The following is a 72089-nucleotide window of genomic DNA, read 5'->3' on the forward strand; positions in this document are numbered from 1 at the left end:
ATCAATTCAGCTGAAATTAAAAAGGTGTATTTGTATTTGCTTTGACACCCTTTGGCTCGGGTGTTTGCGGGGTGACCTTTCAGTATTGGATTCTGGCTGCTGATAGCGCACTGCCTGCCAGATTGCTCAGGCTAATAAATAATGAAGCTGCTCTGAGGTGGGAGGGGCTGTCCAGCCCATTCCACCATGGGAGCTGCCTCAGCTTGAGTGGGAACTCAGCCACAGCGCACTGCCCTACTCACACCTCGCTTTTAACATCCGGCAAACTTGTCTCATTTGTAGGAGTTTGACTTTTAATCTGTTTTTTATTGTAGTAAAGTGCATAGTACACGGAATGACCATTTTAACCATTTTTAGGTGTCCACTTTATGGTATTGAATACAGTAAATGGTGTGCAACCATGACCAAGGTCTACTGTTTAATTATCCCAACCCAAAACCTTGTAATCATTAAACAGTAAGCTTGATCCACTCCCTCCACTAGCCCTGAAAGCTCCGCTAAAGTCTCTGTCTGCCCAGTGAATTCTAGGTAGTTCACAAAGCATCCGTCCTTTCGGTCTACTTTATGTATCTTGATATTTTGAGTGTTCTTGTGTGAATCTGTACTTCAAAATAAGCAGGTTTTTTATTTTTAGTGTTTTTACTTATTCTGTCACATAGAAATAATAAGATTTGTTACTAAATCTTATTATTTAATATTAGGGGAAAATGGAAAATAGTTTACTATCAAACTGAAAAATCCCTGGAAAGGGTACCTCTGTGAAAGTAGAAGACCTACGTGCTTGGGAGCCCAGAAATTAAAAGATTACTCAGTGACATTCCTGGAAACTAACATTGAATGTGCCCTGGCGAGCGTCTCAGAAGTCAGGGCACAGGTGAAGGATGAATCTACAATCATCATTGTCCTCTCTAAGCCCTTGTCCTCGCAGGCACTTTCCAACCTCAAGTCAGAGCAGCACAAAGCTGGACAACTTTACACACTTGATTAAAAGGGTAGGAGTAGATAAAGTATGAAATACACAAGGATGATAATCAATTACACACAGATATACTCGCAGGTACATATGCACATACCTGTCTGGGATTTGCTTTAAACTGTGAGCTGGAGAATATTTGGGAAAAGTTACAAGTTGCCCTGTGACAGCCCCCACTGATCAGATGCTCTGTCTGGTTCTGATTTTTGGCGTCCTGTTGTCTCCCTCCAAGTCAGATGCTGCACCTGCTACCTCGTAATGTCACAGCCCAGACTCTGGAGGTCCCAGGTGCTCTGAGAAAACAGGCGTGAGGGTGACAGTGTTAAACACAGGACGTTATCTCAGGTAGGCGGGGCTTGAACAGATGAACGTAACAGACTAAAGGAGCTGGGGAGCCAAGTGGCCAGGGGCACATCTGCATGCAGCTGTCTGGAACATGCCTGCCCTACCACCAGGTGCAGGGACACAAAGACACATCTGGAGCATCCTCGGAACCCGGCCTCCTTCCGAGCCATTCCTATCGATTACGTGACCCTGATGAGTCTATGAGTTCTTGCTGGGCTAGTTTGTCTCTCCCTGGGGCACTTAACACAGTGATGACAATAGTGGAAATGTGATGACGGTTGTGGTGGTGGTGGTGATATTTGTGATGATTTGGTGATGGTGATGGTGGTGGTAGTGGTGAAGATGGTGCTGATGAAGTGACTCTATGTGACAGAATGACTTCATTTTGTTGATTTGCTCCCATACGCTGGTCACTACAGGATTTCTCGGCAGTGAGTCCAGGAAGATGAAGCAGCATGCTCACGGTCATCCCTCCGTGAAGTGGCAGGATGGGTTGGCAGGTCTCATTGCTACCGAGAATGCATTTGCTCTTGCTGACATTGATTTTGACTGCTGGAGAAAGCACGCTGTACAGCCTTCCTGCCTTCTTTACAGCACTCATGATGCACCAGCTAGTCGAGAGGCCCGGCTTTGCAAGCTCCCACTCTGTTTAGTAGAGTCCCCTCACATACAACTTCTTCAGTCTAAACTCAGAGCTCTCCAAGTACTGTCACATGGGTGACCTTCCTGTCACCTTGATCTGTCTCACCTTTGTCAGACATGTTACAGGCCTTTGCTTACATGCCTAACTTTTTTGCTGTCCTACACAGAGCCAGAAATGTAGAACTGAAGTAGAATTTCAGGGGGGAAGAATAAATACTACAGGTTGTTAATACAGATTGAAATGGAGGTGGGACTTTTCGGCCTTGAATAATGTGAAAACATTATTTTCAAGATAGGGACACACGTAATTATCTATATTACACTAATGCACTTAGTAATTTTGAAAAATAATTGAAGATAATTAGATCGCAAAGATGCATAGGGAAGGGCTAGGCATAGTGGCTTACACCTGTAATACCAGCTACTTGGGGGGCAGTGAAAGGAGGGTTCTGGTTTGAAGCCAGCCTGGGCAAAATGTAGTAACATTCAATCTCAAAATCAAGACAGGGGCGGTGGCTTGGCAAAACTACACAGGAGGTACAGGCAGGAAGATTGCCATCGAGGCCAGTAGGATAGGAAGTGTGAGGCCCTGTCTCAAAAACAACTAAAGCAAAAAGGGCTTGGGTTGTGGCTCAAGGGATAGAGTGCTTGCCTAGTAAGTCTAAGACCTTGCATTCAAACCCCAGTACCTCTCCACCCCAAAAAATGCACAGAGAAGGAATTCAACATGAGCCTAAAGCAAATCCTTAGCAGTTGTGCCTAGAAGAATGCTTCTTTAAAACAGAAGAAATTTTCAAAGCATTTTCAACAGTTTGATTACCTTCTTAAAACACCAACAACTTAAGTCTTACTCTGCTTGTAAGTGCATAATACACTCTTCCACCTTATTGACTCACATCATTGGGCATGTAAGTGAAAGGGAGCAATTACCATGCTTTAGGGAGACAGCTGTATTAGTCAGCTCACTGTCACTGTAATAAGCATCATCAATTTATAAAGACAGAGGCTTATTTTAGCTCACAAATGCAGACATTTCTGTCCGTGGTTGATTGGCTATTGGTTTGGGGCCTGTGGAGTGGCCAAGCAAAGCAGCTCATCTGCTGGCCAGGACTCAAAAGAGAGGAAGAGGAGGGGCTAGAACCCTACCATCTCCTTAAGGACACATCCCCAGTGACCTAAGACCTCCCACAAGGCTCCACCTCCCCATAGCAGCACACTGTGGACCAAGCCTTTAGCACATGGGCCTTTGGGGAACCATAGTACACCTGAATTATTTCTATTTTTTACCAGAATATTTATTTTAGGTTATAGGCAATAAAACTCCTTAATTATAATGTTATTTTTTATAGGGAATAATACTCTGTTTTGGTTGAAAATCAGATTTCTACACAATATATATGTCATAGATTCCGCCTATGAAATGGATTTTTCTCGTGACTTTTTATTATGCTTTTATTATGACGTGAGGTGAGTTAAGTAGCTGCATCCAAGTGCCTGGATTTCAGCAGCATAGTCCATAGGACGTCAGCAAAAAGTATGAAGATTACAGTCAGGTCTGAGGGAGCAAAGGAAAAGAAGGCAGACACCCCCAGTCCTCAGGCCCACATGGGGCGTGGCCTTGGGAGAGAAACCCAAATGGGCAGAGAAGAGTTGTCGCCAAGGGCGGGTGGGTGGGCAGAAGCAGGGCCGTTCCTGTCAACGTCAGGAGTTCACAGCTCTCCTTCACTGCAGGAGGACGTCCACAACAAGGGCAGAGCCAGAAACCCAATTGGAGTGCACCTCGGACCAAACCCTTCTATGAAAAAAAGTGGGTTCCATTTAAAATTAACCTACGTATCTAATGCACTCCATCACGTGTCTGTGTACACGTGTGCGTGTCCATTCACACTTGTGTACACACAAATGTGTGTGGGCTGTACATGTGTGTATGAATGGACACGCATACGTGTACACAAACACATGCACATCCACGTTTATTTACACACATGTGTGTATAAATGGACATGCACGCTCTTGTGCACAGTCTTGCCTTTTTTCTTCCTAATTTATTTTCCCCTAAGGCCTCCTGTGGTAGGTGATGAAGTTATTCTGAGTCACAGGCCCTGAAGCTGAAGGGGGCTTCTGAATGGGGTGGGGGTGGTGTGCACCAGCCCAGCTGTGGGTGGCACCAGTGTGGACTCACAGAACTTCCCTGTGGGGGTCCCCAGCCTGCCTTCCTGTCACTGAACGCTTCTCCATGGCTTCCTGAGGGACACCCAGCAGCTGTCCATCTCTGTCTGATTTCTGCAGCTCTTGACCCACCACCCAAGGTGAATCCACAGTCAGCAAGGCCAGTGCCTGCTAAGACAGCCTCATCCTGGTGCTGGCACAGCCTCTGTGTCTCCTATTTGCCCTCCCTGTCTAGTGTGCACCTTCACCCTGGACACCATTGGGACACACTTACCATGAGAGACACAGCCAGAAAATTGTATTCATTCATTGGTTTAAAACTGCTTTTCCCCTTACACGGGCAGTGTGGAGGCCAGCAGCCGTGGACGCCTGCTCACAGAGATGCTTTGCTTGTTTGAACTCACACTGGTTTGTGATTCTGCTAACACAGTCTTGTTCTGTGCCATCAGACAGAGCACAGCAAGGGTGTAAACCAAGACACTGCTGCACGGAGGTGGCTACAGCGGGTGTTTTGGGGACTGGCCTACTCTGAGCACCTGGCCTGCGCCTGTGTCAGGCTCACTAATTCACAGAGCACAGGCAGCTGGAGCTTTTGCTTCCAGAGAGCAGCCTGCACTGCACCAGGCTTCCTGACAGCCAGCAGAATTGTCCCTGTTTGGAGTTAATTCCAGCCTAGGATGCATTTTATTCGAGAGACTTTAATCTTGTGTGTTAGATCGATCAAGTGGAAGTTAAGGTTATTTTGCATATTAAGAACTAGGTGAACTGAAGAGCTACGCAAAAGATATTATTACGAATTGGGAATATTTAATAGTAAAATATGGCCAATCTGACGTGCAACACCTCACATCCCACTGAGTTATCCACAAATACTCATTAAGGCCTGAAAATCACCCACTGGATTGTGGGAAAAATACCTTAAAAATATGTCACCCTGCAGACAAAGGATGGAGGAAGGGGGACAAATGTGGGCCCTTCTCAGGGACACCCAGAAAAGAATGAGGAAGTTGAGTTTAATGATGGAGAATGATAAGCAAAGTCTGCACATAGAGGAGAAAAGTGCTCGAATAAAAACTGCCTTGTGTTGGGAAGAAATTTGTTATTGCCCTGACGAGATTAAGCACGGTAATTGGCACTGCTTTTCTTTCTTTCTTTCTTTCTTTTTTTTTTTTTAACATATGTGCAGCCCTGTAGAGGCCGTGGTAATAAATAATGGGCACTTAGCCGCGCCGTTGGTCATTCCCAGCCACCTCCCCCATTCAGGAAGATGAATGTGATTTAAATTAATAGCCAGTCCTAAATAACTCCTTGGCTGGTAAACGGCCCATTTATCAGGCCCAGACAGGAAGTGTCCTTTGATTCATGGTCCCCCCTACAACGTGAAGGGTGCGTACAAAAATTGTTATTACTTTTTAATAAAGTGTAGCAGTCAGCCCTTCAGTCATTTATCAGAGGAGTGGCATTGTGACAAACAGAAATATCTTAGCACTGAATGAATGAGAGGGACAAAAGACACATTTTTCAACAAAAATAATCACTGCCCGAATAATCACATACAAGTCAGATTTTAAGTACCTTTAAATAAATGTATCCAGAAAGATACAGCCCTGGAGGGTTGTTGAACTAAGAACTAAACTATTTTAATGCTCACCTTTGCATGGGGAAATTGCCTGGATACTGTTGACATCCCTGTGTGGTAAGGACGGGATGGAAGCCTGTGGAACCAGCCACAGATCACACTTCACCAAGAGGCTCTGCCACCTTGGACCAACAGGACATGCAAGAGCCCTATGAGCACTTGCAGGTCCGCATGCAGTGGGACTCACGCCCTGGGGACAGGCGGAGGGAACTGACCACGGGTTCCACACATGTCCTATGTTTTTAACATTGAGGCTATGTTGTTTTCAATCCCCCTCTTTTTGTTGTTTGTTGTGTTTTAAACCGACACAGTCATGGAACACATTAACAGGATTGGGTATGAGATTTCAGAACGTTCGGTGCACTTTGTGGGATCAGGATTTGTGAGTGACTGATTATCCTGGGTTTCCAGGCTTTGGAAATGCACTTCCAATTATGCAGTGATTGGATCGGTCAGCTGAATTACAAAGGAAACTCACAGCCCACTCTCCACTGCAATCCTTTCCCTCTTAATTAAATAACAAACAGGAGCTGGCCCCTGTCAGCAGTCACCCTTCCAGACACTGGGCAGGGTGGGGGACTACAAATGCCTTGCTTGGTGATTTCCTGAGGTGCTTTTTTCTTTTACACATCACCATGCTGGTGGAAGTCCTGGGCCTGGCGAACGTTTGCAACCACAGCAGACCGGGCATCAGCAAGGCCTGGGCAGGGGAGGCCTTTGCAGTTGACAGCACCCACGATTTCCAAGTGAATTGACACATTTGGGAGACGAAGTGACTGAAAATCAATTTGACTCTTCCAAGAAACTCCAGTCTCTCTCCCCCAGCTCTTTCACTCCTTGCTTTCCTTCATTCACTGCTGAGATGTAAACAACGTCCTCTTTTCTGGTTAGCTCAGATCTTTAGATTTCATCACATTGAACGCTGTTGAGGTCTACATTTAGCACACGTGTTGCTATGAAGCACCATTAGTACTGAATGCGTTCTGCGACTGGTGGCCCGGGTGTCTGTCCTTGCTACCCATCCGTGGCTTTCATGTGGCCGATGACTTGACATGGGGCCACGGGAGGTGCAGATGGAAGACACAGGACTGAGGGGGCTGAAAGGGTTATATGTGCATCCCATGTGACAGGTGGGCTTTAAAAGACCCTTGCCCTGGCTGACAGTGTCTGGTCACCATGTGTGGCATTTCTACATCATAGTCTCGTGCATGAGGAGTGTGACTTGATTCTGGATACAGATACATGTGAATATCATCCTGTGTATTTTCGGGTCTACAAGTTAAATGCATAACATGAACGAACTTCCAGGTTGGCCACACAACTCAGTGTCACTACTTGAAAGGGCCAAAAAGAATAATTTTGTTTCAACATGCACATATTGCTTGCCTGTGTTTCCCATGCACAAAAGTGACTGAAGAATTCTGCTGTCACCCTCTCAGCGTAAGCCGGACAACCCGACAAGGACAGACTGAGTGCAGGCATCTGGCTCAGGTGTGGGGTTTCCTGGGAGGGGGGCCTGCTGGTTTTCTGGGACTCCATCTGTACGTGGCTCTAGGTTTCCCCAATAATGTGTGGCCTCCAAGAGCGGTTGGGTTATAGGATCCAGTGGCCCTTGGCCAGGGCCTGCTGGCTGTAGGGAATTCTGTGGAAAGGGCTCTCTTGAGGACAGACTAAGCACTCAGTCAGGATGCTGCAGTGTAATGGTCACGTTCTCCTTTTAAAATAAACTTCGCCTTTGTCATTCAAAATATGGATCCAGCCTACAGATTAACACTGCAAGTTTCGCGTGCTGATCCCTCATCACCATCAATTCACCTAGACAATCGCTGCTGCCCAGTGGCCTGTCATATACGCAGGAGCCAGTAGGTGTGAGTGAGGGGAGCAGAGTCTCTTTTCGGCCCCTAGCACAGTTCCTGTGAGCCTACAGAATGTGGATTTTAAAGACGGATACTATTTCCTTACGTCTTTTCTTGAAAATTAGCAGGACAGCTCCTTCCCCACCCCCACCCACCCACCCACACGTTAAACTAAACAATCGCCTCATTTGCTTTCTTTGTAAAGAATCCAGGTCGTCAGAATCCTCTAGGGTATGCCTGACACTGCCTTCATACACAGGTAATAGTCAATCCATTAACCTTTGCTTCCAGCTTGACCTGCGCGCCTCGCGCCTCCCTCGTCCTGCTTTTAATACCTTCCCCTTAACAGTTGCTCACCCGCAGTCGCAAAGGGCAGAGCAGCTCCTGGCGACGTGGTGGTGCCCTGCAATAATAATCCTGGGCTCTTTCTCCCCTCTCCTGCCTCACCGTGGTGTCAGCGACCATTTTTCTTTCTTGCTTGCTTGCTCTTTTTTTCAGAAACTAATCTAAAAAGAGCTGTGGAGGCAGAGGTCGTGTTAAACTGTAACGCAAATGTTATTCCTTGATTATCTGGCTGGGGTAAATGTCAAATGCTTCGGGCGAAAGCAATTGGAGAGTGGAGTGCGCCTCCAACAAAGGCGGAGGCAGGGTCGGAGGAGGCTGCACCCAACCTGCGCTGTTTCCCGGCTCCCCGCAGCATGTGGTCCCGGCACAGCCAGCTGGGCCACCGGGTCCTGGGTTTCCCTCCGCCCTGAACCTTTCCCTACCACGCCTGTCTTTAATAAACCGCTCTGGTAAGTTATGGCTGTCCTCGGAATGACACATGTCCTGTGCAAAAACAGCCACAGTGTTTCCTAACAGAGGCGGTGCGTGCACTCCACACATCCACACTGTGCACACAGCGCGCACATCGTGCACCCCGCACGTGAGCGCACACCCACCCTCCCACACACTGTGCACCCCGCACATGGGCGTGTTCCCACACACTGTGCATGCATACGTGCCCCCAGACCCACACACACATGCACAGGTTTAATGCAGTGAACCGCATGCATCCTGTAGAGTAAAAGAAAATTGTGAAATTAAATTAAAATGAAGCTTTTAGATTTCACATAAAAATGTATACTCTATATTTCAAAAACAAGACATGAAAAGGTTAAAATTAGAAAACTTCTCAGAGCCCCGTCTTCCAGCCCGTGGCCATCAGAGAATGGACAGCTGGGAAGGACCTCCCTCTCCTTCAGGGCAGTAAGGTGGACCTCAGCCAAGCTGGCCTGGCAGGCCAGGGAGCCTGGCAGTCAGGGCGTCCTGCAGCAGCCTTTGCCTCCTCTCTTCCAGGCGTAGGCTCAATATGGCTGTTCCCTTTAGCAAGGAAAGCCAGGCGTGTTCCACTTCATGCTGCCCAAGTTCCTGTGTTCCCAGTGGGAAGCCCCAGAGCAGCCCTCAGTCTGCCCTGCCCACCCTCCTTTTAATGGCGCTGGTGTACTCTGTGATCAGAAGACTTCCAAATTCTTTGTGTCTCCTGGGGAAGAATCCGTTGCAGGACATGTGGGTGTGAATGGAGTTTAGAAAAAGAGGAAGAAAATTCAAAGGGGAGCATGGTGTGAGGACCAGGTGTTGTCTGTTGACCAAAAGCCTGTGTTTCTGCTCTTCAGGTCTTTTGAAACCATGATAACCTATGGGAAGGGGAGAACAGAGTCCCATCCAATAATCCGTGAGTGGGGAGGGGCATGTGAAGTTCCCGGCCAGGTGAGAGGGCCCCTGACCACAGCATGGTTAATGTAAGATGTAATATTTTTCTATGAGTCACAAACTTTCTCCAATTTTGCCTGCCTCACTCCCACTGTCAGGATTGAGGCAAAGGGAAGCATGGAGCCACCTAGGAATGGGGTTCCAGCCCAGAACGGCCACACACCACTGTAGTCAGGTGTTGGGACTCCGTGTGTAGGTATGTGGGTTCACCACCAGGGTGTAGGTGGACTTAGGTTTTACTTCTGCTCTTTTCTTTTCTTTTCCTTCCTTCCTCCCTTCCTCCCTCCCCTCCTCCCTCCTTCCTTTCTTCCTTCTTTCCTTCCTTCCTTCTTTCCTTCCTTCTTTCTTTCCTTCCTTCCTTCTTTCCTTCTTTCCTTTCTTCCTTCCTTCTTCCTTCCTTCCTTCCTTCCTTCCTTCCTTCCTTCCTTCCTTCCTTCCTTCCTTCCTTCCTTCCTTCTTTTCTTTTTTGGTCCAGTTCCCTGGTCAATAAGGGAATCTTATGACCATATAACTGGAGGGATAGGGATCCAATTATTTACAAAGTCATCCTTTAAAGCCAGGCATGCTGCAAGCATGACAAGTGTATGGAGCTACTGAGGCCCCCTGCTTACCTGGGCAGTGGGATCAGAGGCCAGGTTCCTTGGGAAAGGTGCTCGGGAAGACAAAGCCCATGACATGAACCAATACAGGGATTCAGACATGTTGCTTTCCATTCTTCCTGTTGGCCCTGGTCCCCCTGCTGAGGTCCCTGCAAGGAGATCCCTCTCTGCATTTTGCATGGGAGACAGGTAGGCTGTTTCAGGATAGGATTGGTTATGACATAAAGAAAACCTTGAGCCAGGCATGGTGGTGCACATGCACACATGTAATGCCAGCTACTGTGACCAGAAGATCCCACATTGTAGGTTAGTCTGGGCAACACAGTGAAACCCAGTCTATAAATAAAAAAATAAATTTATAACAAAATAAAATCTTCTAAAGAAATAATCTCATGTGGTTCTTGCCCCTGCCACATAGCCGAGACCCTCAGGAATGGCCTGGCCTGAAGGGTCACCCTGTCACCCCAACTTCTCCACTTACACAGCATGGCGTGTTCTGGAGACAGGAGCAGAACATCAGAAGCGTCTTCTCAGGTGAAGGGTGAGGTGTGCCAAAATGCACAAGCATGTGTCCATGTGGGCATTTTCGAAATGATGTGAACAAACACAAAACATAATAAAAATTAATTCCCAGTCAAAGAGAATTTTTAAGATCATAAATTTCCCTGCTTGCATATATTTTTGCACAGACAAAATTGCTTTGTCCTGGGGTGGAAAAGATCCTCTCCAGTGCTTGCTCCTGATTTGCAGGCTCACCAGAAAGGTGGTGACAACTATTTACCAGAGGTGTCTGTCTTCAGTTTGGTCCCTGGATCCACATATACATGGTTGCTCTCTGTTCATTAGTTCAGAAAGTACAAACAAAAGCCACCATCCTGGTGGGAAATGATGACAACCTCAAAGCCACAGGCCACCAGCATAGAGGAAGGTCTGGGCTCTGGCTCCTTCTGAATGTGCACCAAGGAGGGGGCCATTCTTAGTGGCTGGATCAGTATTTCAGAGGCCAAAATGGAGATGTCCAGAGGCTGTCTGCTCAAGGGCAGCACATGCTGGCAGCAGAGCTGGGCTGCCACCCAGGCCTGGCTGCAGTCCTTTGGGGACAGGGGTTCTGGGGTTCTCCCTCCCTGTCTCTGAGGTTGGGCAGAACAGACATATTTGTCCAGACACAAAGCCATGTGGCCTCATTTCTTCCTCTATACTGGTATAAACGTGGCAGAAAAAAAAAAAAACTAATCTCTTTCTTTTTTATTTTTCAGAATAGAAATATTGAATATCTTTGTGAGTATTTCTAAATGCTGACATAAATATGGCTTACATGCAAACTGATGATTTATGTTTTTCCCTGTTCCAGTGAAAATTACATATTTGAGCATTAAAATATAGAGAAGGGACTAAAATCTAATCTAGCTCTCCCAAAAGTTTAATTGCATTTTAATTTTAAAGTATTAAGGTAAAAGTTTATCATGGACTGATGTAGCATCTTTCTTTGTGGGAACTCCAAGCATTTGGAAGAGGCTTCATTAACTTCTCTACAAATTTTGTCCAGATAATTCAAATGTATTATTTTATGTGCTAATTAACATAAAGGCCACTGCCCAGGGACGCTGAGCCTCTTACGACATTATTTATGTCACACCCTTTCTCAGAGGACTTTGCAAATATTTATGAAACTCCAACATCACTGTTGGTTCCTTTTGTTGTTCTGTTATCCAGTCCTGTTACAGCCTAATTGAAATACAATAATTATAAATGGGCTTAGTCCCTCGATTTAATTTCCTTGCAAGCAGTGCCATTTATTTTTCTTTGGCTTTGCTAACATGCTTTAATTAAAAGATTTAACAAAGCTAAGGAAATGAAACTCCATTGGGAGCATGGTGCCCTGGTCCCTTCTGCACAACACCACTGTGTAACTGTGTTCAAGTTCACTCCTGAAGGGCGGGAAGTCCCCCAAAGCAGCGAAGCTGCTGCCTAAAAGCCCCTGTGCACAGGGCAGGGACAGCCCAGGACTCCAGAGTGGGGCACTGGAGTCCACATTTATAGGGAAGGCTGCTACCTGCCCACTGCATGTCTCTGTGAAGGTTGGCAATTCGCTCGTGCCTGTCACCTCATCTCTTAAGTCTGACATCAGAGGATCCCTACTTAGCGTAAGTCTCTCCTAACCAGTGAATTTGCTTTCTGAATTTGGATAAACAATTTAATTAAACAAAGTGAATAGCAAAAGCATTACTACAACGCCAGTAGATAATCCTGGAAAATATATTTCCACATCTCTTGGAAATGCTAATATCGCTGATACTCAAAACTATATGAAGTGGATTTGTGGAGCTGATGCTCTTCTGGATGCTGAGGTATATGGTCAGACCTGTCTTGGGTCAGTCCTACATATGTCAATTCAGAGGCACCCACTTCACTTGGGATGAGGAGCCAGGAGCAATGCAGAACACCAATGAGGAAATGGCTCCACAGTCAGGATCTTGCTTGATGGAAGTTGGTGTCAGTCATAAATCATACCGATTTCTTTAAATCCCATATTGTACTCAAGACTAAGGCCAATGGGGAATGAAAGCACACAAATAAGGCATAGTACTCGCTCTTCAGCAATACGAGGCTGGCCTTTGTCCTGCTCTAGTGCAGAAATCAAAGCCAAGGAGCTGAGTGTTGTGGGGCATGACTGTGAATGCAGTGCAGCCAAGTTCCACAGGAGCACGGGCTGTGCCTGGGTTTAAACCTAGAACGTGCCCAGAGTTCTGGTATGACTCCCTGGCTGCTGGGCCTGGAGCAAGATCTTAGCTGCTCTGAATCTCAATCTCCCTACCTGAGTACGGAGACAATAATACTTGTTCTGGCATTTGGGAGTTAACCAAAATACTGGACATGAAGATGTTTTCTTGCGACCTATTGGATGCTTTGTAAATATTATCCGTTTAGTTAGCATGTTTATTTTAAATTGTAAATTATGTATTGAAAAAGAAAGCACGTTGGTGGAAGTTGAGCCTGGAGCAAGCCTGAAAGGATGAGTAAGTCAGGTGAGTGGAGCTGAGCCTAAGGTGGAGTTTACCTGGAGCTTCTTGGGACCCTCAAGGTACCTGTTGGTCTGCATCAGATGAAGGCTATTGGAAGAAATGTATATGGCTCTATGAAGGGCCACCAAGGGCTGGGGGCCTCTCTGCTTTGTTACTGTGCTCAGATAAAATACTTTCATTGGTCACTGGATGGACAACTTACAATTATACTACACATTCAGGATAAAAACAATCACAGTTGCGAAGGACCATCTAAGGGATTATTTAGGAATAAATGTTGTCATGAAAAAAATGACAGAAATACGTCTCTACATGTCTCAACAAGGCTCCAGTGCTCTGGCAGCAGAGCACAGCAAAGTCATGCAGGTGACCTCTTCCCCAGATGTCTCCATGAGAGCACTGAGCATCCCCAAAAGAACCAGGTGAGGTGGGCTTCATTATTCCTCATGGTGTGCATGAACAGTCAGCATCACCTGTCATCTCCTCCTACAGACCAGAAGTCAGAGGACTTCTAATAGGTTGAAGGTGCCATCATTTCTGATGCTCAAGTGTGGATAAAACACAGGATGCTGAAAAGAAAGACAACCTGGCAAGGAGTTTACTGTCCTCCTCAGGTTCTGATTCAATGTTCAATGCAGTGTGAGTTCCTCAAAGACCGCATTAGCTCAGATGCTGTTAGTTTGCAGCATTAAGCCAAGAGCACTTGGGAAAATAACTTATTATTTTTAAACTACAATTGTTGAGAAGCACTCGATTCTTTTTTTGATAGTTTCCACCATTGTCCTTGGCTTTGCATCATCACACAGATACGTATTATCTGTCTAGTGTTGCTATCTGGAAGAATGTGTCTCTGCCTCCTGGCTGTGGTTTCTCCTTTTATTCTTCCACCACCATGGTCTCAGGAAGGAAAACAAATAAAACAACAAAGAGAAAAAATTAGCTCTGGTTTCATTCACTGACCTAACACTTACTGAGAGCTTCCTCAATGCCAGGCAGTTAAGATGGAGACTGGTGGGTGTGGAAGGAGAGGTCAGGGCTGGAATGAGCCACAGCCCAGGGCTGCGTGCTAAGCAGAATGGGGACAAGGACAGTAAGGAGAAAGTCATACTCAACAGTAAGTTTAGCACGGAGAAGCAGGATGCTTCTATTAAGAGAAGAATGAAAGTTAACTTGAAGGCAAATTTTAAAGAAATGGCAAAAAGTATGATGTTATTGCCATACTTTGACACTACTGACAGAATACAATTGGTTTATATATTAGGCTCTGTATAGCATATGTTAAGTTCATCTGTTTGTTCAAGAACTGTTTTTAGAAAGTTCCATATATGATAAGTGATTAAAAGAGAAAAAAATAATAATAGTTGTCAATCTGTCTAGTTGGTCAGACAAAGTGATATAGTCTGATAAATTCTATAAAAGAAATACTTTAGGAAAAATTCTACTACAAAACTGACATAAAGAAATTTAGCCAAAATCCTGCACATTCAACAGAATATTCAATATACAAATAACATAGATGAAAATCATTAATATAAATAAATATGTAATATAAATGAACATATATAATACAACTACATATAATGAAAGCAATAAATGATAAACAAAAGTTTAAAAAGGAAAAGGAACAAACAATGCCAATAAAACAACAGGTGGAAATTCAGCCATATTGATAACTACAATAAATGTAAATGACCTAAAAGGCAGAGATTATCCAACTACACTTAATTTTAAAAATCAGTTAGGTGCTGTTACAGGAAATCCATTTTAACAATAAAAATGCATATATATTAAGTAAAAACTTATTGTTAAAGTTCTATTTAAACTTTAATCTAAAGAACCTTGGTGTGGCATATTAATACCAGACAGAGTAGAATGATGTTAACAGAGATGAAAGGGGACGCTGTACAATGGCGGCAAAGCCACCAAGAACCATAACCACTGTGGATGTTTCTCCACCCAACAGCAGAGATTCAAAGGAGAAACAGATAAATCCATAACTATAGTCGGAGACCAATGCACTGCCCGCTCAGCAAATAGGCAGACCAGCCCCTAGAAGGAGTAAACAGATCAGAAAACACATTGCAGCTTGACCGAACCAATGTCACAAGCTCACGGTGCCAGGGAACACTCACGAAGACAAGGAGTTCCAAATAATACAGATTAAATCTCAGGCCACATGAACTAAAGTAGATATGAATGCCTTGAAGGTATTAGGAAAAAACTAAGTCTTGGTAAACAATACCTCATAGGCTAAAGAGAAAATCATTAAAAAGATTAGAACATTTTTAACTGAACAAAAACCAAAAAAGAGTAAAGCTGGTGGAATGCACCTACTTAAAAGGAAGTTTATAACACTGAAACGCTTGCATTAGAAAAGGAATGATCTCAGGGATGGTATCTAGGAAACCATAAGGAAAGGAGTAATTAAAGCCCAAGGAAGCAGGAGGAAGAACATAACAGAGGGGCCAAATATGGAGGGAACTAGAAGCACAAAACAATAGGATTTGTCTGACTATCTGCTATGTCCATTAGAAAACTGCTCACACACACCTCAGAACTCCTTCAATAAGCGAAGGGCAAAGTGTTTGAAGCTCGGGGTGATGACGCAGGGTTCGGATGTGAGGGTAGGACTGCAGGGTTGTTGAGTTCTGTCCTGTGCCTTTCATAGACCACTGTTTCATCAGCTGTGTGACATTTTCTATGTGCTGCTTCTGTGATCTAATTAATTAGGAGATGTTCTTTGACTTTGTTTAAATGCATATTGGGGAATGGAAATGCTCACCCTTCACTAAAAGTATAGGAGAAAGTCTTAAATCAGGGAAACCAAAAACCAGCCAACCACCAGGCTGGGAATCTGGAGGATTCCTTTCTTTCCCTCTGGACACTTTGCTGCTTCCTCTTCTCCCATCCGGGATGACGTACCACTCTGGGGCACCAGCCAAATTCAGGGTCAGTCATATGTCTCTTTTTACCTTTTTAAATCCACCGTTGCTGCTGCCAAGGCTGGAAGTCTGGGATCTTGTCTGCTCTTTGTGCAACCAGCTCAGCCTGCTTTACTGTGATAAAGGCTAGAAGTCTTCATTGCACCTAGTATTGAAGCACCAGGGCTGAAGGTAGTACATGGGAAAGAAGCCTCCATGACTAACTAAAAAGAGTGTCAAACACTTGCTTAGACAGCCAAATATTGTAATTCCACCAATCACAGCCTTGTACAGGCAGGATTTCCAGTTCCACCAATCACAAGCCTTGAATTCCACCAATCATAGCCATTTTTGTTAAGTCACAGGGGCAGTGCTTCCCCTGTGGTCATGGTCCAGTGAGACTGGCAGCGTTGAGCTGGGTCATCTGAAGTCCACCAGGCTTCTCAGGCCCAGGATGGAGTCTTCCAAGACCTGTGCAAGTTTCCTGGAGCAGTTGTGACTGAGAAAAGACTCTCGAAGCAGAAGCTTGTGACTTCTGCAGTGTCGTGGCTGCAGAGTTCCTTGCAGCTGGAGTGTAGATTGCTCAAGGTGTCCCTGAAGTGTTCAGAGCCCCTGGGATGTCATGATGGCAGTCCCACCAGTGGCCACAGGAGGCTGTGCTCAGATGACAGCTCTCCACTTAAGGCAGCTGGGTATAAAGGAAGAGTCTCCCAGCTGGCATCCAATGGGTCAAATGCCCGCTCCTGACTGTTTTTCCATTTACAGGAAAAAGAACATTAAGGGTGCTTACAAAAAAGTTCTATGAAATTAGCATTCTTAACTGTATTTACCAGTGTATTTAACAGTGCTTATCCTGTAGCCAAATACCCTTAGAAACAGTCAGGTTCTTCTGATCTATCTCACTTGAACTTATCTTAAGACCCTTTAGCAACATACAAAAGGCTTGGAAATGCCCCAGGTTGACTGAAATATTGTCAAATTCTTTTAAAATAATTGACTTGGAGAATTTTTAATCTTTCCACAATCACTGTTGAATGCCAATCATGAGTTAGACCAAGAGTGGCAAAGGTTCAAGTTCATGAGACAGAGACATTTGTCCTTCTGCACCTGCCTCGGGGGTATGGGTGGGTGAGGAAGCTGGTGTGGAGGGGCAGGTGTAGCAGAGAGGCAGGTGAGATGCCAGGTGACCCCATTAGCAGGAGATGTATCAGACTCCTTCAGGCAAGGGCACACACTGATGTTACAACACTCCATGGTGAAAAGCAGCTCCTGTAGGAAACACAGCTGTCTTGGCTGATGACAAAGGCTGTAAGCTATACTTGGGGGTCCTCTTGGCCCAACAAGTAGAGACACTGCAACTACTGGAATGAACAGTAAAAATGATGCAATGGCAAAGAAAGAGTAGCCTCTACCACTTATCTCACACAGGTGTGGGGGCCTCACAGGCCTGACTCAGTTCTACCCTCTCCTCTCTGCCAATGACACAGATAATGGGGAAACTGAGGTGTTGAGAAAGGTGTTGCTCATGCTTTCACTGAGCTCTGCATGACAGCCGTTGGAGAGGAAGATGGAGACCTGTTTAAAGGAGCTGGGTCCCTCCAAGAGTGTTACCACTGGGGCACAGTCAGCTCAGCAAGGGAGGAGCCTTGCATTTACCCTCAGGAGCAGTCAAAGCCTGGCCCCTTACACACTGCCACACCCCTTGTTCATACCCACCCCACCCTTGGGGGTTAGGAGGAGCTGCGCGCCTGCACAGGGCCTCAGCACACTCCATGCAGACACATTTGGCCAGCAGTGAGGGCAGCCCCCAGAAAGTGGCAGGGAGGGTCTGTTTGGGAGTCAGAGATGGCCTCACACTTGGAACATGAAGGCTGTGTCCCAACAGCTGACTCACAGACACACACCACCAGCCCTCAGCTAACTCATTGCACTCTGTGCTCCATCTTGTCAGCCAGCAGTAGTCCAGCCTTAGGGAAGAGTGCCCGTGGCCAGTCAGTGAAAGATGGAAGAGGTATACAGCAGAGTTGAAAAATAATTAAATTGCAGAAAACTCAAAATCATCCAAATTCTCAAATCCAAGAGCAAGAAGACACAGGTTGTAGCAGGGAGGATGACCAGAAGAGAACCAGACAGGCTGTGTTCTGATAAAGCAGCAGGGCAAGGGACGGCACAGCAGAGAGATAAAAACCTAAGGAATCCAAGCGTGAAGAAGGTCACATAGCACTAGGGGTAGAAGGACATTGGCACTAGGGTGACGTAGCCTATAGAGTTGCATGTGACCATCTATGGGTTAAACCTTGCTTCTTGCTTCTGTAACCTGCTTGCAAGGGCACATAAGGGAGAGTCCTTTGTTCTTGGGGTTCAGCCCTTGGACACGAGTCTTCTGACTTTGTGCCGGCACAATAAAGTGTTGTTTCCTTTTCTCAGAGTCCCATGTCTCGGTTTGAGTTTCCTATAACAAGGTGGCACTGGTACAGGCTGCAGGAGGTTTTGAAATTCGAAGTTGGTGCCATGTGTAGTGGCACACACTTGGTGTTGTGTAGTTTATGACCAGGGGGTTGTGGAAGTGCCCCCCTCCCAACCAAGGACAACCACGTGCTCTGTTCTCATGCACGATCGTCTGGATCCCAGTGTCCATCAGGAGTGCAAGCTAAGCTGAGTGGCACAGCCCGAGTCCCCACCCTTGCACACAGCTAGGAAGGGGCATGTGTCCCTGCCAACAACACAGGGGACAGTGTTGAGTGAAAGGCTCCTGTAATCCTTAGGAGTGTCAAGCTGTCATTAAGAACCATGATATCATCCTGTATACACACGTCAACACCATTTTCAACTTACCTTTAAACAACTCCAGATTCAATGACAATAGCAACTGAGACACAGACAGGCACGACTCCTGATTTGGAAAATGTATTTCCCCATTAATACCCTGTAAAACACAATTTCACATCATCAAAACCGGTTCAAATCCCTACTGCAGGAGTTATCATCTTTAAACTCTGTTTTCATTTCACTGCAATAAAATGAAGCAAACTTAAGGCAGAATCGTGGGGTTTGGTGAGGTCCCCGCAGCTCTGCAGTGGTTGTGTCTCTGGTTTTTGTAGAAAAGTAAGCAATGTTGTCAGAGAATCTCCAGATCTTTCTACTGAAATCCAGAGTGGAAGATGGGACTCAGATCAGCAAAGCCATTGAAAGGAACAGGAAATGTCACTTAAAATACCATGAATGAGAGAAAAGAAACTATAAATATCTCACTGCTATTAGACAAGACTTGAGGGAAAATAGAAATTAGTGACAGATGCTATTTTCAAAGGTTTTGTAATGTACTTAAGACTGTTTTTAGTGCCATCCCCCCAAACAAACAGAAAACTAAGCTAAATACAAATGGACAGCTCAATCTGCACCTGCTGGGGGTGCAGAGGGCTAGGGTGGTCAGCACAGTGTGTCACGGTGGCTCACTGTCCCCTCCCCGCAGATCAGAGGTAGCCTGGACAGGAGCACACAGGCTCTAAGCAGGGAGCTAGGGAATGTGTTCCCAAAATGGGGTCTGGCCTTGGGGATAGAGAGACATTGGTGTGTGGGTTGTCCATCTGGGAGGGACAAACTCCCTTGGAGTCACACTGCACACTATGGCCACCTGCTTGGCAGGACAGCTTGCTGGTCATGTTCTGGGTGATAACAGAAACCAGGTGCTTTCTCTTGTCTCTGTGATAGGGACACCTGGGAGAGGCTTGAGTGCCACAGCTGTGATGGGGAATGGGATCCCAGGGAAGTCACGGTAAGAGGGGAGACAGGCAAGCAAGCAAGGGGATCAAGGACAAAAAGAATGGAGGTGTGACTGAGCTGGCTGCATGTCTCCCTTGGACATCTGCAGTGGTGGCATGCCCCACTGGTCTCCATGATCTGAGGCAGGGTGGTAGACAGTGAGCCAGTCAATACTGGCAACCCTCCTTTTGAAAAATTCTGATAGTTTGTGGATCCCCTTCCTAGAAAGTGGGCAAGATGTCTGTCTTACAGGGGTATGGTGAGGTCCAGAGTAATTTTACAACCATAAAAATCAGACTCTAGATTACTGAGCGCTTCCTGTGGATGCTGATATGCTGAAGAACATCTATGGTGTTTATTTTCTTAGGAACGCAACTCACACAAGTGAGTTTATTTTGCACAGAAGTGAGTGGAAAGCCACAGGTGAAAAAATGGCAGCCAGTGCTCCTCACTCCAACAGGGGTATGTCTACCTCTGAGAGCTCCAGGTCTCTGCATGCAGGTACAGGATGCAGGCAGTGACAGGGTTTGGCTGTCCTCTTAAGTAACCAAACAGACATTTGATGGAGGATTGAGGTATGTCTCAGTGCCTCACGTGACATCTCACAGAAAGCCATTGCTTAGGGAGATTCTGGTTGGCCACAGTGCAGAAGCCCCTGACCCAGGTGACCCCCGTGGACACACTGAGGTATGGCCACACCTGGACCCAGGTGAGGAGAGCAGAGGGCACTGGATAGGGGCCAGCAGATCTCAGGCTCTCCTCCCATTCAGGGAGCGGTGCTCTTACTCTTTCCAGAGCACCAAACACCATCAGAGGCCCTGAGCTGAGTATCAGAAACAGTTTGTGCGGTTTAAAAGCCACCTCGCTTGGCAACAGAGAGTTAAAAACACTGGGAGGCTTTAATTACATTTCTTGTATTTCAAACCCCAGCATGCAATAGAGACTTTATGAACAGAGATGAGTAATCATTTTGACATTAAGTTTGGGGTGGACAGAATGGCTTCAATCACTTCCTAGATCAGACGTCTTTATGGTTCACACCACACTCGGGGCAGCAGGGAGATCCCTCATCCCGGTACGAGACGCTGAACGGCTGACCAGGAAATTGAACTGTTCTCAGACAGGAAATAACAGCACTCTGTCAAAATCTACAGGAGAAACATGTGTTCAGATTCTCTGTCAATGCTCAACATATCTGATCAGAGTGAGAGGAGCAAAATTACAGGCACCGCGGCAATATCGGCTTGGTGGCTTCTGAGGTGCTGTGTCAACAGCGTGCACGATCCAGAGAGACCAGTCGTGGGAGTGTGGCTCTTGCCACCGCACGGGGCACGGTGGTAGCACTCGAACACGTGTGTTCCGTGCACATGAAGAGTCTGACCATTTTATGTAATCAGATTTTGTCAAAACTATCCCTAACAGCAGCTATTCGTAATTTATAACCAAAATAAAGGGAAGAGAGCCAGATAAAACTCAATTAAAAACTGCTGAAATTCTACACGTGTACAGCATCATATTTGAGAATCTGTGTTGTATGTGGTATAACATGTTGTGTGTGTTTCCCATCATACACTACATAACACGTCTATAACTAACAGACACGATTGCACAGCGCGTCACATGCCCTATATCGTATGTCGAATATTGTATGTGGTCAGCAGCCAGACGGTTAGAGCCAAGGGTTGAAGGTCTTTAAAAGTCACAACTGAAGTCGAATTTGCTTCACTCTGTGCTGGACTCAGGCTGTGCCACTCAAGGCCCGGTCCACCTCTCTGCCTGTGGGACCCAGGCCTGTGCAGCTCAGGCAGGACCCACCACTGTCTGGGTCAGGAGTGATGCTCACTCTGGTTGGACGGATGCTTGTCGGTCAAAGACAGGAATTGGTAGAAGGTTAGGCCCAGAGCAGTGCCTCGAACCCATACTCTTAACTTTTTAGATGTTCTGGAAAGTCCAGACTGTAGAGGTGACCTCGAAAACAGCAAATACCAACTTGTGGTATGTCAGGAAATCTTCAGGGTTCTCTTTGAACTCAACTGGATAGTTTAACTCAACAGGCACCCTTTTAAAATGAAATAAGAGCACCCTCCCAACTCCACTGATGAAGGAGAGGCCAGATTTTTTTTTCAAGGGAAGAGGAACTCTGTGTGTGGCTTAAGGCTGATGGTCTGAGTGGACAGCTGGCCTGGGAGCCGATGACTGCTGGGTGCCACACAGTGCACACCGAGGACATAACCAATGCCACCATCCCGAACATGTGAGTTTCTTCCTGCTGCTATAATAAGGTTCCCATTGTCATTGATTATTTTTTATTTATTTATTTTTGGCAGTACTGGGGTCTGAACTCTGGGCCTCAGGCTTGCTAGGCAGGGGCTCTGCCACTTGAGCCACTCCACCAGCCCTTTTTGCTTTAATTTTGAGATAGAATGTCTCTTTATTCTTGGGCTGGCCTGGGCTGCAATCCTATTGTGCTTCCTTCCATAGCTGGGATGACAGGCATACTCAACCCTTAGTTAAGATGGGGTCTCCTGAGCTTTTTGCCCAGGTTGGCCTCCAACCTTAATTCTCCCCTCTCAGCTATTTAAATACTATTTGCTGGTTCTCCCAGACCTTGCTAAGGTAAGCGTACTTGAAAATCATGCTGTAGCTCTCCACGTGTAGTGCAGGTGCCTCGTGACAGAGTATTCTTGGTACCTTTTTCAAATTTTTGAAAATTTATTTATTTTTGCAGTACTGGAACTTGAACTTGGGACCTTGTACTTTACCATTCAAGTCATGCCCCCAGCCCTCCTATTTTTCAGACAGGGCCTCACACTAACTTTTGCCCAGGCTGACCTGCCTCCCAAGTAGTTGGGATTGCAGATGTGAACCACCATGCCAGCCTGGTTTCTTACCCCCATCTTTAGGGATGCTGCTATCCCTTTGACCTGTCATCGTTTTTAATCAGTCTCTGCCTGGTGCACTGCTGTGTGAAGCATTAGCGTTTAACTAAATTAAGAGTAAGAGTTGGAAAATGCATTTGTCCCTTCTCTGATGCCCCTCCTCCCATGGCTCTGTTTCTGACCCACACCATTTCCCATCTCTGAAGAGCCTCAACGTGTCTTACACTGTAGGTCCTGTTGGCAACGAGTCCCTCAGTCTTGTTTTGATGAGAAGCTGCTTCTCCTCCCACTGTCAGTACCCCCGTACTGGACGCTGAGCTCTGTGCTGCCACTGCTCCGTCATTGTAAGCATCACCCTCCACGCTCCTCCCTTGCCTGGTCCCAACAGCAAGTCTGTGGAACTCGCACCCCTGTGCCTTCTTTGCTCCACCACGTCTCCTCCTTTTCTTCTGCTCTTTTTCCTTTCTCTTCTGTCTTCCTGCAAGGATTTCTCCCCCAGCATTTGACATACCTGCACGGAATGCTCAGAGAGCTGTTATTTTTTCAATCACCTTGCTTTGTACTTTCTGAGCTTCCTGGATCTGAAGCTTGAGATTTGTTCATAATTTTGGAAGCTTTTGAGCCATCCTTATTTCAAGTGCTTATTTCAACCCATTCTCTTTCTTTGTCCTCTTCAGCTATCCCAATTTTGCTATGTTACACCATTCCATTTACAATCTTCATGATAATAATGATAATAGCCGGGCAGCTATTTGTATCTCACTGTGGTTTTATTTGCATTTCCCAACAGGGATGTTACCCAACATGCAAAGGGAATGCCAGCAAAGCCAACCGCTGACATGGCAGGAGACAGAAAAAGCTGAACGTTTCCAATAGGACCAGGAGCAGGGCAGCAGTGGTCACTTAAAGTGCTTTCACTCCAGGTAATGCTGGAAGTCCTAGCCAGAGAAACCAGGCAAGAAAAAAAAGCTAAAGGCATCCAAATTGGAAAGAAAGAAGGTGACATGATCTGTTATATTGAAAACTTTAAAGGCTCAACACACAAACACACACACACACACACACACACACAAATCCTGTTAGAATTAATAAATCAATTCAGAAAAATTGCAGGTTACACAATCAACATGCAAGAGTTAAAAAACGCCAGTAATCTACCTACAGAGGACATTAGGAAGACATCTCAAGTACCAGAGCATCAAGAAGGACACAGCACTTAGGCACAACTTAGCTAAGGAGGTAAAAGACTGATGATCTAAAACTATGAATCTTTGATCTTAAAAAAAGTACAGGGAGACAAGCAAATGGACAGACCTATGGTCCTTGTGGCAGGAAGATGGAGATGTGTGAACTACCCAAAGTCAACTACAGATTCAATGAATCGCTTCCAAGATCCCGGTAGCATTTCTTCTAGAAATAGAACAAGCAATTCTAAAATTCAGACAGAACCAGAAAAGACCCAGAATAGCAAACCAACATTGAAAGAGAACAGTGCAACTGGAGATGTTACCCTTTCTGATTTTGAAAATTCTGCAATAATTAAAGCATCAGGTTTCTGGCATAAAGACAGACATACTGACCAATGGAACTGTTTCCTCATTGGTGTGCAGGGGTGGGGAGTGGGGAACATGCCAGCCAGGTGTTGGGTAGAGGAAGGGTTCAAATCATTAGGATGAAGTGTAAATTTTCCATGGGCCTATCTCTGGCCTGTCCGTTTCTCAGCAGTACACATTTCCCTCCCTGGATGAGACAGAAAGGCTTGGTAGATCTGGCCTGGGGAGTTCCCTTTACTCAGGTGGGGCAAGGCTCTGTAAGGTCTTCTCCCTGTACACTAGGTGTTTATTATGGCGAACACTCTGGACACATTTACTATTTCTCTTCCTTGTGACTCTCTAGGGGTGTTCCTGGAAGTAAAATCATGAGAATATGGGATGTGCACTGGATGTAAGCCTCCAAATTCCCATTTCTGTGTTCCCACCAGCCTATGGCCCCTCGCCCTTTGCTCCTGGTAAGCAGATCCAAGTGGGCTCCACGCATTTCCTGTCTGTCTAGACATTAGGGCAGCAGTGTGTCCTACAAACTCACTTTCCTGATGGGTCTAACAGCAATCACTACTTCCCCAGCTTTTTCTTGCCGTGGGGAGGCAGTGACAGCACCTCTGGCCCTTATGGACTTGTGCTGAACCAGAAGGTGCTGGGTATCTGTGCTCGTTTTCCTGTCACTGTTGGAATAAGGGGACACAGGTAAGTAAATGAAAATCTCAGACAGCCCACAACTGACCTGTAGTGCACACGCCTGCATCAAGCTTCCTCATCTTTGCATTGTCCCCCACTTACCTACGTACTTGACGTCCACCGACTTCAGCATTCAACACATCACATAGCTTACAAGACAGCTGTGCTGGCAAGTGTCTCAAACTGAATGCCTGCCAATTCACAGCTTATTTGGGTGTTTTGTTTATTTTTAGGAAAAAAGTTAATTTAGGGCTGTATTAGGTACTCTCGGTCTGGAATTTAGAAAATCAGTACAATAATTTCTTGTGATTTTTTGGTCAAAATTCAGTTGATTTCAAGACTCAGATAGCTTTTCCACTCAGTTGAATTTTTCTTTTTTAAAAGATTATTGTAGACTCCCCTTCAACAAATGGCTGAGTTTGTTGGAAAAGTCAAAGAAGTGTGACAGTGCTGTTCTTTATCCCCTGTAAAGGCATAGGGACCAAGATCACAGAACAATCAGGACAGAGCAGCTGAGGTGTCACTGGCCATTGTGGTGTCTGTGATGCATGGAAGAATGTGAGCTGGGGTCCAGGTAAGTGTGTAAGTGTAAGCTGGGGTCCAGTGGGGAGGAGCCTGGAGGAAGCTGGTATGCTCCTCAGTCATCCCTCAGTCTTTCCTCCGCTGGCGGAATGCAAGTCCTTCTGCCTTCCTTCCTGGGTCATGAGGAGCGACCGCCACCAGCCTGTCAGCACCATCCCACACACCTCCTGTCTTGCTGCTGTTTCAGTCTTCATTTCTCAGTCTTTTGTGCCCAATAGTCTGTACTTCTTCTTGTTAAGTTCTTTAAAAAACAAATGAGCGATCCCATCGGGAATCCTTTAAAATGCTGAGAAGGTGCACTAAGCCTCTGCTTTTCCAGTTTTATGGTGTTGGGGATAGAGCTCAAGGCCCTGTCCATGCCCCCAAGCTCGCCCCTGGGCTTCACTCCCAGTCTCCTGTGAGTGGAGCAGACCTCCCACGTACCTGTTTTCTGCTCTAACCATCAAGCATGCACCTGGTGAGTCTGAAGGTCTACAGTTTATTTTTCTGAGATCTGCTCAGACCTCTGCACTTGGTGAAAATGAGGAATTTCAACCCAAAACTAGGATCCATAGAAAATAATAGTTAAACACTTTTAGAATGCAAAAGAGAGAAACTGAAATTAAAATCCCGATAGCAGCCAATCTGATAGAACTCAGTAATTACCAAGTGGAATTTTAGCAGGAATATCTACATGTAAGCATAAGAAATATAAACACTGTTTTAAAATGTAGTGAATTTTCAACAGGAAGTGAGGTGAAAGATCCCAGGCATGATTTACAAAACAATAATGAGCCATTCAACAACATAACTTCAATAATCTGTACAGAAACAAGCAGGAAGAAAGTGTGCAACACCTAGGCAGGTCCTAACTGAACTTCTAGAGACCAAAGACAAAGAGGACACCAAGAAACCAGCAGAGAGAAGAGACCATCGCCTACCCAGGGTGATTACAGCCTGGCTCTGACTTTTCCAGATGATAAAAAAATCAAAGTGTACAACCTTTTTCTCTTTTGATGTAATTTCTCATACTTAAAATAACTTTTCCCTATTATGTTGAGAGAGGGTTCTTAACCCATGTATTTGCAGATGTAATAGGCACATAATCAAATGATATTTCTTGATGAAAATAATGAGGGCTGAGGGTGGAGCTTGGCGATGTAGGGCTTCCCTAGCATGGGTGAGTTCCTGGGTTCAGTCCTCAGCACTGCAAGCAAACAAACAAAACCTATCAAATTGGTCCAGGAGGTTGCGGTAAAATATATTCATTTTTAGGAAGATTTTTCTCAATTATGCTAATTAAGTAAATTCTAACTAGAGGTTTTCCAACACTGAGAAATGATTTAGTATTAGAGAAAGTTTTTTAAATAATTTACTATATTTTTGAATTAGCATGTTGTAATAATTCCAGAATGGGAGAAAATTTTCACCAAACTACTCAACAGATGAAAGAATAATATCCAGAATACACAAAGAGCTCAAGACCTAAACAGGAAAAGCACAAGTAATTCAATTAATAAATGAGCAAATAAGCTGAACAGACAGTTCTCAGAAGAATTTCAATTTCTTTTAAATCTGAGCATCTTTTTGTACACATGGAAGTGACATTGCTGATGAGATCCACAAAGATGAAGATGCCAGATGGAGCAGCCAGCATGGCATTGATTACTGACTATCATTGCCACTCTGTTGATTTGGGCCTTAGAAGAAACCCAGAAGATCAAGCCAGGCATGGTGAACATGCCTGTAATCCCAGTACTCAGGAGGCTGAGGGAGGAAGATCATGCATTCTGGGATAGGCTGGACTTTATACTAAGACCCTACATCAAAAACCCAAAACAAGCAAAGCCAGCAGAAGGTCCCACTCATATTTGGTTCATTCACATTGATTGACCATTGATTCACAGGGCAGGTGGCTCTTGTATGTGAGGTCTCGTCTGGGAATGAGGAAGGCTCATATCAAAGGATATGGGCCCCAGAAACAAGCCTGACCCCTCGCACTCACAGAACTGGTCAAGGAAGAAGAAGGGAATGTAACATGGTCTGCTCTTTCCCTCTGCTGGACTCTCCCAGAGAAGAGGTGTCAATGTGGCCCTGAGGGACAAGCAGGGGCAAGGGCTGCATACAGCGTTCAGAGCTGTGGCCAGGGAGCTAGGGGGCAGGGTCTGGGGTGGAGGAACATGGTCAGAGCCCAAAAGTTAGTGCTGGACAGGGAGAGGAGGGGCAGCGGGGTATGAGAAGCTGGCCTGGGTTTTAATCAGAAAAGGTGTCTATCTGGCCATTGTGCACAGGTTGCAGCACAGAGGGGAGGTCAGAAATCCACAACATTAGGACAGCAAAGTGACAATAGCAGTGGCTGGGCTGGGGTGACCGTAGAGATGAGTGGATTTGGATGAAGCCAGTACAGTGCTGGCAATGACACAGAGCTGCTAGGAGTCTGAAGAAGGGAGTACCAGGATCCAGGAATACTGCAGTGTTCTGGATTTGGATAGGACAGGAAGAGCTTGGGTGTCCTCTTCCAATTTTAACTGGTTAGCATTTCAATCTCAGTTGGTCTTCAGATCTCTGAGGTGAAAAGGGTCACAGCTGTAGGGATGCCCTAACTAGGAGAGGCAGCTCAGGTGTGTGTCCGGGGCCACAAGAGTGCCTAAGAACAAGTGCATGCAGCAAGACATGTATTGGCCATGGGTCCCAAAGAGGTGATGGGGGCCATGCCGGGCTGACAGCAGGAAGCCAGAGCAAGGGAGGGGAGAGCTGTGGGACTGTGCCTTTGTCCAGCCCCTTGGGTTTCTTCCCTGAGCTTGTGCATTGGCCACTTTAAAGAAAATACTTGCAAAGGGGGCACTGACTCGCGAGAGTCAGCCATCAGGTTTACGGGGGTCAGCAACTGTGGCATGCAGCGTTCAGGTCAGTGGGATGGGAATAGGGGCTGCATCACCAACTAGCACTAGGAGGAGGCTTCGGGCCACGGTGGCAGTTACCACTGGGCCTCAGACAACTTTCCTCAGGCCTGGCACAGTTGCCAGGGCAGCAGCTAAGTTGACAGTTGCAATGACAGCTCCATTTCAGATGCCCAAGAGATGACAGGGTGGGGAGCAGGTGTGAGCACCTGCACTGAGGAAGGCGAGGCCAGCTAGGGAGGGAGCAGGGTTGGAGGGGGAAGGAAGGAGGGAAGGAGAGAAGGAGGAGGGAAGGGGGGGAGAAGGAAGAGATGCAAGGACCAGCATCTCCTGAGAGCCACGTCAAGAGCCATGGTGCCCAGCCACAGCTGCCTGCTCTTGGATGGTAATGGCAGGAGCAGGTGGGTGTGCTTGACTGACGCCTCTGTGGATCTTTGTGAGGAAGCTGAGGACTGGGAAGAGGCAGGTCACAGAACACCAGGGCCGCCCTGTGTCCATTTTAGGAGAGAGCTCATGGGCTCCAACATGCTCCAAGTGTGTGTGCGTCTCCCACAAAAATGCTGGGTAAATTTCTGGGTAAATACTCAAATATTTGAGGACCAAAATATATAGATACTATAGATATTTAGATAAAAATCTAAGTCTCTGTGCAGGAAGGGAGGGAGAGAGAAGCAGAAATAAAAAGAGAGAGAGGGACAGAGACACAGAAGGACAGAGAATGAGAGAAAGAGGTGGGGGTAGAAAGAAAGAAAAAGGGAGGGAGAGGAAAAACAACACAGAGAGAGAGAGACAGAAGTCAGGGACAGAGACACTGAAGGACAGAGAGAGATAGAGATAGACCCAAAGAGGTAAAGAGAGAGTTGTGAGAGAGTGAAGGAGAGAGAGAGGGGAGGAGACAGTGGAAGAGAGAGAAAGGAGAGGAGGGAGGGGGAAAGAGAGAGAGAGAGTCAGGGACAGAGACACAGACAGGTAGAGAATGACACACAGGGAGTCAAGGAGAGTCAGGGACAGGGACACAGACAGACAGACAGAGAGAAGAGTGCCCACCACCCTCTCAAGAAGTGGCCGTAGAGGCAGTTGGGGAGATCTGGTTACTCCGCGCTGCTCTGTCTTTAATATTTTGCCTCCAGCAGGGCGGCTGCCCAAGGAGGCTCTATTTAGAAGAGCAGTTGGAATGTGAGAGGGCTCCTTTCAGATCCTCCTGCAAGTTGAGCGAGCACAGCTCCCCTGCCTCTCGCTCCAAGGCACAATTAAGTGTGAGCAGGGCCCCCTGTGAGAGTTGGGAGAATCCGAGACGGGCTGGAGTGGAACCCACTTGTGTCTTATTTAACATAATTATTCCAGCAGCTGATCCGCTGCTCACACATCTGTCCTTCCTTCTCCACACGGGGAAGGAGCTGTTCTGACACGTGTAAGTTCCTTGGGCTGTGGGCATGTCGTTTGCATCAGAACAATGGCTTTGCATGGGAGATGGCTTTACAGTGCTGTGAAGCAACAGAAAGACCCAGGTCACCCTCTCTTTGCAGCGTGCTTTCTGTTTTCAGTGTCTGTATTATGCTACTCCTCACTCGTCTTGGCTTGCAAACAGAGATTTAGAGAACACTAGTATAGTCACAGCCCCTCTCAGAGCCAAAGTGGACAAAAATGTGTTCACCCCACAGGAGTCACGGGAGGAAGCCGGCCACTGCGGTCTGGAGCGGAGCGGGCCTTTGTTGCTCTCTGGCTGGAAGGCCATTTCAGCCATATCCTAGGCAAAGCACAGATTGTCACTTGAGACCTGGCATCCCCCAACATGAGGCCCTTTTGGAGGTAAACACCCTTTACCTGTCCAAGGGTGACTGCCTTTCTTGCTGGAGACACCTGCGGGCTGGGGGAGTTAGGCCTTGGCTGAAATGGCTCGTTTTTGACATTGTGGGTGGCTGCTGGGCTTCCTGGTATTCAAAACTTTGTCAGATATGCAAACCTGGTCCTTCCTGTCAGTGAAATAGAAGCAGACCCTCTCCTCCCAGATCCCAGATACCACGAGCAGTTTGCACAGCCTCAGGACCACGCATACAGAAACACAGAGGACAAGGATGCTCCGAGAGGAACTGCACGGAAAAGAAGAGCAGTGGACATTTCTCCCCATTGTCCTGCTGACCTTGGCATCAGGGATGCTAGGGGCAGCTCTCAGCAAGGTGAGGAAGCATTTGAAACTATTTTCCATAATAATGTGTTAAAATAGCACCATGAATATTAATTACTCATGACTTTGATTTTAAAATAACATTATCAAGGTATTTATTAATATCACCTAGATGTATATTAAAATATTAACTGACGTGAAAGAGAACACATTGGTGATAAATGCAGAAGCAGAGAGAGCTCACCATGGCAGGTGCAAGGTGCAGGTGTGTTCAGGTCACACCATGTGCAGCCCCTTTACTACTGGCACGGTCCCAGTTTTGTCCCTCACTGTGTTTCAACAACATCCAGCTAGCTACCTTAGCATCTGGGAACATTATGGGGATTTGGAAGGCACCACCATGTCCTACACTGATGACAAAGGGACTGGGAACAGAAGAGAAGGAGCAAATGTGAATTGTGTCATTTGGACACAATAGTGATGATATGTGTTGCATGTTAACTTTGTGCCTGGGCACGGAGTAAAAATAATGTATACTGTCTTTGTATTATCCCATTTAATTCTCATGGACTCCTATGAAGTGGACGCCAGCATTCTTCCCTGCGTTATGGGGTGCCACATAAGGTAAATTGAACATGCAGCTCACTCATGGTTGGAAGGCTATTTAAGTGCAATGGATGTATTGAATGTGCTACGCTGTGGTTTTTATCTCATGTGGGTTGCTATTTAAGTAGGTAATTGGATAGGTTCACAGTGGTTATGTTGGTGGAGCATTGCTCTCTGGACAAGACACACCATCATCTCCAATGAGGAACGCATGCTGCAGGAATATAATATGAAGCCAGGTGTGGCCATGACTGAAATCCCAGCAGGAGGCTGATGCAGGAGGATCACGAGTTCAAGGCCAGCCTGGACTATGTGGTGAGACCTTGTCTCAGCCTCCCTCCCCCAAATGCAATGTTGGGGGAGCTTCTCACTACCCATCCAGCAGACAATACAGTTCCTGGCTTCAACTCAGGGCCCTCTCTTCTAAGGCCTTTCTCACCAAAGTAATTTCTTTTTTATTAACATATGTTAGTGTGCAAAGTAATGGGTTTCATTATGACATTTCCATCCATGCAAACAGTGTACTTTGAGTCTATTCACCCCTTTTCCCTTCCACACACCTAATATCCCCTTTTCCTAAATTCCACTTATGAGAGAAAACACAAATGCTTGTCTCACCAGGATAATTTCTAATGACAGGTAATCAGCTGGAGCACTTTTAAAACTACAGCCACCAAAAGCAAAAGAATTTGTGGAGCCATCCTTAGAACTCAGCCATCCTCCCAGGCTCAGGAAACTCCCACAATCATCAGAGTCACCGTGAACTCTGATTCCATCTGGGACTATAAGTGCTTCCTCCAGTGTAACCCACCTCCACAAGGGCTGGCAGTGAGCAGCCCCTCAGGGAAGGTTATAGGAATCGTGATGCTGCTTTTGCAACTGTTTGCTAAGTAAGCAGACGACATGAAGTGAGTGTGTTCATTTGCGTGTGAAGTCAGATGAGGTGTGAAATGGGGTGCAGGTTGTAGGAGGGTTCTGGGGTGCCCTGGAAAGTTTAGCCTCCTGGGTGGAGGATCACACTTGGTTTGTAGCTCACTAAGCCTGTGGCCCTGCAGATTCACTTCTGGTTCACCACCTGTCCTCAACCACTGCCCTGCATTATGGGAGCTCCATTGACTTTAACCTTGAGAGCTGACATGGGTCTCTCACTGGCCGTTCTCTACATTATCACTTTTCTTTACCCTCATCGCTGTCCTTAGATTTTTCTTCTAGACTCTTGCTTATCAACCTTCACTGAAGCCGTGTAGACTCTTAATAGTCTGTGCTCTGTAAGCTGCAATGTCATGGATAATACATGCTACCAATACAGATGTGTGATGCTTTGGTTTCTTTTCTTGGTTATTTTTAATTGAAAATCACTAGGAAATTCTGGACCCTCACAGTAGGATGAGCACACATATTTATCTCAGCTGCATCCTGAAAATCCAAGGTGCTAATGAATCATGATCAAGGTCAAAGTAAAAGAAAAAATGAGTGCAAGACATATGACCACAGCAAATGGAAGACCATGGTGACATTTGCCAGGTCCCACACAGAGCTTGTGCAAGCGGTGGGCCCAGCTCTGTGCTCACAGGCTGAGAAGCATCTTCTCAGTGGGGAGAGCTGATGTCACCTGCAGGCTCATTGTCCAGCCGGGCATCAGCTCCAGGGTGGTCCATGGGAGCCTCATTTTTCCAATTTGCCTTGAGGCAGGCCTGGGTCTGTGCTGTAATGTACATATGAAGACCACTGTGCTTGTGGAGCTCACAGATAGAAGGTGTCTACCTATGAAAGAGAGGCTAAGGGGTTTGTGAGAAAGCTGAAGAGACCAGGGGAGCAGAGCAGGGGCATGGGAAAGAGACCAAGGCAGAGGTCAAGGAAAGGAGCTAAGGGGCCTGAAGAGATGAGCTGGGAGGACAATGGAGGAAGAGCGCTCTGGTGGAAGGACAGCATACACAAAGGCCCAATGTGGGGGAGCACTGGCACATTGGAAAGCTGCAGAGAGCCCACTGTAGTTCAGACAGGGAGAAGCAGTCACATCAAAGAGGGTGAGAGCTGGAAGTACCTGTCTACACTGGGGTGGGGGCTGCTGTTGACCATGAGGATGGAGGGAAGACACCAGAAGTGTCAAGCAGAGGTCTGTTTGCCCTCTGCTTCAAGAAACAACTTTTGTGGATGCAATGAGAGCAGCTGCACAGAGAAAGTGGGGAGTTTGCTGCTGGGCTACAGGGGAGCCATGCAGATAATGAGGAGATGGCCCAGCCAGAAGTAGGAGGGATGTAGCAGAGGGGCTGGGGAAAGGTGTCTGCACAATGTCTCCGTGGATCCTGAGAGTACAGGAAAGAGAAGGGTACCATATAGGATGAAAGAAGTGAGTGATCTTTCTGCCACCTGGACAACAGAGGGGCTCTAGGAGGTAGGCACTCAGGAGCTGGCTGAGTGTGAGTTTACCATCTTGTACCCAGGAAGATGTGTTCTGCCTGTGATAACTTCATCCTGTGACCATGAGTGCTCATGCGATCTGGAGAAATCCAAGGGGGCCTGTGTCATTTCTGGGTATGCAATTCCCCTCAAACTCCTACCACCCATGGTGGGGCTAACTCCAAAATCCAAGCCAAGCTGTGAAGATGGCCGGAGGCTGAACACCACATTACTGCACACGGAGCATACTCCCAGTGGAGATGGTGGCCCACTTTCTTAATTTGCAGCTCAGTTACATTAGCTGGGCATGGAGACCAGCATGGGTCTTTGGAGATTTCTTCTGGCTCCACTGGTGGTGGAGGGTGGTAGAGATTTGGGCTTCCTGCTCCAGATTTGGGGGAACTCCACACACCCTATGAATGTAAAGTGAGGAGCTTGGAACGTGATCCTGGTTCCAATCAGCTGAAGACAGAGTGTTCCCTGATGAAGGCAGGCTAAGTAGAAACAGGGTTATCTTGCTCCCCTCTCTCCTCATTGTACCTGGTGTCAGGCCAGGTGATGCCTGGTAAGGTGGGGGTTATGTCTGAACAGGTGGAGAGAGAAGGGAGAGAAGAGGCAGAAGTCCCTCATCCTGGGCTGCAAAAGGGAAGTGCCTCACTATGCACCAGGGTGCCTTTGCTAATAATGGAAAACAGGGAGGGGGTGATGGAAGTAGGTTCTGAACCATGCCAGCTGTTGCCACTCCTCCCTGCCGAGACAGAGCCTGGGCCCCCCTGGCAGTAGAGCAAGCTGTTGACATCTCCAACTAGTGCTGCTTGGGAACATCAGCTGATGAAGGCCACTCTCGTCTGGTTAGGGGGGTGGAGTCCATGCCCACAGTGAGAACAGCGATCAACACAGAACAGATGGCTGGATGCCTGCTTGGTTCTGTTTCCGGGGCTGTTTACATTCGTAAGTGACTAATTTTGACATGTTATACTACTGATGAAGTTTTTCTGTGTGACCCAATAAACTGAGTGTCGTGCAGCCAGGATGTGTGATCAGCTCTGGAGCCCTGTGCTGTTTCAATCTAAGCAGCAGCTGTTGAAATGACCCCAAGTAAAACAGTAAAGGCCAGCGCACTGCCTGGGATGGACCAAGAGAGACAGTGCCACACGATACTTTATAACTGAGGTCCTCAGTCTCACACCTCAACCTCATGCCTCCAAACTGTAAATAAGTATTTATGATGACAAAGTAAAATCAAGAGGCACAACGTCTGAGAAGTCAGGCCCCAATTCCACAGGGCACACTCCATGTCAGTGTGTCACCCTGGGCTGCCAGGCAGCTCTGGCGTTCAGGTCATTCTTGGTGGATGGAGAGTAAGCCATTGTGTTAGGTCCACTGACCTCACAAGGTTTGCAGCCCAGCACAGCTTTTCTGAGCAGAAATTCTGCATAGAGGGGCCTCTCCTGGGTCCTTGTGTGTTCAGCACAATTCAGAGGCAACAGGAGCACAAGCACGCAAGGAAGAATCCATCTGTGAGCTGGCGTGGAATGTGTTCAGCTTAGGACAGCGCTGGGCAAGGCTCAGGCAGCTCCTCAAGTCTCTCCAGCCTTCATGCCCTGGAGAAACCACCAGAAACACAGGCATGTGGGGCTGGGGGTGGGGTCTCGTCTCCCCTGCCCATCCCAGCAGGACCCTGTTAACAGGGTACTGTCCATGCTGCTTGTGGATACTCTGTGCCATGGGTGTGTTGGGTAAACTGCAGGGACAGCAAAGTTATTACTATTACTATAAAACTCACAGGGTCCTGGGCTTAATTCCCAGCACTGCAGATAAGTACATAAATAAACAAATAAAATAAAACAAAAAACAACAGTAAGAAAAAGAAAACCCTGCCCCACACTCCAGATATTTTCAGAAGCAAGACTCTGAGAGCACAGAAGGGACATGAAAATAACTTTCATTCTAAGTTGAATTTGAGCCAATATTCTAAATTTTCTCCCTGCAAACATGTGTATAGTAATAAACATACAGATGTGCGTGCATATGTTGATATTTGTGGATTTGGACTTGATATCCAAAATATCTTCACAGAAATGTTTAGCAATCTAATTCATATTAATTATAATGCTAATTAGAATGAATAGTACTGCTCTATTTTTGTTTATAAAGTGTTCATTTTTATTTTTGTTTATAAAGTGTTCATTTTTAAAAAGCAATGATGTATAAAGTTTTAATATACACTTAATTTTGAAGTTTATTCTATGTGTTTTTTCACCTGTGTGCCAAGAAGCACACTTAAGTGTTTCAGAGGAAGCAAATAAAGTGAGATAAACCTCTTGTCTGAAGGAGCATGGTAACTTGGAAGATTGTGTCTGTAGATACAGTGTAACAGGGATTGGGTGGGATGGGATGGGATGGGAGGGGATTGGGTAGGATAGGGTAGGATAGAAAGTAACAGGGTCCTCAGATATAATGTAGCAGGGACAGGATAGGATGTAAAACCATCCTCAGATACAATGTAACAGGGATAGGATAGGATACAGTGTAACACCACCTCTGCAGCTGGGTGCAACTTTATAAACCCTGGGTTACCCATCCGCTCTCAGCTCACCACAGCGTCACTGAAGAGGAGCTATCATCAGGGAACAGAGGCAGCCCAGACCTCATGGCCTCACAGCAAAGTTTAGGGTACTAAGAAGCAAGAATCAAATCATTGTTTGAAAAGGTTATTCTGGCAAACTTTATAACCTCAAATCTGTGCCTTCACAAGTAGCGTACAGAGACTGTACAACTCCCGATCCCTCAGAGGAGTGGACAAGGTTGATACAAGCGTGAACCCAATAGCAGCAGCTGGGCAGAGTAACAGCCACAATGTCACCCCATGGCTAGCACATGCTCCCTGCTAAGTGGGGGGCTGCATAAGAAGACTTCATTGCCCCACACGTCTCACACAAGCTCAAGTGAGAGCTGGTCACAAGCATGGAGAGACTGAGCCTTGTTACTTGGACAACTCTTTTGTCTTGGGGATGACCTGCATGGTGGAGACTGTGTCACTGTGAAGTCTAAGTGCGCATCTTCTTCTCAAGTTTACCAACCAAATGGCAAGGCCACCAAGCCTTCCTGTGGTGACTGATGGAGCACTTCTTAAAACCACACCCCGGTGAGTCCTCACCTTCCTGATTCTGTCCTCAGGGCAGGTCGTGCCCGAGGTCCCAAGCCCTGAGATGTGGCAAAGCCTTAAGAAGGGAGTACTGGGAACGATATCCCAGCTCTGCTAAAAGCTGGTTTGTTGTTATTATTATGGTATGCTAATTTAGACAATTTAGTTCCAATATTGCTTAACTGTTGCACTCAAATAAGGATGGCTTGAGGTAGTGGGTTTTAGGGTATGGATTTCTGGCACAGAAACATGCCACACGCACATGCATACCTAACAATAAAATGTGATTCTGCTTATCGCGGGAGAATCAGTTCAAGGAATGAAAGCAAATGGAGTGATCACAACTGAGAACCATTTTAACAGGTGTGTAAACAGAAATGCCCCATCCAGATAAATCAGAAACCTGGGTCATAAGTGAACAGGAAGAACAAAGCCAGTGCAACAACTCATGCAAGTGGAATGCAGAGGGAAGGAAAGAGAAGCCCCATTCTGTATTGTTCAGGTAGGGCATCAGCATGGTATGGTGACCAGCAGGGACACTGCCCAGGGACAGACTTCAGCCTCATGGCTGAGGGGAGAGCTGAGTTGAGACACAAAAAGCAGAAGGTCAAGAGAAAGACGAGAAGCAGGCAAGAATCACAGTGTACATGTGTGTGAAAATCACATGGTGAAACCATTAAAGCCCAAGAAGGAGGGGGAAGAGGAAGAAGGAGGAGGAAGGGGAAGAAGGAGGAAGGGGAAGAGGAGGAGGAGGAACAAGAAGAAGGTGAAGAAGGAGGAGGAAGAGCAAGAAGGAGGAGGAAGCGGGAGAAGGAGGAGGAAGGGGAGGGGGAAGAGGAAGAAAGGGAAGGGGGAGAAGGAGAAGGAAGAGGGAGAAAGGAGGAAGGAGGAGGAAGAGGAACAAGAAGGAGGAAGAGGAAGGAGAAGAAGGAGGAGGAAGAGGAAAAAGGAGGAGGAAAAGGAAGGAGGAGAAAGTGGAAGGGGAAGAAGAAGAGGTAGAAGAAGAAGGGAAAGAGGAGGAAGAAGAGGAAGAGGAGGGAGAAGAAGAGGAGGAGGAAGAAAAGCAGGAGGAGGAGGAGAAGAAAAAGATGAAGAGAAGGAGGAGGAAGAAGAGGAGGAGCAAGAAGAAGAGGAGGAGGAGGAGGGGAAGAAGACAAAAAAGAAGAAACACTGTGGCACAAGCCCCTTAGTTCACTTCTGTTGCACATCCCAGGGGGCTGGGAGAAGGCACTTCCTTGGCGTTTTCAGCAGGTGTGAGCATCTCAAAGCTTATGACATAGCACAATGCAAGGGCTGGAAAGAGGACTCCACATGCATTTCAGGGTGCGGATTTGCTATCCACCGTCTAAGAAGGAAGAGTGGATGGTGATAAGCTGAGAGGAATTTTATATCTGATCTTCATTGGTGTGAGTTGCTATGACAAGACACCTGAGGCTGTCCCTTTACAGAGAAGAGAGTTATTTAACTCATGATTATGTCTTCCAGTGAGGCTGTGTGCTGCATCCTGGCACGTGACAAAGCAGGAGGAGGGGTGCGGTGTGCAATGTGTGCAGAGAGGAGGCATTTGAGGGACAGAGAGAGACAAAGGGGCCGACCACCTTGAACAACTCACTCTTGGAGAAACCCAGACGCTCTTCAGAGAAGTGACACAGTTTTGTGAGAGTGACACTGGCACATTTGTGGTGACACAATCACCCTTGCCAGACCCCATCTCTTGACGATCCCACTACCTCTCACACTGTGACATTGGGGTCAAGCTTCTGCCACCCAAATCTTTGGGGACACACCAATCCAGCACACAGCAAAGGATAGAGGTGAGGGCTGAGAGGGCCAAGCCCACACCCTCCACAGCACGCACACTTCATGCCCACACACCGCTCCCCGCCCCAGCCTCAACGTCCTGGTGGGTCCTGCACATGAGGACTTCTCCCTCAGCCTGGAATGGTGCTGGTAGGCGGCCGGTGCTTTGTTGAGTGTTCGTGACCTGAACCAGGAACGAGGGATCGGCTGGGTGGAGAGGTGAGAGCGTATGGTTTCCACTGGCTCAGAAGAACTTGACCCTGCTTTCCAGAGAGGCAGATGGGATGTCCACCATCAGATGTGTTTCCCTCAGGAGAGGGAAAGCTTTCTTGTAGCCAGTGTTGAAATTCTGCCTGGCTTCGTTCCAGGTCAAGGGCAGAGTTGAAAATCCAGTGTCTACCACTGCCACGCAAAAGCTTCATCTATTTTCAGTGGCCCTGTCTCCTAAGTTGGCAACTTCTGCCCAGTAGACATGAGCTGCTTCTTCCCCTGTCATGAGTTTTCTTCCTAATGGACATGTCCGTGAAAGCCGTGGGCAAGCTCTGAAGGACTTCTGTGGAGTGTGTCATGGAGAGTCACTTACTGTCATACTTGCAAAAAAGAACCAGGGCAAGAGAGGGACCATCACAGAGCAGGGTAGCACTGCAGTGGACAGTGTGTCCACTTGACAGCCCAGGTAGCCAGTTCTGCTAGGCCCGGGCATCACTTGCATGGTCAGACCACACACACTGCAAACACACACTCTTACCACGCAGAGACGGCTCCTCCATGACTGCTACCAGCTGTGCAGAGTGCTGCTGCCTCCAACCCCTGCCGCTGCTGTGATTGGTGTGCTTATGTTGTGTTGTTGTGTTGTCTCTGTAAGCTGTGTTGTCCTGTTGTTCTTGTTACTTTTCTTTTTTGCAGTACTGGTGTTTGAACTTGGGGCCTACACCTTAAGCCACGCCACCAGCCCTTTTTTGTGTTGAGTATTTTCAAGAGAGGATCCTGTGGAACTATTTGCTCAGCTGGCTTCGATCCTCCTGATCTCTGCCTCCTTGTAGCTAGGATTACAGGTGTGAGCCACTGGTACTGGCTTTTTTGTTACGTTTATTGCTGCTGTTACAGTCTGTGGCTGATTACTCTTGCTGGTGTGTCAGTGCTGCCATGTTTGCTGTTCCTCTGCTCATTTTCTATTGTTACTAGTGTTGCTGTGATCGCTTTTCTGTTGTTGCTTTGTGGTTGTTGCTGTGTCATTGTTGCTGTGGTTGTGGTTGTTTTTGTTGTTACTGTTGCTGTGTCATTGTTGCTGCCATCTGTCCTTGCTGCCATGGTCACCTCTGCTGCTCTGGCTGCCCTTGCTGGGCTGCTGTGCGTCTGCTGTGGCTTACTCTTGCTCTCCTATGGAGCTCCTGCAGGAACAGAGGAAACAAGAGCTGTTAAGGCCAGGTGTCTTCCAGGAGACTCCATGGGTGCAAAGGTGACAGTGACAGGGAGACCTGTAGTGGAGCCAAGAAACACCATGGAACATTTCAATGGAGTAGAGGCAGGAGGTCACTACTTCTTTAAAGCTTGCTCTATGTTAGTTGAATTAATGCAGGATGCCATTTTCTTTTGTGTGTGTTCATTTTAAAACAGCAAACTTCTGTGGAAAACCATGCAGAGATGGCTATTGACACCCCAATAGGCCTGGCTACTAGCATCCAACAGTACAAATAAACAGGGAGCTACTCCCAGGAAAAAAAACACCTCCATGGCTCAGCTCAGGGTCCTTCCATGTTGGAAACATCAAAGAGAACATGACCAACACAGGTTTCTCAGCCCGATTCCATGCATGCAGGTGAATAATGCAGGTGATCCCAGGCCATGAGAGTGTGAGAAAGGTAAAAGGAATCTTCTCTCACCGGCCTTCAGCTGTGTCAGAAATGCACAAGAACCCAGCAGGAGGCAGTGATGCTCACAGATGAGGCTTGGCATTGTGGTTGAACCACACTTGCAGGCGGCCCAGAGCAGGTGCAACCCTGGTTCCTGATGAAGGGCCCTTGCCTCCCCTGCATTTTGCCTAATAGCTCCAGGTGCACGTGGCTTGCAGGATGGGCAGCAGTGCCTTTCAGACTGGATGTCTGAGGAGAGGAGGAGCCATGAAAGTGGGGATGGTGATGGGGTTAGTGCACAGTCAGTGTTCAGAGTACATGTACATGCCTCCCTGCTCCCTCCCACACAGACCTGGCAGGTGTGCATGGTTTGCATGGTGCAGATGAAGGAGCAGAGCGGGATGCATGACACTCACTCAACCACGTCACTCAGTGGTAGCACGCAACAGAATGAATGTCTCCTGGCTCTAAGATCCAAGATGTACCCACTTGCTCCTTCCGAAGATGACACAGCCATAGGTTGGGTGCATTTATTGGCTCACTGTTTGTCATTTCTTACAGCCTATAAAATGCTGGCATTTGTAAGTACCCATAAACAGCACAGTGTTTAGTAATCTGAGACCTCATTTAGCCATCAGTGACCCCATAATCAAAACATTTTAACTTCAGAAATGACTGGGGTGCTGACTTTCAGGACCTTCTATTGTGTAGGGTTTGCCTGAGTCCTGAAAAGAAAGTCTGATTTCTATTGACATTTGGGGGATGCAAAGAATGAGGTTTACTGTTTGTCATACAAATAAGGTTTGTGGACCCAAGTGTGGGGCGGAAGAAGGCAGATACTCAGTTGATCAGTGCCCTGAGCAGGAATCCGTGACTGTCTGTCTCCATCTCTTGTTCATGACCATTTTGAAGCATACTGAAGAATCCTCACACCCATGGAGGAAGGGGCTGTTGGGACCCACTCTGAGTACAGCTGGTGGGAAGAGACGGAGAAAGCCCTGGGAAGGCAACTCCTCTGTAACATTTCACTTCTTAAATGACTTGCCCTTCAAAAAGAGGGATCATTTTTCTCTGCACCACCACAGTTATTTCACTCTCTGAAGGTGAGCGCTAAAGTTTGGGTTGTCAAACAGCTGCTATTGTCCAGAAAAACATTTAAGTCTGCCAATCTCAGGTGCCTGAGGAGCATGGGCTTGTGACACACGCACTCTATCTCCGGCCTCAGGAACAGGACTGTGACTCCTCATCACACAGCCCCCACTTTTCAAGGTAAATCCCAGAAAAATCCCAGAAAGGCAGGACAGGTCCCTTTCTCCTTGAGCTGCCAGGGTCTGGCTCTGACCTCTTCTTCTACATCCAGGCCCACATGACAGGGACCCTGGAAACTGGCTGGGGGCTTGTTCTGAGGAAAATCAGATCAGCTTCATGCTTGAGTGCAGAGGACCCCAAGACCAAGTGCTGAGAGCCAAGACCAACTAAAGACAGTAAAGTGCCGTGTCCACCAGATTGGACCAAGTGTGTAAGTTTTAAAAAAGGTTTCACACTGTCAGTACTGTGATGGCATAGAGAGATGGGGGAGTGACTTCGTTGGCCAACAGACCTAACAATGAGTGAACAAACAAGACAGATGTTATGGTGGAGTGGTGGAGTCATGACACAAGGACTGCTGCAGTGAGCAGACAGACAGACAGACAGGTCCGAGGCCCTAGCCCGGCTCGGTGCAGCTTCCACATACTGCGGTGGCTGCCTTCTTTGCAAACAGCAGCTGTGGCCCCAAGCCGTGAAGCTGCAGCCAGGTTTGGCACACACGTGACACCGGAGCGCAGTGAGCAGACAGTGAGAGGGAGTGATGGAGGGGGGCATGTGGCCCACTGAGAGCTGGCAGATGGCTGCTGGCGGCCAGTCCACCAGACCTGACTGCGCTCTCTGGGTCCCTGCTTGCAGGACAGAGTACGCAACTCGGCTGTGGTGTGGAGAGGGAGGTCACACAATGGTGCAGAGCACCAAGGAGGGAGAATCCAAGGTGGAAAGAATGAAAGGAAAGGAAGGGCGATGTCCTTGGGGTGTGGCACGTGTGCACTCTCCTGTGATAAGTGTCACTGCTGCTGCCTGTTTCAGTGTGAGCTGTCAGCTCAAGATAATCAGTTCTGGTGGGGGTCTGCTTCTTTGTTCCAGGGCCCTCGTCCAGCAAATGAGCTCTCATCAGGGCCCCACTGGCAACCTGCAGAAGAATGGATGACCGGGATCCACGTGTGCTTTGTGGCCAGATGTTACAGCCCCAGCAACACCTGGAGGAGCTGCAGGGTGGAGAGCAGGTGACCTTCAGGTGGGGGCTGTGATGCCTGCCTCCTGGGCTGAAGTATCCATCCTCAGCAGAGTCCTGGCAGCCCTGTGCCCACAGCACCTGCTGATGGATTCGCCACTGGGGTTCTGCAGAGTGACCTCGGTTCTGGACACTGAAGGCGGTTCCAGTGGCACATGGACATTAGACTGAACCTTGGGATGCTTTGCAATCTCTTGACCGTGCCATCCACACACCAGTGTAGCTTTTCACCTGTGTTAGAGATCAGGACAATTTTCATCAAGACCTGGAACGTGGGCTTCTTCTCCCCATTGAGCTCAGCAAAACACCAAGACTCTCCAGTCTAGTGACTGCCAGATACCACACAATGACTCAGCCACCTTAGTCTAGTCTGTCTGACACTGAATCCCCATGTTCCGCTGTGTCTCCCAGCCTCCTTGACCTCACCAGAAGGCATGGAAAAGAACTCCATTGCAGAGCCAGCTGAGAGTCATGACATCCACCTTTGGCCTCAGGTTAGGAAAGGGACACAGTAATTTGGGAATGAAGTCATCTTGGGCCTTGTTGGGGACTTGGGTCCAGGACCCCACAGACACCAAATCCCAGATGCTCGTTTTCCTCAAATAAAGTTGCTGAGTGTTTGCACTTAACCCACACACATCCTCCAGGACTTTTCATCCTCCTCATTATCCCTAACACCTAGTACCACGTATGTGCTATTGGAAAGTCATACACTGTGCTGCTTAGGGAACAATGACAAGAAGAAAGACTGTGCACACTACTAATACAGACCCAACCATTGTAGGCCTGAGACTCCAGGCAGGTGATGCTCGCAGGGGCTGTACAGGCCAAGGACATGAGATACAAGAGAGGACACCACGGGGTGCCTGCCCAGCACTTCATGGACACTAGCCATCACCAGGTGTCATCAGCATCAGATGAGATCATGGAGCACATTACTAGAGGTGGCAAGGTCTGACCCAAGGAGACCATCAACCCCCATGGTGTGGGATCTGCCCTCCCAGCTCAGCTTTCACACGTCTGAATTCCTGGCCTGCTGGACATGGTAGATCATTAGACAGAGCAGAAGTGAATTGAGCTCAGGGCCCCTACAGAAAGCTGGCACTCAGGGGAGAAGAGTGGTCCATGCTGAGCAGTGAGGGGTCACTTGGGGTGGGAGAACTTGCTTCATGGTCCACAGAAGCATCAGTGCCACCCAAATGCCAGCTGAGATTCTGGAGTCTCTGGGAGACCTGTGGGTGAGGAGGCCTCTGGGATCTCAGGTATGATCACACTGATAGCTCAGAATATGAGTGGACTGTGTGAGCCGTCGACATGGCTGCTTCTAGGCATGGGAGGCAGTGAATTTCCTGAGGAATCTTCCAGGCTTGCCACTCACTACCTCTCTGCACTATCTGTGTCATCTTCCTTCCCTGCCAGGCCACACTGGGAAGAGAGGAGCCACTCCTAATTCTGCACCTGGGTGTGACCCACAGCTGCTCCTACACTGAGGAATCCGCCACTTCTTGTATCAGTCACCACTAGCAGCCCAACAAACAGCCCAGCAGCACAGAGGATGGCAATGACATGGTGTCATTTCTGCTGTGAGACTGCAGGTGGACGGTAGCCAGTAGGGTGCTATGGATCATTCTTCTCAGAAGGTCTTTCTCACCTGCCTGGAGCCTCTGCTGGGGGATGATCGTGCTCTGTGGGGTTGTTATAGACTGACTCATATCTCTCCAAGCTTACATGCTGAAGCCCTACCCCATGCGACTGTATTTGGAAAGAGCCATTGAGGAGATATCTTGCTAAGGAGGTCATATGGGTAGGGTCCTGTAGGATAAATTAGTGTCTCTGCGAAAAGGGGGAGTGACACCACAGCTGTCTCCCTGCACGTAAGGATGTGGTGGAAAGGCACCGTCTACAAGCCAGGAAGAGTGTCCTTCCCAGAAACCAGCCCTGCCCACACCTGGAACTTCGTCTTTAGCCTCCAGAACTAAGAAGAATGAATTTGTGTTGTTTCAGCCCCGGTCTGTGGTGTTTTGTTCTGGTGGCCCAGGCCAGTCAGTGCAGAAATCTCTGTTTATCCAGTGGGCTAGCTGGGCCCTTCACACTGTCATCTCTGGGGTCCATGAGGGTGATAGGAGAGATGTCAGGCCTCTGGAGGCTGAGACTCAGAGCACACAGCTCATGCCTGCCACTTGTGTGACAAGACATGCTACAAGCCCAGCCCTCTTAGAAAGAGGGGACATCTTGCATGCTGTGCTGCATTTGTTACAACTGCTCAGCCAGTTGTCCAAGTCTGTGACCAACAGGGGTCCATTCCTGGATGTGCACATGGGCACGTGTACAACCACCTGTGTTCACATTGTGCTGTCATTCAGAGTAGTTTCACCACCCTAAGAATCCTGTGTGCTCAGCCTGTTCATATCTCCACCCTCAGCCCCCTGGAAACCACTGGTTTTCACTGTCTCCATGCTTGTGGTTTTCCCGATGCCAGAGTTGATATCAGACAGTGTATGGCCTTTTCAGATTGGGTTTTTCACTTGGTACGTGCATTTAAGGTCCCCCACTGCTTTTCCTGGCTTGACAGCTCACCTGTCTTTAGCACTGAACACTCCCATTGTCCAAGGCACAGCATTCATTCATCCAGTCCCCTAGTGACGGGCATCTTGGTCACTTCAAGTTTTGGTGATTATGAACAAAGGTGTTGTAAAGATTTGTGTAGGTTTTTGTGTCAACAAAATTTTCAATCATTTAAATAAATGCTAAGAGTTATGGTTGAAAAACTGTAGATCAGAGTAGGTTTAAAGTAGCCATCCCATCTGACAGGACAGGATTCTGGGTGTCCATGCGTCTCCAGCTCCTGGTGTCATCAGTGTTTGAGACGGTGGCCACTCCAATGTTGGTGGGTAGAATCTTATTTTGTAATTCTCCAATGACAGGTAATGTGGAGCACATGTCATAACTTGTTTGCCATCTGTATACCTTCTTTGAAGCATCGCTTAGATCTTTAGAACATTGATAAATTGGGTTGCATGATTTTGTACTGCTGGGATTCAAGTCTTCTTTTTGTACTTTGGACACCAGTTCTTCAATAAATACCTGTTTTCCAGATCATTCCATTTGTGAACAACATGCTTTGCAGAGCAGAGATTTCCATATGAGGCACAGCCTGTCAAGTTTTCCTTCTGTGGATTGTACTTTGGAGCTCTGTCTGATCCTGCTGAGGGGTTGACCCTGGGCACCTCCCCTGAGCAGGCTGTGTCAACTGTCCTCCTCTGTCCCACCTGGCCCCAATGTATGTTTCCCCTGCAGTCTGGTGGTCAGCTGTCCCCCAGAGCTCAAAGGTGCACATACCAGAATCACCACAGCTTCTGTCTTCTAACATCAAACTCTGAGATGTTTGAACAGAAACTCAGAGAGCTGAGAGGAAGACACTGAGAAGAGCCTGAGCGTGCTTTGAGTGAGTCCTGCAAGGTGCCAGGGTCCCAGGCACTTCCTGGCTCTGCTGGAGTGAACATGTTAGCTGGATTCTCCATTAACTGAGGAAAATGGGCCAAACTGCTGCCCAGGGGACTGGTCTCAAACATGAGGCAGGCCATGATGACCTCACTGATAGAAAGGCCTGTGTCTCTTAAGTTTGGCCAGATATTTGTGTCTAACTCAATAAGCCTCCATTTACTTCAGACTTGCAATGGAAGAACTGAAGATGCCCTGCAGACAGAAGGGCCCCTGGGCAGACTCAGGGGGACACAGCAGGGCACAGCAGGACCTTTGCCACCCAGAGAGCAGCAGCACAGTGGGTCTACTCCGCAGGAAAGGACACCAATGGACAGTCACCTGCCCAAGTGTTCAAAACACAGCAAATGTGTGTCAGCGATGAATTAACTGCAGAGGGCTTGAGGAGTTACACATCCTCTGCGTCTTTCAGGGCAGGGGTGTCTTTGGAAGTTGTTTCACTGTCATTTCTGGATGGAGGATGGTGGTACACACATCTCCCAGGTGACAGTTTCCATCCGGTAGAGTGAGGAGAATGCTTGCTTTCATGACTTCACAGGATTGTGGGCTCACGAAACCTGCAGGGATCTTCAGACACAGTGGCTGAGAAACATGGAAGCACTCTGAGGTCATGCAGCCAGCGCTCGTCTGGACACTGTCCCCACCCCTCCAAGACACGATGCAGTCCCTAGTTCCTGGTGCTGTTTCTCACCTAATGCTGTCTGTGTGGTTTCCTCCCTGGGCCTGTCATTTTATGTAGAACAGTAGTCCTGCATCACAGGTGTCCTCCACACAGGGAGTTCTGTCCTCATCCTTCCAGTGGGGACAGCACTCACCTCTCCACTCTTGGGCAATCTGACCATTCATCTAGAAGTCAGGATGACTGGCAGCCTGTGAGTTCAGGTGGCCACCCCTCCGAGCCTGGATTTGCACACGCTGCACCGCTGACCTTGGGAGGACAGGCAGATGGTGAGAAATGAAGCTGGTGGTTGATTCATGAATTGCCATGTCAGACTGAGCACAGTGCAGGTGAATTTGAGCAGTGAGTCATGCTTTTGATGTGTGATCATTAGGGTTTGAGTTCCAGTTTTTCCATACCATTTATAAAGTTAGCTCATGGAGGCAGGCAGCATGGTCTTCTTGGGGATTCCAAAGCGACCCCAGTGCTGTGCTCAAATTTGCTCATGCACTGTGAAATACCCCTGCATTACCAGCAGTCACAGGGGTGCTCAGTGTTTAGCTCAGCTGTAAATGCTCACCTTGTAGAGCAGGATCCAAGACCAAGGCAAAAGCAATCAGCAAAACTGAAAATCTGGGGCAGGGAAGGTAACTCAGTGTGAGAAGTCTTGCCTCATGTGCACGAGGCCCTGGGTTCCATCCCTGGCACCACAAAAGAAGTAAACTAATTAATTAATCAAATAAATACATAAATATCAACAACATCCACTGCTCAGTGCTGTTTGTGGCTTATTTGCATGCCGGTACCACTATAACCAGTTTCTTTGCCATCACCAGGGAAGGACAAACGTCTCCAGGCTCTCACCTTGGAGAGTCTCCTCCCCAGAGGTTCTTCAAAGAAGATTCTTGTTCTGGAGCTTATTTAAGCTTCTGTTTTCTTAAAAGCAAATAATCTTCATTTATATGCATATATTAAAAGGAAGGTCTTAAGTATGAAATGTCTACTTTAGTGACACTTAGCAGGACCTTTGTAGACACATGGCTAGATATTGTAGCATCAGAGTTTATGGAAATAGGGCTGGAGGCATGGCTCAAGTGGTGCAGCACCTGCCTGGCAAATGTGAAGTCCTGAGTGCAAATCCCAACACTGCAAAACAAAACAAAAACAAACAACCCTACAGAGTTTAAACAGGAGGCAAATCTCAAAGGGGTGCTGGTGCCAGATAGACCTGGGGGTCAGCAGAGGGTTCTGTATAAACTGCATGTCCACGTGGGGGCCCGACCTGCACTCGCAGAGCCAGAAAAACCCCTGGCTTATCTTTGCTTTCTCTGGAAGATGAGAGAAGGTGGGACAAGGCCTGCAGAACACTGGCCTTGGCGAATCAGCCACGGGATATCAGCCACTGCTGAATCCTGGGTAATGTGGTAAAAGGATCCCTGAGCTGCAGCTGCACATAGCTGTGATGGCGGCACGAGTGTTCACTGGCTTCTTTGGAAACTGAGGCCTGTGCTTGAAACACAATATGAACAAAGAGCAGCCTGCAGACTTTCCACTGCTGGCTCAGCCTCTGCCTGAGCCTCAGAGGTGAGGGAGCCTCTCATGTAAGCCACATGTGAGAAAAAGCACCAAACCCTCAGGTGAAGGAATTGCCAGGCCCTGGGACTGTGCACCTGACCACAACCACAGGAGGAAGAAGCTGGTGGAAACCAGGAGCTGGGAGATCTGAGCAGAAGTGGACACCCCCGAGGAGGGGCTCACCTGGGCAGCAAACTTGTGAGCCTCCAGGCACAGCCCTTTGCACAGCAGTGAGCGACAGAACCGAATGGCACTCATGTTCTGTTTGGAGCTCTTGTTACCTGCACACGTTCAGCAAATCAACCAGGGAGCCTGATTCTACCTGGCTGGGGTCCACTTTTTGATGGACGTCTTGTTTGCATTATGTCAGTAACCCTCCAAATAGCTCTGGAGGTCGGGTTTGTGACCATTGTGCAGCTGAGAAAACAGCCTCTGGAGCTGGGAGCTGCCACAGGACAGCCCCAGGAGGAGATGGCCAGAGACTCGTCAGTCCACACTGTACCTCTTCCCTCCCCCGGGGCAGGGCTTGTCAGGCAGGAGGCCAGGCTGGGTCCTATGCTTCCCTGTGCTGAGGATACTAATGCTTAAGTCCCCGTGATGAAGACACTTGTGACTTCCGGAGTCTCAGGCCTTGTCTCACGAGATGAGTCAGTTGCTGACACTCTGGGACTTTGCCTCCAGCTGCACCTCAGGATGACTGGCTTCAGGGGACTGCAGCTTAGATGGACCTGGACAAAATCACTGTGGGGGCCCATGGAGACCTTTCACCCAGCCTTCTGGACAGCCCAGGGAGACACTGCTTCCATAAATATCCATGATCTGTTTGTTTTACAACTGTGAGTTGCTCAGACAAGCTGAAGAAGGGCAAAGACAAGGCAGCCACCAGGGAAGGACATGGGGGTCACCAGCCCTCACTCCCAGACAGGGACTTTTCCCATGTTGCCTTAAATGAGCATTGGATCTTGGCCTGTAGAAGTCGTAATAAAAGCCAAGTCGCTCTGGAGAGCACTGGGAACTGCTGAATGAAGGACTGGGTGCAGTGTGACTTGCCCTGTGAAATTGTTCACTTGCCTATAAAGCGACCAGAGAGACAGAGCTAAGGACTAGTAAAGATGAAAGAGTTCTTCCGTGGTAAAGTCCTGACTCTGTGAACTGATGCTGAAAACTTTGCTAATAAAAAAGAAAACACAGAAGCCAGAATCTTTGGGAAAACTAACCCGACTCCCTTTCCTGGAGTGAGAAGCTCACAGGTCCCTGAGGAAGAAGAGGTGGCTGCGCACCTGTCAGCAGGCTCGGCTGCCGGCCGGCTGTGCGCTTCTGCTCCTCCGGCAGCTCGTTAATCATGGCCTGTTACTGTAATTTCAGCAACACTTGATCTTATTTCCTTTACGTAATCCAATTACTTTTGTTTTCTTCACCAGACTGGGGGATCTCTAGGTTTCCAGCATTCTGTCACTCAGTCCACTTTAGATTGGGACAATTCAATTCATTATCATTAAGCACCAATTTTTAATACCACTTTGGGGGAAAATCAGTGAAAGAAAATATATCCAGCACAGCCCTGTCCTGACGCAGAGGGAGGCGATCTGCTCTGAGCACCTGAGCGGTCCCGAGCCACCATCCTCAGCGTGCCCTAATGTCATTCTGAGCCAGAGCTCATTAACAACCTGGTGCCTGGCAGGGAGGAAACTGAAAGTTGAATTTGAAGATTGTGGAAACGGGCACCATTGGAGGCACGAATTTAGTCGCTCTACCGTTGAGGGTATTAGACTTGGCCAGAGCACAGGGAAAGCATGGTGTGTGTGTGTGTGTGTGTACCCTTGTACACATGTGCACATGGGCTGTCTACACGCACACATGTGTGTATAAACAAGAGGCCACCATACTGTGCCAACAATGCCACCTCTGTGTTGTGACATGCCCTAGTGGGAGCAGCAAAGGTGACGTTTTGTCCACATTCCTGTTGACTGATACAGCAACGGAGACAGAGGCAGCCTGAACAGCTGTCCTGCTGACAGGTAAGGGAAGCTGCTCTAAACCTCTCCCAAGAGCAAACGCTTGTCAAGAACCGGAGCCACGCTGGTGCTCCCAGCTCCATCTGTTCTCCCTGCTTTGCTCTGTCCCTGCATTTCCTGCTGGGGGAATAGGTGCACACTTACCAGGAGCCACCCTGTCAGTGTTCTCTGGAGCTTGTGGAGTTGGGTGCCTCATTGCTGTTGGGGTGGACTTGATGGGCAATTGTAAGAGAGTCCCTGAGGTCACCGAGCAATGTCAAAGTTCCTCAGATAGAGGAAGGACACAGGTAAGAATAACCTAAGGTCTGGGAACAGAAGCAGAAATGGGGAAAAGAGCTATCTTCTAAACGCCCAGTGATGTTCAAACCTCAGAAGCCATGGAGAATAATTAACCTTCTGTGGTCAGCAATTTGCAAGGAAGGTGATGGTCTAAATATACAAGGTAATGGCTGACCCTGGAAAAACCATTAGAGAAATTGTGTGATTGTGTTGTGATAGATGAATGCAGGAGGAAAATAAAGACAGAGCTTTGTCTGAGGACAACCTGTCATTCATAGCTCACAGGGACAACTAAGTAATAACTGCTACTTTATGGAATATTCCCTAACAATGAGTTTTCTGGAAAGAAACAGCTCTTCCAGTGTTGACAGATCCAGTGGCTCCAGTGGAAATGTGTCCATGGCTGACAGTCCCAAACAGTGGACATAAGTCACAGTGAACAGCCACAGGCTGATAGGATCCTTGTCAGGTGGCACTTTCTTGTGCCTTGACTGCTCACTTCTACCCGTATATTCTAGGGAAGCACAGAGACCTCACAGCCTGGATCTGATGCCATGAATGAAACCTCCAACATACTCGTACAGAAGAGCCAGCTGATCCAGTTGACACCAACTGTGGCCAGTAGCCATCCTCAGACTCCTCACATGTCTGAAACCCATGAAGATGGGAAACTTCTAAGGTTCCTGGTCTCACCTGAGAGCCTCGGGTGAGCCAGTTGGATAAAGACTCTGCAATGGCAATGTTTGGGGTTCTATGGCAGACTGAGGGCTTGGAACTGTGGCCATTGTAGAATATTCTGGAGTGTCTCTGTATTCTCGTTCTCCATGTCAGCGATGTCTGTGACAGCAGCAAATCCTCTTCTCTTTGTCCTCCAGGACACCACAGTAATCCAAGGGGACGTAAAGCAAACACTCCATTTTCCCACCCAGTAGACTCAGGGTGCATTAAGTCTGTCTAAAGGTTGGCATGAACTTGGTTTAATAAAATGACAGAATATTTTCCTGCTTCCTTTAAATGAAGAATGAGGGAAAAAAAATCTAATAGGGAGGGAAGATTTTTCCATCAGGGATTTGTCCTTGTCTGCAGGCTTGGGAACTTTATGGTGTCTTGGATCTGAGCCCTGGAACAGTGGACAGAGATGGACCAGCACAGAGACCCTGGAGCTGCAGAGCTGGCCCAGGCAGCTCACTGTCCACCTGGATAGAAGCTGCACCATGACCATGGTCAGTACGCAGAGTGTTGCACATAGGAATGAATCCTTAGAGCACTAGAATAAGTGTGGTTACTAATCACCTACTACAAAAACAAAACAAACAATAAACAGAGCAAAAATACAAAATAAAACATGTCTTTTCCCACTTGACATGTCTCTCTGCTCTTCACCAGAGGAACGTTGAAGTTGGTATCAAAATCCAACCACGGGAATGTAGACTAGTACAACCACTCTGGAAAAAAATTTGGAGGCTACTTAAAAAGATGGACATCGATCTACCATTTGATCCAGCAATACCACTCTTGGGGATATACCCAAAAGACTGTTACTCCAGAGGCACCTGCACATCCATGTTTATTGCGGCACTATTCACAATAGCCAAGTTATGGAAACAGCCAAGATGTCCCAGCACTGACGAATGGATTAAGAAAATGTGGTATCTATACACAATGGAATTTTATGCAGCCATGAAGAAGAACGAAATGTTATCATTCGCTGGTAAATGGATGGAATTGGAGAACATCATTCTGAGTGAGGTTAGCCTGGCTCAAAAGACCAAAAATCGTATGTTCTCCCTCATATGTGGACATTAGATCAAGGGCAAACACAACAAGGGGATTGGACTATGAGCACATGATAAAAGCGAGAGCACACAAGGGAGGGGTGAGGATAGGTAAGACACCTAAAAAACTAGCTAGCATTTGTTGCCCTTAACGCAGAGAAACTAAAGCAGATACCTTAAAGCAACTGAGGCCAATAGGAAAAGGGGACCAGGAACTAGAGAAAAGGTTAGATCAAAAAGAATTAACCTAGAAGGTAACACCCACGCACAGGAAATCAATGTGAGTCAATGCCCTGTATAGCTATCCTTATCTCAACCAGCAAAACCCCTTGTTCCTTCCTATTATTGCTTATACTCTCTCTACAACAAAATTAGAGATAAGGGCAAAATAGTTTCTGCTGGGTATTGAGGGGGGGAGCGGGAGGGGGTGGAGTGGGTGGTAAGGGAGGGGGTGGGGGCAGGGGGGAGAAATGAACCAAGCCTTGTATGCACATATGAATAATAAAAGAAAAATGAAAAAAAAAAAAATCCAACCACATTTTCTCTCTATTCTCTAGACTGAAGTGACCAGGAAGTGTCATTTGCTGTCTGCTCCATTGCTGTGGCCACCTGTTCCTTGCTGCTTTGTGGGAACTCTTGCATTTTTTTATTGTATGCTTGCCTGACTCTTTTCTTAATAAATGTCTCTTATGTCCAAATTTGCTTCCCCCACAATGGTGCCTAACTCAGGTGTCAGGGTGCCAATCTTCTCTGTGTTTGTACCTTCCATAGTAACCAACCTTTTAGATTCCCTTCATGAGGTATTAATCAGAGTTTCCTTATTAATATTCAAGACATAGAGAAGGAATTAAAACAAACTGTAAATTTAAAAACAAAAATAAAATGTTCAGTCATTTAAATTAACTAAGGAGTGGTGTCAGCAGAATGGCAGAACAGAAGGCCTTGGCTTCAGTTCCCCTCACATAAAGTCTGCCAGCCACCAGCCACAGACAAGCACATCCTATGGGAATTCTTAACCTTAGAGAAGAGTTGCAGTATGCCTGGGACCACAGATCCGAGAAAAGCCACATCAGAAAGGCCAGAGGAATTGTTTCACTCTGATTGTGTGACTGGGTTACTTCAACCCAAGCTGCCCCAGCTCCCACAGAGAGGACCTTCCTGGTCCTATGGTTTCTTCAAAAAGGGAAGAAAGCCTGACCTGCATATCCAGCTTCTCTAGCACCCCAGGATGCTCCTCAGAAGGATGCCTCTGTCTCACCCCACAGGGAACACTGTGGACACCTGCAGAGACAGCCCATCTGAGGTCAGCTACAAGTAAGCTTTCTTTGAGGTTCTCACAGTGACCAGCACATGGATCTTGGCAGTGGTGCTACATTTCTGCCAGCAGTAGTGCCCACTAGAGACCAGTCATCAGCATGGCCTACTTCCAGAGCAGAGCTGACCCCTCCCTAGAGCAGAGTCAGCAGTTTTACCTGGCTGGATGTCCTGACCAGCCACCCTCCCTGCTCAAAGCTCACTTTCAGGCTCTGCCCAGGGTGGCATGGCAAGCTACATTTGTGCATTTCTGTGGAGCATAGCCACAGGTCTGCTTATCCCAGGAGTCTGAACAGCAACCTAGCAAAGTCTCAGAGCCCAGCCCAAGGCTCTATCCAAGTGAGGAAGAAAGCCATGACCACAGACTTCTGAGAAGCATAGCTTCTGGCACCAGCCACTCTGAGAAGCCAAACAAAAACATTGCCCAACCTTTCAGCCCAGTCTGCAGCCCTATCTGTGGAGAACTAGAACAGCTTCTGGCCAGGGGATGCAGCCAGTGACCCTGTCCACTCAGTGACTATCAAAGTGCCCACCCAGCTCTGCCTGCTCACAGAGCTGAGCCAGGGGTCTTACTGGACAGCATATCCCAGCCAGCAGCCACACCAGCTTCAGAGAACAGGCAGTGAATGGCCTCGTATAACTGGAGACCCTGAGAGCTCTATCCACCCATGGATTTTATCAGTTGGCCTATACAGGATCCTAGGCTAGACTAAACAGTGAAAGGACATCTGTAAACGCTGGACCAGGTGACTGCCTCCACAAACACATGGATTCCAGGGCAGGAATATAAGAAGTACAAAAAAAACCAGGGAATTAGGGCACCATGAAAGAAAAACAATGAAGCTTCAAGAATGGTTCCTAAAGAAATGGAGACTTATGAACTGTCTGACAAAGAAACCAGAACAATCCCCTCAAAGACAATAAGTGAACAATAAGAAAGTATGGACAGAAGATGGAGTGAGATTTGGTAAAGAACACATGAGCAAAATATGAAGCTTGACAAGCAGAAATAACAACAGCAAACAGAAAGATCAGTGATGACTAACAAAGCACAGTTTCAACAGAAAACTCCAACACCAGTTAAACTAGCAGAAAATTGGGGAGGGTAAGACTGGGGTATTTGAAATTATCCAGTAAGAACATCAAAAAGAGAAAAAGAATTCAGAAAAACCTAAGAGAATTATAAAGCATCTTTGAAAGAACTGACCTTTACCTATGAGGAGTGCCAGAAAAGGAAAAGAAAAGGAAAGGGTCAGAAATAATTCAAGAAATAACAGAAAATTTTCTAAATCAGGGGAAAGATGCAAACAGCCAGGAACAGAAAATGCAGAGGTCTCCAATCAAATTCAACTGAAACAGCAGTTCGCCAAGACATATAGTCAGACCACCAAAAATCAAAGGCACATTAGCAAGATGGAGGACAAAAACACATGGTTATTCCAGCTGATGCATAATATCCATTCATAAATCTCCCCTAAAACAGAGTACAGAAAGAATGTTCCCAAACTTAATAAAGGCCATATATGAGAAGCCACAGCTAACATCAGGCTCACCTGTGAAAAGCTGCAATGGTTTCTTTCAATAACAGGAAAAAGACAAGGTTCTGGCTCTCCTATTTCTAGTCAACACAGTACTAGAAATGATAGCTAGAGCAATTGTGCAAGAAAAAGAAATAAAAGGCACACAAATGTGAACAGAAGTGAAATTGTCTCTGCTGACAACATAATCTTATATATAGAAATCCCTGAATATGTCACCAAAACATGACCAATAAAGTTATAGTACACAAAATCACATATAAAAATCACTAGTAGGTTTATTCACTAAAACTACCAGAAAAAAATTAAATAACCATTCCATTAAAACAGCATTAAAAATGCATGAGTAAATCTAACCAAGGAGATGAAACTTCTGTATGTTGAAAACTATGAGAAAGAAACCAAAAAGTGTAAGTATATAGAAAGACCTCTCAGGTTTCAGCTTGGAAGAATTAGCACAGATTCAGTTCAAATCCCAATGGTGTTTTTTCACCAAGACAGAAAAGTTTGTAGGGAACCACAAATGACGTATATAGTCAAAGCAATTGACCCAAAACCAACAAAGCTGTTGGCTTCACACTACTTGATTTCAAAATATATTATAAAGCTAGAGTAGTCAAAACAGCATGACCTGGCATGACACATGGAGCAGTGACAGCATGGCGAGCAGAGAAATGATCCCACACATTCACTGCTATAGACCTCTTAGGAAGGAGCCACAAACCATGGTAGAAAAAGGACGTTCTGTTCAGTAAGCAGTCAGGAAACACTGGATGCTCACATGCAGAAGGAAAATTGGACCCTTGTCTCGCCCTATTCACAAAAATTAACTCAGAATGAATTTAAAAAGTACATAAAATAACTGAAACTAAAACCTCTAGACAAGAACATGGTGTGGGCATTGACTTTTTTCCAACATACCCCAGAAGTTCAGGCAACAAAAGGAAAAGATTGACAAATAAGATTGCATCCAAGTGAAAATCTTGTGCACAGCAGAGCAGACAGACAGGGTGTGAAGAGGCAGCCTATGAAAAGAAAGTATTTGCAAAGCATACTTCTGATGAAGTCCTAACATCCAAAGTGTATAAGGAACCCAAACAACCCAATAGCAAGAAAGCAACCAATTAAAAAGCAGACAAAAGACTTGACTAGACATTTTTCCAAAGAAGTCACACAAATTACTATCATCAGGAAAAATGCAAATCAAAACCACAATGCACTATCACCTCCCCCTGGCAGAAAGGCTGTTACCAATAAGATAACAAGTGCTGGGGAGGAGGAATCTTTGCACACTGTTGGAGGAAATGTGAATTACTGCAGCCTTAAGGAAAATGGGGTAGATGTTCCTCAAAACCCAAAAATAGAATTAGCTTCTGATTCAGCAATCCCACTCAAGACATAAGTCTCAAATAATTGAAGCTGCCCAAGGAGAGCTGCATACACTTGCTCATTGCAGCACTGTGAACACCAGCATGATATGAAATCAACCCAGTGTCCAACAGTGGGTGAACAAACAACAGAAATGTAGAGTACTTATACAATGTATTGGCCTTCAGCCTTGGAAAGGGTGATTGTGTCATTTGTGACACTGTGGATGCACCTGGAGGACATTGTGCTAAGAGAAAAAAGCCCCTGACCTAAGGAAGGCCATTCATTTAGGACAAGAAGTGGAAACAGAGGGGTAAGCAAGACATGACAGTTTAGTCATTCACCATTTGCTGGGGGGAAAAAACAGCTTAGGTCAGGGCAGGCATGGCCCAGAAGAGTTCACACAGAGCTCCTGGAAGAAATGAAACAAGAAGATGTAGACTGAAGCGCCCAGGTAGGACTGGGTAGGAGTTAGTGCAGCTCAGAGGTAAAGTCCAAGTCCAATGGCCAGGAGTGGGTGGGAGGCCATCTAGGGCCAAGGTGGTGGATTTTAAGTCCTGTCACAGAATTTGAACTTCCTCCTGAGGACAAAGGTGGCCTTAACAACAGGGATGGCACCATCAGATTGTACGTGACAGCAATCTCCCCAACTGCTGTGAGGAGCGAGTTCTCCTAGTGGTTCAAGTGGGCCCCAGGAGGCCAGGGCCATGAAAAGGAGGGGCTGCGGGTGGGGCGTGGGAGTCACAGGTAGTAGGGAAGACGTGAGCTCTGACTCCAGGGGCTCTGCTCAGGGTGACTGACTCCCGTTTCCTGGGTGACTACTGAACAGTCAAGTTTGGGGGCCACAGGAAAAGGAAGGTGATGCCACTTTCAGATGTGCATACAGGAGGAACTGTGGTGGACTTAGAGGTGGTGTCACATAGTTGGGAGCTCAGAGGAGATGGACAAGCAAAGGCGTCCACCTTGAGCATCAGTGAGGATGCAACACTAGGTTTTGGAGCCAAGGCAATCAGTCAGGAGCAGGGATGTGAATTGGAGAGGGGCCCAGGAGGTGTTTCAGTACAGGCCATGATAAGGAGCCAAGACAGAGCAGCTGGAGAGGTAGAAGGATCCACCCATAGGTGCCAAGCAAGGAGAAGGAGAAAGAATGCAGAGCTGAGTAGGAGCCAGCATGAACAAAGATGGTGACCAGAGGGCCAGGACCAAGGAAAGGGCCAGGAGATGCTACTCTGTCCCCAAGTCTTTCTGGGACCACGGGCCCTTTTGAGCCACTAGGATCGCTCTGCTCTGTGAGGGGGACAAGGTCCCCTGGACAAGGCGCAGTGATTTCTGGGGCCGTGCTCCACGCTAAGGACCAGGTTAATGGGGTTGACAGGCCCACCCAAGAAAGGGCTGGTGGGAGAAGACACCTGCTCTGATGCAGAATGGATGCTTCTTCCCCTTCCTGAGATAGCTAGCTTTTTGAAATGATAGGGACCGCAAAAACAAGACCAAGAAAGAAAGAAAAATGGATGAAAGGAGGTAACATGGGAGCGCCTGCTAATCTGACCTGCTGGCGTCTTGTACCAGAAGTTCCATTCTGTAGGCATTTGCTCCCAGCAACAGACTCTACAGGCGTCACCCCCTGCCTCCAGGTCCTCTCGGGGGAAGCTGACCTCTGACGTCCTCTTCAGGACCCAGCTGAGTTCTGTGTTCTCCACTTTGGCGAGTGTTGTTCACTCATGGCCTTCTGTCACCTCCTCCCATTGCTTCTTGTACCTCTAGAACTGTCTTCCTCACCAGCCATTAACAGTCAGAAAACAAGTCATCCCTGAGCAAATATTAAAACATCAGAGCCCACACCTTCTCCAGCATGCACATGAAAAGCATCATCCTTAATTATGTTGAATGTTTGCACAATTTTACACATTTGCGTTGTGTTTTCATGTGTATATATATTTGCTTCAATGTTATCTCTTTTCAATTGTAAAGCAGAAGGCAGAGAAGTATATTTTAATGATGTTTGCACAGGACTTAGCATGAAATCTCAACTAGGGAAGCAAGGTCAAATCACGTCATCTATGGGCGCCCCAGCTGTGCATTCTTCCGAATAAACAACGCCAGGTGTTTACTGTGCTGCACTCTCGTCCATAGGAACACGGGAAGCTAGCATTCAGGTGGCCTCACCACACGCCTGGGCTTTATAACACTCTTGTCTCTCACCAAGTAATAAAGGATGCACTAATGCTGTCTGTCTGCAGACATGTCCTCGACACACAGACCCGGGACGACTTTGCCAAGTTCACAGCCCAGTGAGTGGTGAGCTGAGATTCGATCCATCCCAAGCTGAGCTCTGAGTACATTCCCCCTGCTGTCACCCTCATCTTCTCCAGTGGTGACACCTGTGGAAATTTAATGAACCCCTTAACCATCAGCACAAACTCAGAGGTTTAAAGCACCACCGCTTGTCACTTCACTCGTGCTGTGGTCATAGGTCTGAGGCTGGGGCTGCAGGCTCCTTGAGGCTCCTCGGAGGCTTGGCTACGCCCGAGCTGCTCCCCAGCAATGGCAGCTCCAGTTCTCTGCCATTCTGTTTTCTTGTTGGCTGTCAGCTGGGGACCACTCTCAGCTCCACAAAGCCACCCTAAGTTCCCCGCCATGTATTAAAGCCACAGAGAGTCTCTCTTACTGTGCTCTTCTAAGAGGAGTCTATACAATGTTGCCTAACCATGCAGGTGACATCTATCACCTTTGCCACATGCCATGTCTTAGAATCAGGTCCAGGTTTTACCATGTTCTGAAAGAGGATCACTAAAGGTCACGGCTCACTGCGGCCAACCTGGGGTGTCTGTCACAACAGTACTAAGGTGATAATGTTGACAAACCTCACAGAGTCAGTGGCACAAGGTTGCACAGGGCACTCTACAGTAGGCATGAGGTTGGACAAAGGCTCAAGGTTTCTGTCTGAGAACCAGGGATGCACCCTGGGAGACTGCCATCTTCTGGGAGAGCTGGGCTCTCCATGGCTCTTCAGGATGGAGGTGAAAGTGTTCCTGTGAACATTTCAGGGCAGGGATCTGCAGAGAGACTCAGTTAGGAAGGGATGGGGGTGACGCTGATCAGAGCCACTCTCTTAAGGAGAGCAGAGGGCCTCAGACCTATGGACTTGAACCAGCACACGGCTCCATGGACATGGCAGGAAGGAAGGGAGTTGATCTCAAGAGCAGACAGCCAGGAAGGAATGTATCATGGACGTACAGATGTGGCCTTTCCACATCTGGGCCATGTTTTCCAACAGATATTACTGCCTCCATGCTCAGGTCACAGGTCCACCTACCACTTGTTGTGTTGCATGTGGTCTTTTTTTTGTGGTACTGGGATTTGAACTCAGGGCTTACACCTTGAGCCACTCCATCAGCCCTATTTTGTGATGGGTTTTTATCCAGATAGGATCTCATGAACTGTTTGCCCAGGCTGGCTTCGAACCACGATTCTCCTGATCTCTGCCTCCTGAGTAGCTAGGATTACAGGCATGAGCCACCAGCACCTAGCATTCATGTGGTCTTGGGTGAACATTGGTCAGCAGGGGCAGAGTGGGTGAGAGGGGCCTTGGTATTCCTGTGCTGGTGGGGCAGGTTGAGAAGTCAAGGAAAGGCATTGCCGGGCCAAAAGAGTGGGACAGATATGGTGTCATACAGGGACGGCTGAGGACGGACAGATGGAGATGGATGGAGAGAAGTGCAGTGAGAAGCGGGGAGGGTGGCATCCTGGGGCATGAATGGCATCCAGGATCCTCTGTTGAGAACTAAGGATGGAGAAGAGGGGACACCAGCCAGAGGTTGGGCCAACAGCTCTGCAAGACACTTGCTGAAACCACAACTCACAAATGCTGCTTCCACAGTCTGGATGAGAGAATTGTCTTATTAAATCACACCCTGCCTGTCCTCAAACCCAGCTGTCACTGGCTCACGGGCCAGTATTTCCAGTTTTCTTCTCACCGTATTCTGCCAGCGTCTCCTACATATCCAGAGCTGGAGTCATTCACTCACTTATTTCTACTGTTTTGCACCTGCCTTGAAGCTAATTCTGACCTGTTTTTAATATCACACTTTTTGATGATCACAGCACTGTTTGCAAGCACTTGGAAGGAGTGTTAAACAAAAATGTGAGCTTTATTAGGTGTCCTGGCCATCAGAGGTTGCCCTGTCTTGTTCTTCTTCCTACATTAGCATAAAAGAAAATTGTTGGTCATTACAGTCTCCTTAACATTCTTACAATCCCTTAGTACACTGTATAAAAACCTTTAATTACAGCAATAAAGAAGAGGCACGCATTATCTGTGGTGCATCCTGGTTTCTCTTCTGCACGTCTCTCCCCGGGGCCCTATAATTGCTTCAGCTGACCATTAACCCAAAGCAAGGAACTAATAGAGAGTATATTATTGTTTAAATAATGCATTTGCTTTGAATATACAATTATGCGGGGTGGGTGGGGGAATATAATTTAGTGTGGATCTTCAGCAGTGAGTTGTCTTTTCGCCAGTTTCCTCAACGCTCTTTCCAAGTGCTCTGGAAATAGTGTGTCTGTTTTCTTAACCCCCACCATCGGGCTTCTCTGTGCCCAGGTGGGGTCGGAAATGTGTGAACTCCACTCGTTTCTCTAGCCCTGATCACGGAATCCCAGGCTCTCATTGATTAATCACTGACCTACCTCACTGCCAATAATTGGGTTAAATGATTACTTACTTGTCATTGCCACAGAAGAGAGACGTTGGCCTTTGTTGCACCAGCCAGGCCTGAACACATTAAGCAGATATTTATTGGAGAGCCTGTTGTGAGCTAGACACTGTGGGATAAGATGAATGAGCTGCAGACATTAACTTGAGTATTTATGATCTAGTCAGGTGGGAAGACAAACCCCTAGAGAGTGGTTCTGTGTGTCCCCTGAGGCTGCTGCTGGTTCAGTGTGAACGGCAGCTCCTTACAGAGCACATGGCTCACCTCCCTGCAGCGGGCTGCACCTTGAAGGACCAGGATGTGTCAACCAGAGTTGATGAAGCACCTGGACATCTACAGATACAGGAACTCAGGTGACAGACACAAGCACAAGCCACTGAGGACCCATCAAGGGGCTCAACACTGCAGGAGCAAGGAGAGGCTGGTGGAGGTCCTCAGCACGAAGGGGCTTTGCTGTCTTGACCTGGGGGAAGTGGGGTAGTCAGGATTTGATGGAGTTCTGTTGTGGGAGGGTCCTTGGCAACCATGTGGGATGCCCTGGAGGTGGTGACATTAGCAGAAACCAGATGAATTCAGACTCTTCCAGAGTCTGGTTGGTAAGGGGACACAGGCTCATGCTGCCGTAGAGTGTCTCACAGATACCCAGACAATCGCACAGTCGGTCTTCTCTGGAGAATAACCTGCATGGGAATTGCAGTCTTTTCTCCTGCCAAAGGACATCTGAGCTCCAATGGTGAGAAAGACACCAGGATGCCATCATTTCGGGATAGCCAGCAGGCTGAGGAACACCAAACCCAAGTGGCTTTGGTTCTGGTCAACATGGACAGAGATTTGGGCTACAGTAGCAAAAGTAGTGAGATCTGAGAGGATCTTACTGGGTAATGTGATTTGGGTAATTGTGAAGCCCAGACACCTCCTAGCGGCACAGCTCAGCCAAAACCTCCTCCACTGAGCACTGTGGAGTCCAGTGATGGTCTCCATCTGAAGTCCACAGAGCCCATCATGGGCAGGAGGCTTAACAGCTCCCCACTGCATTCCCACAGCCAGAGTAGGGCTCCACCCTAAGGGTTTGGCACCTGGGGCCTGCAGCTCTCCCCGGATCCCTGTGCCTGGGGTGTAGGGACCATATTCCCTGCGTGATGGTGTGCTGCCCTCACCTTCAAGGTCCCAGTGTCCCTCATGGCCTGCTCTACAAACACAAGTTACTCAAAGAGGAGGATGAAGGGGTGACATCTACAGAGTCTTCTATTTCAATCGGTGTGGTCAGCCCCACTCTAGGGGAGGCTCAAGTATTCTGAGGTCTTTGAAGGTGGATGGAAAGGAAACCAGTGGGGGATGTACAACTGTCATCTCCTGGCTAGCTCTCTTCAGTGAGGGTGGAAGAGCCAGCCTCAGGGTCCCTGAGGTCCTCCAGCAGGCTCTCCACCCTCACCACACCCTGCTCCTCAGACTCCAGGTTGATCAGGCCACTGAGAACTGCCATGGGTCAGTGCATGGTGCTCTGCTGAGGGGAGGCTGTCTCCATCAGGACATGCTCCCAGGGGCATCCTAGGTGAGATGAGGGGTGAGGGAGGCTCAGCCACGTTGTGTCTTCCAGCGGTAAATGTGCTGACTGCTGAAGTGGCCTACCCTGCGGGAGTATCTGAGGGGCAGTGAGCAGCCCTGACGGGCACCCATACTCGAGATACTGTAGCAGACCAGCCACAGCACATGGAACCATCACTTCGCAGGGGGGAAATAGAGCCATGCACGGCCGTCTCCACTGTCCAGAGTCGACAAGGGAAGTCTCTTTCCAAGACTTTTAAATGTTAGAAAGATTGGTCCGGGCATGTTTCCTTGTGCTGAATATCTTATACCTCATGCCGAGCATGTCTGGACGTGCTGAGCTGCAGAAAGAATGCTGATTTTCTGAGCAGAGACAATGTGCCTGTGTCGTGCCACCCCACGACATCCTATCTGCTGTGGGGCACTGGCTACACTGTGTCCTGATTGTTGGCTTTTTATAGCATAAGCAGTCCATTGTATTATCCCTACTTTGTAGATTCTTTTAAAGAGAAAGTTAGGTACAATTTTAAAATAAAATAAACCCACATCTTCTTCCATGTGATGAGAGGAGTGTTGAGTTGACAGAGCCCCAGGCCACCAGCCTGGAGGTACCTGCTAGCCTGTTTCTGGGTGGCCCTCCTCCCTGTGGTTCTTCTCTTTTCTTTCTTTCCTTTCTCTCTTTTTGTGACCACTGGAAGGGGAAATCCAAGTGGAAACCAGTGGGAAGCAATCTGGAGTAGGAAGGCAAGGCCACATTTGAGTGCTGTGTTCATTCAGCTCTTGGATGTGGCACAAAGCACATTTGAGTGCTGTGTTCATTCAGCTCTTGGATGTGGCACAAAGCCATGGGTTTTAATCATGTTTGGTGGCACGATTGGGAAGCAGTGCAACCTTCAGGAGGTGGGGTCTTGTGGTAGGAAGTTAGGTCATTGGTGCTGTGTGGATGGAGGGGCTATTGAGATCCTGGCCCCTCCTGGCTTCCTCTTTGCCTCCTGGACACCATGAGAAGTGTGGCTTTGCCATAGGACTTGCTCTCTGTTACACAGAGGCCAGAGCAACGGAGCCAGGTAGTTGAAACTTCTCTGCACTGAAACTTCTCATGCTGGGGGCAAAAAAATAAACTTTCCTCCTTTTAAGTTTTTCACTTCAGCTAACACAAGTCCACTTGATCAGAAAGTTACCCCTTCTGGGCTGGCCAAGTGATTCATGTGGCTCCCTAGCAAGTGTGAGGCCCTGAGTTCAAACCCCAGTACAGCCAAAAGAGAAAGTTACTATTCCTACATTCCACAATCCAAGAAAGACCTTCCTAACTTAGTGTGTCTAAAAAAGTGGCCCGGCCCTCTGGTCCAGAGTCAACTCCAAACCACCAACCACAGTCCTGAGAGTCGGGGACACCTCCATGACTGAGCCAGCTTAAGGGTAGGCAAGGGCTGATCTGACACTCTGTCCTGGGAGAAACAGAGTTTAGATTAAAGAAACCATGCAGTTTCCAAATTAAAAATCACAGAGTGAAAGCTAATCAAAAAAGCAGAAAATGTACAAAATATTAAATTGCACAGCACACTTTCATTACCTTCATGGAGCACATGCCAACCTTGGCACGTTGTTAAGAACACAGACTTCCACACACCTGTGTAGTCAGCTTTCACGGGGGACTTCTGGACAGCGGAAGGAGGGTGGGACTGCCAGAGTGGACTGCTGCTCAGAAGTGAGGCAAAATTCCCCCTAAGTCTGAGGCTGCTTTGTGGAGTGTGGCTGACCTGAGCACTTGGGGTGACCCCAGAAGCCTCCCTCTGATAATTTGTGAGGATAATGAACACCAGGCTTTCATGGAGTCAAAGTCTTCATCTGTTGGATGTCCACTTCTCTCTATCCTGTCACCCCTCCTCCTGGCCTGGCCTCATCCCTGGCGTGCAGCCCTTGTGTAATTTGAAATACTCTCCTGCTTTCTGCAGACATGTTTCCCATGATGCACTCTGCCTTTGCCTGAGAACCTTCTGGTTCGTTGTTGTCCTAGCTCCGCGTCCACACAGTCCAGCGACTCACTGGTTCCACACAGGTGCAGTTCCCAGCTATGGTCAGTCAGGGCTCAAAGCAACCTGACCTCACACGCTGTGCCCATCTCACATCTCACCTCAGCTACTGTGCCCTGTGCCAGCACCTGCATCGCACCCGTCCTCTTCCCAGCTTCCACCTGCCCTGCCCACTCTGTCATCTTGAGTCCCCAGTTTTCATCACGTCCATGCTGGGGGTGGATAGCTGAGTCTCGGCCCCACATGAAGAGCTTGTACTTTGTCTTTTTCCATTTAATTCTGTCACTCTGGACCCAACAATTGCTCCTCATTCAACATTCTGATTATTTTATTTCCACACCTACCTTATTGTTAACTGGAGATTTTATGGTCATTCCCTCGCTAAGTAGAGAAGTTGCCCATAGCTGAGTTTTCTTTTGTTGCCCCCAGAGCCCAGTGGGGTGGGAAAATGTGCTCAGTAATTGCAGGTATTGGGCAGGCCTTGCCCCGGGGACCCACTGATCACAAGGTCTTCAGGGTGTCCTGGCCACCCTGATCAGGGTGGAGGTGGAAAGCCAGGGCTGAGTGTTCTGTATCCTGTAAACCAGCAGATTGTGGGTCCTTTCAGAAATTCTGAGATGATTCTGAGTAGTCTCTCAAGCATAAGGAATAAGTCTGGAAGCCCAGTGGGTGGCCCCAGGGCCCTGGAGACTCATAAGCCAGAGCCACGGAGGCAGACACCAAAGGTCTGAGCAACCAGGGAGGCCAGGACCAGAGAGAACAAGCCAGCGCGCTGAGGGACGGGAGCCATGTGCACTCAGACAGCACTGGTGATCAGAGCCCAGGGACAAAGATGTCACCAGGCCACTGGCCATGGAGACCACAGGAGGGGGCTGAGGGCAGCTCAATGTGGGCTTGAGAGCTGGGGACCTCCATGCTGCTGCTGGAGCAGTCAGAAGGGGTTGGGGATGATGAAAGGCACATGGAGAGCCCCACATTGCAAGAGGGTCTGGGTCCCCTCAGTTCCACTAAGACTGACAGGAAGACTGTCCTGGCCAGTCCACAGGCACTGGGGACACAGTGCTTCTGTCACATTTTCTTCTGCTTACATAATGAGTCACAGCTGAGAGGAAGAGGCAAGCTCTGCAGTGAGTCACTGAGTAACAATCACCGTATTTCCAATGACAGAACACAGATGGCCAGACATGAGCATTTGATGAGCACGTGTGCACGTGTGCGTCCATGTGTGGGACTGTGCACTGCCATGCATGTATGTGAGTTTGTGTGCATGTGTGTCCATGTGTGCACACACCTATGTATGCGTGTGTGTCTTGTGGGTGGTGTGCAGACGTGTGTGTGTGCATGTGTCTATGTGTGCTTGCATGCATGTGTGTCCAGCGTGTGCACTCATGTGTGTGAATGCATGCACACCTGCAGCACAGAAGGAACGTCTGGCTTGACCTAGGGCTATCCAGTCCACCAACAGTATTTGGGACTGCACGTGAGGCGTGCTGCCTGCATGTTCTTCTCAGGTGTGGTTGACGTATCAGACAACAGTTCACACAGAGGGTTTTACATGAACAGATGCGGGGTTTATTGTGCACAGGTGAGAACTGTCAGGTGAGGGCTGCTCTTGACTTCTCTGATTTGCAGGGTGGGGACTTTTAATATATTTGAGCCTTATCCTTTTGATTGACCAAACTTGCCTGGTATTTTACATTTTATTTAGATCTAAACCATTACCTTTGGTGTGTGCTACTCTCTACTGTATTTTCACAATTCTGCTTTTTCTTGCCTTTGCTTTTTCCTTTCCATTTGGTTTCTGTATCACCTTTCTAATTTCTTGAGTCAGATGTTAAGGGTGTTACTTTTCTTGGTTTTTCTTATTTTTACAAATCATCATTACTTCAACCACCATGTTTTATTAACAGCTGCCTGGTCCCCCTCCTTGCTCTTGGCCTCTTTGTTGGAGACCACGGTGCCCCCATGGTAAGTGCCCTGTTTGTCTCTGGCTTTCTATCCTGTTCCATTGACTGCTGTCTCTTTTTTATGCCAGTACCTTGCTGTTTCCATTACAATAGCTTTGTAATACATTTTCAAATCAGGTAGTGTGTTTGATCTCAACAAATAGAGACAATTTGACTTTTTCCTTTCTAGTTTGAATTATTTTTGTTGCTGTTCTTTTGAGTCAGGGTTTTCCTATGGACTCCAGGCTGGCCTCCAACTTTTGGTCCTCCTGCCATCAACTCCTGAGTGCTAGGACTACAGGCATGCACTAGCAGGCTTGAACACTTTAAAGTTTATATTGTTTTTTTTGCCTGGTTGCTCTGGCTAGGACTTCTAGTACTATATTTACTAGAAGTATCAGGATTGGTCACCCTTGTCTTCTGCCTGACCCTAAAGGGAAAGCTTTGAACTCTTCATAGCTGAGGGTGATATTGTTTCTGGGTTTGTCTACGTGACCTTTGTTATGCTTAAATGCATTCTTTCTGTACTTAATCATGAAAAAATGCTGATTTCTGTCAAGGTTGTTTTAATCTACGGAGGTCATCATAATGAAGGTTTTAATCCTTCATTATGTTCCTGTGATATATCATTTCATGACTGTGATATTGAACTGACTTTCATCCCAGGGGATAGCTACTTGATACTGGTGCATGCTGTAGATATGTATCTATTCCAAAATTTCTGTCTATTGCTAATTATCAATTTTATTATGGTTGGAAAATATTTTTTGCATGATTTCATTATTTCTAAATCTCTTAGCTGTATTTTATGGTTTAGCACATGGTCAATACTGAAGAATAGTTCATGAGCATTTGAAATTTTCCATAAATATCAGGTCATTGTTAATTGTAATCCGTCAGCTCATTTTCTGTCTCACTTTATTTCTGCAGTACTGGAAATCCAATCCAGGGCCTTGCAAGTGCTAGGCTAGTGCTCTGCCAGTGAGCTTCATCCCCAGACCTGTCTCATTTTTCTGTTCATGTCTGTGAGTGGATTTTTAATGTCTCCAACCGTAACCAGAATTGTTGAGCTGCCTGTTTCTCCATTTGAACCTTTGTGTATTTGGGGACTTTTGTTAGTGCCTACATATTTAAAACTACCTCTTGTAAATAAGCAAATGTTGGAACCTTGTGATCTTATTTCATCTTGTCTTACAATCTTGGCAATTTAATTAGAATGTTAGGCCATTTACATTTAATGTAATTCTTGACATGATTGGGTTTGTGTTTGCCATTTTGATGTTGTTTCTATGTTTCTCACTTGTATGTTTGTTTCTACTTGACATCTTTCTTTTATATTAAATAAATGGTAATTTGTGTCACTTCAAATCCTTATTTATTTACAACAGTTCTTTCATTTCTTTTGAGGTTTAATAGGGATTAAGATATATCTGAGCTCAGACCACGTCAGCTTTATACAACTTGGTTACACAGAGCAGCTTTGCTCTGGTATCACCCCACTGGCTCTCCTGACTTATCTCTGCTGTGTGTGTACCTGTGGGGTACAGAGCTATGTGTATAAAATACCATTCAATAACAATGTGATGTCTTAATTATTTGTTTATACAAGTATGGCTTTTAAAGAACTAGGCAGGAAGAAGTGATATTTCATATGCGTCCATATTTGTAACTTACAGCATTTTTCTTTTCTTCTCACAACATTGTGCTAACAGTGCTCTTAGGATGCAGTCCTGGCAATAATGGGGTCCCAGCTTACCCGGGAATGACATTTTTGTCATTTTAGGAGAATAACCTTGCAGGAAATGAAAGATTTAGTTGAAAATCTTAATGTATTTCAGCATTTTGAATGTATTGTTCCACTGACTTCTCACCTCCATCACTTCTATGAGAAGTCAGCCATCATTTGTGTTCCTCTGTGTGGGGGTTGGTTTTGCAAAGATTTCTTCTTTGGTCTTTGGCTTCTACCAGTCTGAACCTGATGTATCTAGATGTAGATCTTTCTGTTTTTATCCTACTCAGAGTTCCTTAAGTTATTTGGAGTTTCAGCCTGCTTTTTGTAATTGGATCTGACATTTTAGAGCCATTAATTTTAAGTATATTTTCCCTTTCTCTTTTTCTCCTCTTTCTGGTGCTCATGATTTCTACATGTTGTCATATGCTGATTATATTCAGGTCCAGTCATTCTTCTGCTGTTTCACATCTTTCTTTGAGAGCATCTACTGTGGTTGTTTCTGCTTGGTTCTTACATTCTTCAGCCACAGAATTTCCTTTATTTATGTGTTTTGTCTCCTATTGGTATCAGTATAACTTTGTGGAGTTACTTTGGGGAGTTTGTGTACCTCTTCACAAACACTTATAGCTGTGGTCTTTCTTAACCAGGAAAGACGTTTGGTCCATGCACAGCCAGCTGTCATTGACTGCTTTGTCCTTACTATGGGTCCCATGATCCTGTTTTTCAGCATGCTTTGTAATTTGCTGTTATGACTGGTGCTTTTAGGTAATGTATCTCAGTAACTCTGGATTCAGTTTTCTCTGATCTTTTACCTCCTTCTGGTTGACCACTCAGTTCTGCACCTCTGGTGTCCCATTCAGTGTCACTTGTCTCACTTGACCTTGCCCTTGAATGAGGCTCATTCTTCAATGTGTCCTTCTGCTCACATGATTTTCACTTGGGAGCATGTTAGGTAAACTCTGCTTTCCCTTTAGCTGCTTTTGAAGGTTTTAAAGATTCCAAAGTCTCACTGGGACATGTGTAGAGACAGAAATGCTCCTTCCTTATCCATTTTAGGAGTTATTAAGAACCTGAGTCTGAGAGTAGACCTTATCAAACTTGAGAAATTCTGTCATTGTTTTTTTTTACAAATATTATTTTTGATTTTCTCTTTTGTACCTGGAACTCTAAATATGGCAGACATACCTGCTTAACTTTCAACTCTTTTTCCATCTTTCCTATTTCTTTCTCTCCTGGCTGCATTCTGGGTAATTTGTTCAGGACTATCTTCTAGTTGTCTTCTTATCCTTCAGCTGTGTCCAATCTGAGCACACCCTGATTTAACGGCTCCCACTTTAATGGTGGTCTTTGTTGGGTTTTGTTTTTAGTTCTAGTAGCTCATTTTGGTGCACTTGCAATATATTTTGTATAGTCTTATTACTTTTTAAATAAAAATTATCATTTCCTTAGATAGTTTAACCATAGCTTTTTAACTTTTGGTTTTAGTACTGGTGGTTGGATACAGAGCCTCACGCTTGCTAGGTGAGTGTTACACCACTTGAGCCACATCCCCTGTCCTTTAGCGTTTACTGTGCTTTCCAGATAGGGTCTTACACTGACTTTGTCTGGGCTAACCTTGAACTGTGGTCTTCCCACCTCCCTTCCCAAATAGCTGGTACTACAGGCTGTCACCACCATACTCAGCTTATTTTTGACATAGAGTCTTGGCCTAGCTTATCCCTGGGCTACAATCCTCCTGTCTCTGCCTCCAAGTGTAAACATAACTATTTTATATTATGTATCTGTGAATATTCAACCACCTGGTCCTTTACTATTTGTGCTGATTTATGCTTGTGTTTGATTTTTCTTTTGGGAATTAATATATTTTTCATTTGTAGGCCAGCTTTAATTTCCTTAGTCTGGAGAGCACTGAAGATGTGTTTTAAAGAAGATTTTTACTCACTTTGGTCATTTTCCTGTGGGATTTCTTATACACTGCAGACAGCTCAAGTCCAAATACCACTCCAACATTCAAAAACTTACATTGTTTTCACTGCAGACATTTGAAACAAGCAGGTTTTACTTATTTTTTCTTCATCTCACTGTGTCAGATATCACTACTTTATTTATTTTCTCTTCTTCCTTAGTTAAAGAATTTTATCCAAGGTGTATCCCTGCAGCTAACTAAAGAGTGATATTTTCAGCTTCCCTTGCAGACAGGGAGGCCTATGGGACAGACTTCTGTGCAATGACCATAAATAGGACTGTATTAATGGAAAGTCCTGGTAAGCTAGCACTTTCTTGATTGAAAGATGTAGAATTATTCAAGTCATCTTGCAAGCACATGGAGACAGTGTGGTGCCCGTCTCTCATGGAGTACTGTGACACTGATACAATATCAGTGTCCTCTGCACTTACCCTTAGGAGAGAAGCAAAGGTTTGGGGTTATGCCAGGCAGCTTGGTTCTTGTCACACAAGGCCAGCACAATGCCTAGAACCTCCAGCCTTGCACAGATGGTTGATCTTTAGCAGACTGAGCTGAAGGTAGAGGCTAAGCTAACTTTTCTGCAGTGCTCAATCCAGACCATGGCTGTTGAGAGAAGCAGCAGGCAATAAAACTCATGTATTCAGTTCCAGGAGCTGCGAATCCACTAGGTCAGTTTATTCCCTTGTTCTTCAGCATTGAAAAATGCCCCCTGGGGGAAGTAAAGCATTGCTTTGCACCTTGTTTGCTTGAGAAACTGGAACCCACTTTGCCGAGCGGTCATGGGGTTAAGTGCGTCAGTCTGTGTAAAGAGCTCAGAAGAGCCCTCGTGCAATGACACTCTCCACCAAGGGCAACGTGCAAGTAGTGGTCCCAGGTCTTACGGTGATGCAGCCTTGTCTCTTATCTGTTTGTTGCTGCTCTGGAGTTCCTGCTTTTAGTGACTGACTCAGAGTGAATAAAAATGATGGCCACAGACCAGCATGATGGAAGGGGCAAGGGTGCTAAGGGTGCTGGAAAAGCTGGTGTGAGGACAGAAGGCAGACAGGAGTGGGACAACGGCAGAGAGCAGACAGTAAGGAGCGTGTTCTCAGCAAAACTCCAGCACAAATTCACATAGGGCCCAACTCCAAGTAGCAAAGCAGTCACCTTACGTCAGGAACTGCAGATGTGCTGCCCACACATGTGAAGACGCAATGTAGACTGTTAGAGTTCTGGAAAATTCTCATCAGAAATAATACCTCAGCAAAAATGTGTTTCTGTCTGGATCAGCAGTGCTGGTCAATTAATTGGGAATGGAATCTTGTACCTGTCCAGCAACAGGCAAACCCCCTTCCTAGGGAAAGCGCCTCTTTGCAGTTGAACTTGGAAATGAGGACTTAACGTATGAATTACTTCTTTGGATGCTTGGAGACATTGCAGGGTATTGGATGGAAGGGCTGCTAAGCTTCCTTGCAAAGTCAGGCAGGGGACTCGTTGTAATGTTGTCCTCAGGAGCAGCCCAGCCAGGGAGAATGTGTGGCGTAGTGACATCCTGGTGGTGTAGGCAGAAGCAGGTGTCATGGGCACAGCTGGAGCCACCCATGTGCCTCCCTGACATCCAGAGACCACTGGGGCTCTGT

This window comes from Castor canadensis, chromosome 6 (genome assembly GCF_047511655.1).
Source record: "Castor canadensis chromosome 6, mCasCan1.hap1v2, whole genome shotgun sequence".
In the NCBI taxonomy this organism is placed as follows: Eukaryota; Metazoa; Chordata; class Mammalia; order Rodentia; family Castoridae; genus Castor; species Castor canadensis.